Source organism: Phyllobates terribilis, unplaced genomic scaffold (genome assembly GCF_046119375.1).
Source record: "Phyllobates terribilis strain yellow unplaced genomic scaffold, ASM4611937v1 Scaffold_8__6_contigs__length_399053987, whole genome shotgun sequence".
Classification (NCBI taxonomy): Eukaryota; Metazoa; Chordata; class Amphibia; order Anura; family Dendrobatidae; genus Phyllobates; species Phyllobates terribilis.
Genome location: NW_027362768.1, coordinates 63,569,908 through 63,641,996, shown reverse-complemented (window position 1 = coordinate 63,641,996; position 72,089 = coordinate 63,569,908).

The following is a 72,089-nucleotide window of genomic DNA, read 5'->3' as shown; positions in this document are numbered from 1 at the left end:
TTTCAGAGCTAGATGCAGATGAAAATTATATTGAATTTGCAACCTGGTGGAGGTTAGTATAGATGGACTATTAGAACAAGTACCACATACTGCTACAAGCCGAAATATTTTTTCAGAGCTAGATGCAGATAAAAATTATTTTGAATTTGCAACCTGGTGGAGGTTAAGATAGATGGACTAATAGAACAAGTCCCACACACTGTTACAAGCCGAAATATTTTTTCAGAGCTAGATGCAGATAAAAATTATTTTGAATTTGCAACCTGGTGGAGGTTAGTATAGATGGACTAATAGAATAATTCCCACACACTGCTACAAGCCGAAATATTTTTTCAGAGCTAGATGCAGATGAAAATTATATTGAATTTGCAACCTGGTGGAGGTTAGCATAGATGGACTATTAGAACAAGTACCACATACTGCTAGAAGCCGAAATATTTTTTCCGAGCTAGATGCAGATAAAAATTATTTTGAATTTGCAACCTGGTGGAGGTTAGTATAGATGGACTAATAGAACAAGTCCCACACATTGCTACAAGCCGAAATTTTTTTTCAGAGCTAGATGCAGATAAAAATTATATTGAATTTGCAACCTGGTGGAGGTTAGTATAGATGGACTTATAGAACAAGTCCCACACACTGCTGCAAGCCGAAGCCCAAATATTTTTTCAGAGCTAGATGCAAATAAAAATTATATTGACTTTGCAACCTGGTGTAGGCTAGTATAGATGGACTAATAGAATAAGTCCCACACACTGCTACAAGCCGAAATATTTTTTCAGAACTAGATGCAGATAAAAATTATTTTGAGTTTGCAACCTGGTGAAGGTTAGTATAGATGGACTAATAGTACAAGTTCCACACACTGCTACAAGTCGATATGTTTTTTCAGAACTAGATGCAGATAAAAATTATATTGAATTTGCAACCTGGTGGAGGTTAGTATAGATGGACTAATAGAACAAGTCCCACACACTGCTGCAAGCCGAAGCCCAAATATTTTTTCAGAGCTAGATGCAGATAAAAATTATTTTGAATTTGCAACCTGGTGGAGGTTAATATAGATGGACTAATAGAACAAGTCCCACATACTGCTACAAGCCGAAATATTTTTTCAGAGCTAGATGAAGATAAAAATTATTTTGAATTTGCAACCTGGTGGAGGTTAATATAGATGAACTAATAGAACAAGTCCCACACACTGCTACAATCCGAAGCCCAAATATTTTTTCAGAGCTAGATGAAGATAAAAATTATTTTGAATTTGCAACCTGGTGGAGGTTAATATATATGGACTAATAGAACAAGTCCCACACACTGCTACAAGCCGAAATATTTTTTCAGAGCTAGATGCAGATAAAAATTATATTGAATTTGCAACCTGGTGGAGGGTAATATAGATAGACTAATAGAACAAGTCCCACACACTGCTACAAGCCAAAATATTTTTTCAGAGCTAGATGCAGATAAAAATTATTTTGAATTTGCAACCTGGTGGAGGTTAGTATAGATGGACTAATAGAACAAGTCCCACACACTGCTACAAGCCGAAATATTTTTTCAGAACTAGATGCAGGTAAAAATTATATTGAATTTGCAACCTGGTGGAGGTTAGTATAGATGGACTAATAGAACAAGTCCCACACACTGCTACAAGCCGAAGCCCAAATATTTTTTCAGAGCTAGATGCCGATAAAAATTATATTGAATTTGCAACCTGGTGTAAGCTAGTATAGATGGACTAATAGAACAAGTCCCACACACTGCTGCAAGCCGAAATATTTTTTCAGAACTAGATGCAGATAAAAATTATATTGAATTTGCAACCTGGTGGAGGTTAGTATAGATGGACTAATAGAACAAGTCCCACACATTGCTACAAGCCGAAATTTTTTTTCAGAGCTAGATGCAGATAAAAATTATATTGAATTTGCAACCTGGTGGAGGTTAGTATAGATGGACTTATAGAACAAGTCCCACACACTGCTACAAGCCGAAGCCCAAATATTTTTTCAGAGCTAGATGCCGATAAAAATTATATTGACTTTGCAACCTGGTGTAGGCTAGTATAGATGGACTAATAGAATAAGTCCCACACACTGCTACAAGCCGAAATATTTTTTCAGAACTAGATGCAGATAAAAATTATTTTGAATTTGCAACCTGGTGAAGGTTAGTATAGATGGACTAATAGTACAAGTTCCACACACTGCTACAAGTCGATATGTTTTTTCAGAACTAGATGCAGATAAAAATTATATTGAATTTGCAACCTGGTGGAGGTTAGTATAGATGGACTAATAGAACAAGTCCCACACACTGCTGCAAGCCGAAGCCCAAATATTTTTTCAGAGCTAGATGCAGATAAAAATTATTTTGAATTTGCAACCTGGTGGAGGTTAATATAGATGGACTAATAGAACAAGTCCCACATACTGCTACAAGCCGAAATATTTTTTCAGAGCTAGATGAAGATAAAAATTATTTTGAATTTGCAACCTGGTGGAGGTTAATATAGATGAACTAATAGAACAAGTCCCACACACTGCTACAATCCGAAGCCCAAATATTTTTTCAGAGCTAGATGAAGATAAAAATTATTTTGAATTTGCAACCTGGTGGAGGTTAATATATATGGACTAATAGAACAAGTCCCACACACTGCTACAAGCCGAAATATTTTTTCAGAGCTAGATGCAGATAAAAATTATATTGAATTTGCAACCTGGTGGAGGGTAATATAGATAGACTAATAGAACAAGTCCCACACACTGCTACAAGCCAAAATATTTTTTCAGAGCTAGATGCAGATAAAAATTATTTTGAATTTGAAACCTGGTGGAGGTTAGTATAGATGGACTAATAGAACAAGTCCCACACACTGCTACAAGCCGAAATATTTTTTCAGAACTAGATGCAGGTAAAAATTATATTGAATTTGCAACCTGGTGGAGGTTAGTATAGATGGACTAATAGAACAAGTCCCACACACTGCTACAAGCCGAAGCCCAAATATTTTTTCAGAGCTAGATGCCGATAAAAATTATATTGAATTTGCAACCTGGTGTAAGCTAGTATAGATGGACTAATAGAACAAGTCCCACACACTGCTGCAAGCCGAAATATTTTTTCAGAACTAGATGCAGATAAAAATTATTTTGAATTTGCAACCTGGTGAAGGTTAGTATAGATGGACTAATAGAACAAGTTCCACACACTGCTACAAGCCGAAATATTTTTTCAGAGCTAGATGCAGATAAAAATTATATTGAATTTGCAACCTGGTGGAGGTTAGTATAGATGGACTAATAGAACAAGTCCCACACACTGCTACAAGCCGAAGACCAAATATTTTTTCAGAAATAGATGCAGATAAAAATTATATTGAATTTGCAACCTGGTGGAGGCTAATATAGATGGACTAAAAGAACAAGTCCCACACACTTCTACAAGCCGAAATATTTTTTTAGAGCTAGATGCAGATAAAAATTATTTTGAATTTGCAACCTGGTGGAGGTTAGTATAGATGGACTAATAGAACAATTCCCACACACTGCTACAAGCCGAAATATTTTTTCAGAGCTAGATGCAGATGAAAATTATATTGAATTGCAACCTGGTGGAGGTTAGTATAGATGGACTATTAGAACAAGTACCACATACTGCTACAAGCCGAAATATTTTTTCAGAACTAGATGCAGATAAAAATTATTTTGAATTTGCAACCTGGTGGAGGTTAGTATAGATGGACTAATAGAACAAGTCCCACACACTTCTACAAGCCGAAATATATTTTCAGAGCTAGATGAAGATACAAATTATTTTGAATTTGCAACCTGGTGGAGGTTAGTATAGATGGACTAATAGAACAAGTTCCACACACTGCTACAAGCCGAAATATTTTTTCAGAGCTAGATGCAGATTAAAATTATTTTGAATTTGCAACCTGGTGGAGGTTAGTATAGATGGACTAATAGAACAAGTCCCACACACTGCTACAAGCAGAAATATTTTTTAAGAGCTAGATGCAGATAAAAATTATATTGAATTTGCAACCTGGTGGAGGTTAAGATAGATGGACTAATAGAACAAGTCCCACACACTGCTACAAGCCGAAATATTTTTTCAGAGCTAGATGCAGATAAAAATTATTTTGAATTTGCAACCTGGTGGAGGGTAGTATAGATGGACTAATAGAACAATTCCCACACACTGCTACAAGCCGAAATAATTTTTCAGAGCTAGATGCAGATGAAAATTATATTGAATTTGCAACCTGGTGGAGGTTAGTATAGATGGACTATTAGAACAAGTACCACATACTGCTACAAGCCGAAATATTTTTTCAGAGCTAGATGCAGATAAAAATTATTTTGAATTTGCAACCTGGTGGAGGTTAGTATAGATGGACTAATAGAACAAGTCCCACACATTGCTACAAGCCGAAATTTTTTTTCAGAGCTAGATGCAGATAAAAATTATATTGAATTTGCAACCTGGTGGAGGTTAGTATAGATGGACTAATAGAACAAGTCCCACACACTGCTACAAGCAGAAATATTTTTTAAGAGCTAGATGCAGATAAAAATTATATTGAATTTGCAACCTGGTGGAGGTTAAGATAGATGGACTAATAGAACAAGTCCCACACACTGCTACAAGCCGAAATATTTTTTCAGAGCTAGATGCAGATAAAAATTATTTTGAATTTGCAACCTGGTGGAGGGTAGTATAGATGGACTAATAGAACAATTCCCACACACTGCTACAAGCTGAAATAATTTTTCAGAGCTAGATGCAGATGAAAATTATATTGAATTTGCAACCTGGTGGAGGTTAGTATAGATGGACTATTAGAACAAGTACCACATACTGCTACAAGCCGAAATATTTTTTCAGAGCTAAATGCAGATAAAAATTATTTTGAATTTGCAACCTGGTGGAGGTTAGTATAGATGGACTAATAGAACAAGTCCCACACATTGCTACAAGCCGAAATTTTTTTTCAGAGCTAGATGCAGATAAAAATTATATTGAATTTGCAACCTGGTGGAGGTTAGTATAGATGGACTAATAGAACAAGTCCCACACACTGCTACAAGACAAAATATTTTTTCAGAGCTAGATGCAGATACAAATTATTTTGAATTTGCAACCTGGTGGAGGTTAGTATAGATGGACTAATAGAACAAGTCCCACACACTGCTACAAGCCGAAATATTTTTTCAGAGCTAGATGCAGATTAAAATTATTTTGAATTTGCAACCTGGTGGAGGTTAGTATAGATGGACTAATAGAACAAGTCCCACACACTGCTACAAGCCGAAATATTTTTTCAGAGCTAGATGCAGATAAAAATTATATTGAATTTGCAACCTGGTGGAGGTTAAGATAGATGGACTAATAGAACAAGTCCCACACACTGCTACAAGCCGAAATATTTTTTCAGAGCTAGATGCAGATAAAAATTATTTTGAATTTGCAACCTGGTGGAGGTTAGTATAGATGGACTAATAGAACAATTCCCACACACTGCTACAAGCCGAAATATTTTTTCAGAGCTAGATTCAGATGAAAATTATATTGAATTTGCAACCTGGTGAAGGTTAGTATAGATGGACTATTAGAACAAGTACCACATATTGCTAGAAGCCGAAATATTTTTTCAGAGCTAGATGCAGATAAAAATTATTTTGAATTTGCAACCTGGTGGAGGTTAGTATAGATGGACTAATAGAACAAGTCCCACACATTGCTACAAGCCGAAATTTTTTTTCAGAGCTAGATGCAGATAAAAATTATATTGAATTTGCAACCTGGTGGAGGTTAGTATAGATGGACTAATAGAACAAGTCCCACACACTGCTACAAGACAAAATATTTTTTCAGAGCTAGATGCAGATACAAATTATTTTGAATTTGCAACCTGGTGGAGGTTAGTATAGATGGACTAATAGAACAAGTCCCACACACTGCTACAAGCCGAAATATTTTTTCAGAGCTAGATGCAGATAAAAATTATATTGAATTTGCAACCTGGTGGAGGTTAAGATAGATAGACTAATAGAACAAGTCCCACACACTGCTACAAGCCGAAATATTTTTTCAGAGCTAGATGCAGATAAAAATTATTTTGAATTTGCAACCTGGTGGAGGTTAGTATAGATGGACTAATAGAACAATTCCCACACACTGCTACAAGCCGAAATATTTTTTCAGAGCTAGATGCAGATGAAAATTATATTGAATTTGCAACCTGGTGGAGGTCAGTATAGATGGACTATTAGAACAAGTACCACATACTGCTAGAAGCCGAAATATTTTTTCCGAGCTAGATGCAGATAAAAATTATTTTGAATTTGCAACCTGGTGGAGGTTAGTATAGATGGACTAATAGAACAAGTCCCACACATTGCTACAAGCCGAAATTTTTTTTCAGAGCTAGATGCAGATAAAAATTATATTGAATTTGCAACCTGGTGGAGGTTAGTATAGATGGACTAATAGAACAAGTCCCACACAATGCTACAAGACAAAATATTTTTTCAGAGCTAGATGCAGAAAAAATTATTTTGAATTTGCAACCTGGTGGAGGTTAGTATAGATGGACTAATAGAACAAGTCCCACACACTGCTACAAGCCGAAATATTTTTTCAGAACTAGATGCAGGTAAAAATTATATTAAATTTGCAACCTGGTGGAGGTTAGTATAGATGGACTAATAGAACAAGTCCCACACACTGCTACAAGCCGAACCCCAAATATTTTTTCAGAGCTAGATGCCGATAAAAATTATATTGACTTTGCAACCTGGTGTAGGCTAGTATAGATGGACTAATAGAATAAGTCCCACACACTGCTACAAGCCGAAATATTTTTTCAGAACTAGATGCAGATAAAAATTATTTTGAATTTGCAACCTGGTGAAGGTTAGTATAGATGGACTAATAGAACAAGTTCCACACACTGCTACAAGTCGATATGTTTTTTCAGAACTAGATGCAGATAAAAATTATATTGAATTTGCAACCTGGTGGAGGTTAGTATAGATGGACTAATAGAACAAGTCCCACACACTGCTACAAGCCGAAGCCCAAATATTTTTTCAGAGCTAGATGCAGATAAAAATTATATTGAATTTGCAACCTGGTGGAGGCTAATATAGATGGACTAATAGAACAAGTCCCACACACTGCTACAAGCCAAAATATTTTTTCAGAGCTAGATGCAGATAAAAATTATTTTGAATTTGCAACCTGGTGGAGGTTAGTATAGATGGACTAATAGAACAATTCCCACACACTGCTACAAGCCGAAATATTTTTTCAGAGCTAGATGCAGATGAAAATTATATTGAATTTGCAACCTGGTGGAGGTTAGTATAGATGGACTATTAGAACAAGTACCACATACTGCTACAAGCCGAAATATTTTTTCAGAGCTAGATGCAGAAAAAAACTATTTTGAATTTGCAACCTGGTGGAGGTTAGTATAGATGGACTAATAGAACAAGTCCCACATATTGCTACAAGCCGAAATTTTTTTTCAGAGCTAGATGCAGATAAAAATTATATTGAATTTGCAACCTGGTGGAGGTTAGTATAGATGGACTAATAGAACAAGTCCCACACACTGCTACAAGACAAAATATTTTTTCAGAGCTAGATGCAGATAAAAATGATTTTGAATTTGCAACCTGGTGGAGGTTAGTATAGATGGACTAATAGAACAAGTCCCACACACTGCTACAAGCCGAAATATTTTTTCAGAACTAGATGCAGGTAAAAATTATATTGAATTTGCAACCTGGTGGAGGTTAGTATAGATGGACTAATAGAACAAGTCCCACACACTGCTACAAGCCGAAGCCCTAATAATTTTTTCAGAGCTAGATGCCGATAAAAATTATATTGAATTTGCAACCTGGTGTAGGCTAGTATAGATGGACTAATAGAAGAAGTCCCACACACTGCTACAAGCCGAAATATTTTTTCAGAACTAGATGCAGATAAAAATTATTTTGAATTTGCAACCTGGTGAAGGTTAGCATAGATGGACTAATAGAACAAGTTCCACACACTGCTACAAGTCGATATGTTTTTTCAGAACTAGATGCAGATAAAAATTATATTGAATTTGCAACCTGGTGGAGGTTAGTATAGATTGACTAATAGAACAAGTCCCACACACTGCTACAAGCCGAAGCCCAAATATTTTTTCAGAGCTAGATGCAGATAAAAATTATATTGAATTTGCAACCTGGTGGAGGCTAGTATAGATGGACTAATAGAACAAGTCCCATACACTGCTACAAGCCGAAATATTTTTTCAGAACTAGATGCAGATAAAAATTATTTTGAATTTGCAACCTGGTGAAGGTTAGTATAGATGGACTAATAGAACAAGTCCCACACTCTGCTACAAGCCGAAATATTTTTTCAGAGCTAGATGCTTATAAAAATTATTTTGAATTTGCAACCTGGTGGAGGTTAGTATAGATGGACTAATAGAACAAGTCCCCCACACTGCTGCAAGACAATGCCGACATATTTTTTCAGAGCTAGATGCAGATAAAAATATTTTGAATTTGCAACCTGGTGGAGGTTAGTATAGATGGACTAATAGAACAAGTCCCACACACTGCTACAAGCCGAAATATTTTTTCAGAGCTAGATGCAGATAAAAATTATATTGAATTTGCAACCTGGTGGAGGTTAGTATAGATGGACTAATAGAACAAGTCCCACACACTGCTACAAGCTGAAAGCCCAAATATTTTTTCAGAGCTAGATGCAGATAAAAATTATTTTGAATTTGCAACCTGGTGAAGGTTAATATAGATGGACTAATAGAACAAGTCCCACAAACTGCTACAAGCCGAAATATTTTTTCAGAGCTAGATGCAGATAAAAATTATTTTGAATTTGCAACCTGGTGGAGGTTAGTATAGATGGACTAATAGAACAAGTCCCACACACTGCTACAAGCCGAAATATTTTTTCAGAGCTAGATGCAGATACAAATTATTTTGAATTTGCAACCTGGTGGAGGTTAGTATAGATGGACTAATAGAACAAGTCCCACACACTGCTCCAAGCCGAAATATTTTTTCAGAGCTAGATGCTTATAAAAATTATTTTGAATTTGCAACCTGGTGGAGGTTAGTATAGATGGACTAATAGAACAAGTCCCCCACACTGCTGCAAGACAACGCCGACATATTTTTTCAGAGCTAGATGCAGATAAAAATATTTTGAATTTGCAACCTGGTGGAGGTTAGTATAGATGGACTAATAGAACAAGTCCCACACACTGCTACAAGCCGAAATATTTTTTCAGAGCTAGATGCAGATAAAAATTATATTGTATTTGCAACCTGGTGGAGGTTAGTATAGATGGACTAATAGAACAAGTCCCACACACTGCTACAAGCCGAAGCCCAAATATTTTTTCAGAGCTAGATGCAGATAAAAATTATTTTGAATTTGCAACCTGGTGGAGGTTAATATAGATGGACTAATAGAACAAGTCCCACACACTGCTACAAGCCGAAATATTTTTTCAGAGCTAGATGCAGATACAAATTATTTTGAATTTGCAACCTGGTGGAGGTTAGTATAGATGGACTAATAGAACAAGTCCCACACACTGCTACAAGCCGAAATATTTTTTCAGAGCTAGATGCAGATTAAAATTATTTTGAATATGCAACCTGGTGGAGGTTAGTATAGATGGACTAATAGAACAAGTCCCACACACTGCTACAAGCCGAAATATTTTTTCAGAGCTAGATGCAGATAAAAATTATTTTGAATTTGCAACCTGGTGGAGGTTAAGATAGATGGACTAATAGAACAAGTCCCACACACTGCTAAAAGCCGAAGCCCAAATATTTTTTCAGAGCTAGATGCAGATAAAAATTATATTGAATTTGCAACCTGGTGGAGGCTAATATAGATGGACTAATAGAACAAGTCCCACACACTGCTACAAGCAGAAATATTTTTTCAGAGCTAGATGCAGATAAAAATTATTTTGAATTTGCAACCTGGTGGAGGTTAGTATAGATGGACTAATAGAACAAGTCCCACACACTGCTACAAGCCGAAATATTTTTTCAGAGCTAGATGCAGATAAAAATTATATTGAATTTGCAACCTGGTGGAGGTTAAGATAGATGAACTAATAGAACAAGTCCCACACACTGCTACAAGCCGAAGCCCAAATACTTTTTCAGAGCTAGATGCAGATAAAAATTATTTTGAATTTACAACCTGGTGGAGGTTAGTATAGATGGACTAATAGAACAAGTCCCACATATTGCTACAAGCCGAAATTTTTTTTCAGAGCTAGATGCAGATAAAAATTATATTGAATTTGCAACCTGGTGGAGGTTTGTATAGATGGACTAATAGAACAAGTCCCACACACTGCTACAAGACAAAATATTTTTTCAGAGCTAGATGCAGATAAAAATGATTTTGAATTTGCAACCTGGTGGAGGTTAGTATAGATGGACTAATAGAACAAGTCCCACACACTGCTACAAGCCGAAATATTTTTTCAGAACTAGATGCAGGTAAAAATTATATTGAATTTGCAACCTGGTGGAGGTTAGTATAGATGGACTAATAGAACAAGTCCCACACACTGCTACAAGCCGAAGCCCAAATATTTTTTCAGAGCTAGATGCCGATAAAAATTATATTGAATTTGCAACCTGGTGTAGGCTAGTATAGATGGACTAATAGAAGAAGTCCCACACACTGCTACAAGCCGAAATATTTTTTCAGAACTAGATGCAGATAAAAATTATTTTGAATTTGCAACCTGGTGAAGGTTAGTATAGATGGACTAATAGAACAAGTTCCACACACTGCTACAAGTCGATATGTTTTTTCAGAACTAGATGCAGATAAAAATTATATTGAATTTGCAACCTGGTGGAGGTTAGTATAGATGGACTAATAGAACAAGTCCCACACACTGCTACAAGCCGAAGCACAAATATTTTTTCAGAGCTAGATGCAGATAAAAATTATATTGAATTTGCAACCTGGTGGAGGCTAGTATAGATGGACTAATAGAACAAGTCCCATACACTGCTACAAGCCGAAATATTTTTTCAGAACTAGATGCAGATAAAAGTTATTTTGAATTTGCAACCTGGTGAAGGTTAGTATAGATGGACTAATAGAACAAGTCCCACACACTGCTACAAGCCGAAATATTTTTTCAGAGCTAGATGCTTATAAAAATTATTTTGAATTTGCAACCTGGTGGAGGTTAGTATAGATGGACTAATAGAACAAGTCCCCCACACTGCTGCAAGACAAAGCCGACATATTTTTTCAGAGCTAGATGCAGATAAAAATATTTTGAATTTGCAACCTGGTGGAGGTTAGTATAGATGGACTAATAGAACAAGTCCCACACACTGCTACAAGCCGAAATATTTTTTCAGAGCTAGATGCAGATTAAAATTATTTTCAATATGCAACCTGGTGGAGGTTAGTATAGATGGACTAATAGAACAAGTCCCACACACTGCTACAAGCCGAAATATTTTTTCAGAGCTAGATGCTTATAAAAATTATTTTGAATTTGCAACCTGGTGGAGGTTAGTATAGATGGACTAATAGAACAAGTCCCCCACACTGCTGCAAGACAATGCCGACATATTTTTTCAGAGCTAGATGCAGATAAAAATATTTTGAATTTGCAACCTGGTGGAGGTTAGTATAGATGGACTAATAGAACAAGTCCCACACACTGCTACAAGCCGAAATATTTTTTCAGAGCTAGATGCAGATAAAAATTATATTGTATTTGCAACCTGGTGGAGGTTAGTATAGATGGACTAATAGAACAAGTCCCACACACTGCTACAAGCCGAAGCCCAAATATTTTTTCAGAGCTAGATGCAGATAAAAATTATTTTGAATTTGCAACCTGGTGGAGGTTAATATAGATGGACTAATAGAACAAGTCCCACATACTTCTACAAGCCCAAATATTTTTTCAGAGCTAGATGCAGATAAAAATTATTTTGAATTTGCAACCTGGTGGAGGTTAGTATAGATGGACTAATAGAACAAGTCCCACACACTGCTACAAGCCGAAATATTTTTTCAGAGCTAGATGCAGATACAAATTATTTTGAATTTGCAACCTGGTGGAGGTTAGTATAGATGGACTAATAGAACAAGTCCCACACACTGCTACAAGCCGAAATATTTTTTCAGAGCTAGATGCAGATTAAAATTATTTTGAATATGCAACCTGGTGGAGGTTAGTATAGATGGACTAATAGAACAAGTCCCACACACTGCTACAAGCCGAAATATTTTTTCAGAGCTAGATGCAGATAAAAATTATTTTGAATTTGCAACCTGGTGGAGGTTAAGATAGATGGACTAATAGAACAAGTCCCACACACTGCTAAAAGCCGAAGCCCAAATATTTTTTCAGAGCTAGATGCAGATAAAAATTATATTGAATTTGCAACCTGGTGGAGGCTAATATAGATGGACTAATAGAACAAGTCCCACACACTGCTACAAGCAGAAATATTTTTTCAGAGCTAGATGCAGATAAAAATTATTTTGAATTTGCAACCTGGTGGAGGTTAGTATAGATGGACTAATAGAACAAGTCCCACACACTGCTACAAGCCGAAATATTTTTTCAGAGCTAGGTGCAGATAAAAATTATATTGAATTTGCAACCTGGTGGAGGCTAAGATAGATGAACTAATAGAACAAGTCCCACACACTGCTACAAGCCGAAGCCCAAATATTTTTTCAGAGCTAGATGCAGATAAAAATTATTTTGAATTTACAACCTGGTGGAGGTTAGTATAGATGGACTAATAGAACAAGTCCCACATATTGCTACAAGCCGAAATTTTTTTTCAGAGCTAGATGCAGATAAAAATTATATTGAATTTGCAACCTGGTGGAGGTTTGTATAGATGGACTAATAGAACAAGTCCCACACACTGCTACAAGACAAAATATTTTTTCAGAGCTAGATGCAGATAAAAATGATTTTGAATTTGCAACCTGGTGGAGGTTGGTATAGATGGACTAATAGAACAAGTCCCACACACTGCTACAAGCCGAAATATTTTTTCAGAACTAGATGCAGGTAAAAATTATATTGAATTTGCAACCTGGTGGAGGTTAGTATAGATGGACTAATAGAACAAGTCCCACACACTGCTACAAGCCGAAGCCCAAATATTTTTTCAGAGCTAGATGCCGATAAAAATTATATTGAATTTGCAACCTGGTGTAGGCTAGTATAGATGGACTAATAGAAGAAGTCCCACACACTGCTACAAGCCGAAATATTTTTTCAGAACTAGATGCAGATAAAAATTATTTTGAATTTGCAACCTGGTGAAGGTTAGTATAGATGGACTAATAGAACAAGTTCCACACACTGCTACAAGTCGATATGTTTTTTCAGAACTAGATGCAGATAAAAATTATATTGAATTTGCAACCTGGTGGAGGTTAGTATAGATGGACTAATAGAACAAGTCCCACACACTGCTACAAGCCGAAGCACAAATATTTTTTCAGAGCTAGATGCAGATAAAAATTATATTGAATTTGCAACCTGGTGGAGGCTAGTATAGATGGACTAATAGAACAAGTCCCATACACTGCTACCAGCCGAAATATTTTTTCAGAACTAGATGCAGATAAAAATTATTTTGAATTTGCAACCTGGTGAAGGTTAGTATAGATGGACTAATAGAACAAGTCCCACACACTGCTACAAGCCGAAATATTTTTTCAGAGCTAGATGCTTATAAAAATTATTTTGAATTTGCAACCTGGTGGAGGTTAGTATAGATGGACTAATAGAACAAGTCCCCCACACTGCTGCAAGACAAAGCCGACATATTTTTTCAGAGCTAGATGCAGATAAAAATATTTTGAATTTGCAACCTGGTGGAGGTTAGTATAGATGGACTAATAGAACAAGTCCCACACACTGCTACAAACCGAAATATTTTTTCAGAGCTAGATGCAGATAAAAATTATATTGAATTTGCAACCTGGTGGAGGTTAGTATAGATGGACTAATAGAACAAGTCCCACACACTGCTACAAGCTGAAAGCCCAAATATTTTTTCAGAGCTAGATGCAGATAAAAATTATTTTGAATTTGCAACCTGGTGGAGGTTAATATAGATGGACTAATAGAACAAGTCCCACAAACTGCTACAAGCCGAAATATTTTTTCAGAGCTAGATGCAGATAAAAATTATTTTGAATTTGCAACCTGGTGGAGGTTAGTATAGATGGACTAATAGAACAAGTCCCACACACTGCTACAAGCCGAAATATTTTTTCAGAGCTAGATGCAGATACAAATTATTTTGAATTTGCAACCTGGTGGAGGTTAGTATAGATGGACTAATAGAACAAGTCCCACACACTGCTACAAGCCGAAATATTTTTTCAGAGCTAGATGCAGATTAAAATTATTTTCAATATGCAACCTGGTGGAGGTTAGTATAGATGGACTAATAGAACAAGTCCCACACACTGCTACAAGCCGAAATATTTTTTCAGAGCTAGATGCTTTTAAAAATTATTTTGAATTTGCAACCTGGTGGAGGTTAGTATAGATGGACTAATAGAACAAGTCCCCCACACTGCTGCAAGACAACGCCGACATATTTTTTCAGAGCTAGATGCAGATAAAAATATTTTGAATTTGCAACCTGGTGGAGGTTAGTATAGATGGACTAATAGAACAAGTCCCACACACTGCTACAAGCCGAAATATTTTTTCAGAGCTAGATGCAGATAAAAATTATATTGTATTTGCAACCTGGTGGAGGTTAGTATAGATGGTCTAATAGAACAAGTCCCACAAACTGCTACAAGCCGAAGCCCAAATATTTTTTCAGAGCTAGATGCAGATAAAAATTATTTTGAATTTGCAACCTGGTGGAGGTTAATATAGATGGACTAATAGAACAAGTCCCACATACTGCTACAAGCCCAAATATTTTTTCAGAGCTAGATGCAGATAAAAATTATTTTGAATTTGCAACCTGGTGGAGGTTAGTATAGATGGACTAATAGAACAAGTCCCACACACTGCTACAAGCCGAAATATTTTTTCAGAGCTAGATGCAGATACAAATTATTTTGAATTTGCAACCTGGTGGAGGTTAGTATAGATGGACTAATAGAACAAGTCCCACACACTGCTACAAGCCGAAATATTTTTTCAGAGCTAGATGCAGATTAAAATTATTTTGAATATGCAACCTGGTGGAGGTTAGTATAGATGGACTAATAGAACAAGTCCCACACACTGCTACAAGCCGAAATATTTTTTCAGAGCTAGATGCAGATAAAAATTATTTTGAATTTGCAACCTGGTGGAGGTCAGTATAGATGGACTAATAGAACAAGTCCCACACACTCCTAAAAGCCGAAGCCCAAATATTTTTTCAGAGCTAGATGCAGATAAAAATTATATTGAATTTGCAACCTGGTGGAGGCTAAAATAGATGGACTAATAGAACAAGTCCCACACACTGCTACAAGCAGAAATATTTTTTCAGAGCTAGATGCAGATAAAAATTATTTTGAATTTGCAACCTGGTGGAGGTTAGTATAGATGGACTAATAGAACAAGTCCCACACAATGCTACAAGCCGAAATATTTTTTCAGAGCTAGATGCAGATAAAAATTATATTGAATTTGCAACCTGGTGGAGGTTAAGATAGATGGACTAAAAGAACAAGTCCCACACACTGCTACAAGCCGAAGCCCAAATATTTTTTCAGAGCTAGATGCAGATAAAAATTATTTTGAATTTACAACCTGGTGGAGGTTAGTATAGATGGACTAGAAGAACAATTCCCACACACTGCTACAAGCCAAAATATTTTTTCAGAGCTAGATGCAGATGAAAATTATATTGAATTTGCAGCCTGGTGGAGGTTAGTATAGATGGACTATTAGAATAAGTACCACATACTGCTACAAGCCGAAATATTTTTTCAGAGCTAGATGCAGATAAAAATTATTTTGAATTTGCAACCTGGTGGAGGTTAGTATAGATGGACTAATAGAACAGGTCCCACACATTGCTACAAGCCGAAATTTTTTTTCAGAGCTAGATGCAGATAAAAATTATATTGAATTTGCAACCTGGTGGAGGTTAGTATTGATGGACTAATAGAACAAGTCCCACACACTGCTACAAGACAAAATATTTTTTCAGAGCTAGATGCAGATACAAATTATTTTGAATTTGCAACCTGGTGGAGGTTAGCATAGATGGACTAATAGAACAAGTCCCACACACTGATACAAGCCGAAATATTTTTTCAGATCTAGATGCAGATTAAAATTATTTTGAATTTGCAACCTGGTGGAGGTTAGTATAGATGGACTAATAGAACAAGTCCCACACACTGCTACAAGCCGAAATATTTTTTCAGAGCTAGATGCAGATAAAAATTATATTGAATTTTCAACCTGGTGGTGGTTAAGATAGATGGACTAATAGAACAAGTCCCACACACTGCTACAAGCCGAAGCCCAAATATTTTTTCAGAGCTAGATGCAGATAAAAATTATTTTGAATTTACAACCTGGTGGAGGTTAGTATAGATGGACTAGAAGAACAATTCCCACACACTGCTACAAGCCGAAATATTTTTTCAGAGCTAGATGCAGATGAAAATTATATTGAATTTGCAACCTGGTGGAGGTTAGTATAGATGGACTATTAGAATAAGTACCACATACTGCTACAAGCCGAAATATATTTTCAGAGCTAGATGCAGATAAAAATTATTTTGAATTTGCAACCTGGTGGAGGTTAGTATAGATGGACTAATAGAACAGGTCCCACACATTGCTACAAGCCGAAATTTTTTTTCAGAGCTAGATGCAGATAAAAATTATATTGAATTTGCAACCTGGTGGAGGTTAGTATTGATGGACTAATAGAAAAAGTCCCACACACTGCTACAAGACAAAATATTTTTTCAGAGCTAGATGCAGATACAAATTATTTTGAATTTGCAACCTGGTGGAGGTTAGCATAGATGGACTAATAGAACAAGTCCCACACACTGATACAAGCCGAAATATTTTTTCAGATCTAGATGCAGATTAAAATTATTTTGAATTTGCAACCTGGTGGAGGTTAGTATAGATGGACTAATAGAACAAGTCCCACACACTGCTACAAGCCGAAATATTATTTCAGAGCTAGATGCAGATAAAAATTATATTGAATTTTCAACCTGGTGGAGGTTAAGATAGATGGACTAATAGAACAAGTCCCACACACTGCTACAAGCCGAAGCCCAAATATTTTTTCAGAGCTAGATGCAGATAAAAATTATATTGAATTTGCAACCTGGTGGAGGCTAATATAGATGGACTAATAGAACAAGTCCCACACACTGCTACAAGCCGAAATATTTTTTCAGAGCTAGATGCAGATAAAAATTATTTTGAATTTGCAACCTGGTGGAGGTTAGTATAGATGGACTAATAGAACAATTCCCACACACTGCTACAAGCCGAAATATTTTTTCAGAGCTAGATGCAGATGAAAATTATATTGAATTTGCAACCTGGTGGAGGTTAGTATAGATGGACTATTAGAACAAGTACGACATACTGCTACAAGCCGAAATATTTTTTCAGAGCTAGATGCAGATAAAAATTATTTTGAATTTGCAACCTGGTGGAGGTTAGTATAGATGGACTAATAGAACAAGTCCCACACACTGCTACAAGCCAAAATATTTTTTCAGAGCTAGATGCAGATACAAATTTTTTTGAATTTGCAACCTGGTGGAGGTTAGTATAGATGGAATAATAGAACAGGTCCCACACACTGCTACAAGCCGAAATATTTTTTCAGAGCTAGAGGCAGATTAAAATTATTTTGAATTTGCAACCTGGTGGAGGTTAGTATAGATGGACTAATAGAACAAGTCCCACACACTGCTACAAGCCGAAATATTTTTTCAGAGCTAGATGCAGATAAAAATTATTTTGAATTTGCAACCTGGTAGAGGTTAAGATAGATGGACTAATAGAACAAGTCCCACACACTGCTACAAGCCGAAGCCCAAATATTTTTTCAGAGCTAGATGCAGATAAAAATTATATTGAATTTGCAACCTGGTGGAGGCTAATATAGATGGACTAATAGAACAAGTCCCACACACTGCTACAAGCCAAAATATTTTTTCAGAGCTAGATGCAGATAAAAATTATTTTGAATTTGCAACCTGGTGGAGGTTAGTATAGATGGACTAATAGAAAAATTCCCACACACTGCTATAAGCCGAAATATTTTTTCAGAGCTAGATGCAGATGAAAATTATATTGAATTTGCAACCTCGTGGAGGTTAGTATAGATGGACTATTATAATAAGTACCACATACTGCTACAAGCCGAAATATTTTTTCAGAGCTAGATGCAGATAAAAATTATTTTGACTTTGCAACCTGGGGGATTTTAGTATAGATGAACTAATAGAACAAGTCCCACACATTGCTACAAACCGAAATTTTTTTTCAGAGCTAGATGCAGATAAAAATTATATTGAATTTGCAACCTGGTGGAGGTTAGTATAGATGGACTAATAGAACAAGTCCCACACACTGCTACAAGACAAAATATTTTTTCAGAGCTAGATGCAGATAAAAATTATTTTGAATTTGCAACCTGGTGGAGGTTAGTATAGATGGACTAATAGAACAAGTCCCACACACTGCTTCAAGCCGAAATATTTTTTCAGAACTAGATGCAGGCAAAAATTATATTGAATTTGCAACCTGGTGGAGGTTAGTATAGATGGACTAATAGAACAAGTCCCACACACTGCTACAAGCCGAAGCCCAAATATTTTTTCAGAGCTAGATGCCGATAAAAATTATATTGAATTTGCAACCTGGTGTAGGCTAGTATAGATGGACTAGTAGAACAAGTCCCACACACTGCTACAAGCCGAAATATTTTTTCAGAACTAGATGCAGATAAAAATTATTTTGAATTTTCAACCTGGTGAAGGTTAGTATACATGGACTAATAGAACAAGTTCCACACACTGCTACAAGTCGATATGTTTTTTCAGAACTAGATGCAGATAAAAATTATATTGAATTTGCAACCTGGTGGAGGTTAGTATAGATGGACTAATAGAACAAGTCCCACATACTGCTACAAGCCCAAATATTTTTTGAGAGCTAGATGCAGATAAAAAATTTTTTGAATTTGCAACCTGGTGGAGGTTAGTATAGATGGACTAATAGAACAAGTCCCACACACTGCTACAAGCCGAAATATTTTTTCAGAGCTAGATGCAGATACAAATTATTTTGAATTTGCAACCTGGTGGAGGTTAGTATAGGTGGACTAATAGAACAAGTCCCACACATTGCTACAAGCCGAAATATTTTTTCAGAGCTAGATGCAGATTAAAATTATTTTGAATATGCAACCTGGTGGAGGTTAGTATAGATGGACTAATAGAACAAGTCCCACACACTGCTACAAGCCGAAATATTTTTTCAGAGCTAGATGCAGATAAAAATTATTTTGAATTTGCAACCTGGTTTAGGTTAAGATAGATGGACTAATAGAACAAGTCCCACACACTGCTAAAAGCCGAAGCCCAAATATTTTTTCAGAGCTAGATGCAGATAAAAATTATATTTAATTTGCAACCTGGTGGAGGTTAGTATAGATGGACTAATAGAACAAGTCCCACACACTGCTACAAGCCGAAATATTTTTTCAGAGCTAGATGCAGATAAAAATTATATTGAATTTGCAACCTGGTGGAGGTTAAGATAGATGGACTAATAGAACAAGTCCCACACACTGCTACAAGCCGAAGCCCAAATATTTTTTCAGAGCTAGATGCAGATAAAAATTATTTTGAATTTACAACCTGGTGGAGGTTAGTATAGATGGACTAATAGAACAATTCCCACACACTGCTACAAGCCGAAATATTTTTTCAGAGCTAGATGCAGATGAAAATTATATTGAATTTGCAACCTGGTGGAGGTTAGTATAGATGGACTATTAGAACAAGTACGACATACTGCTACAAGCCGAAATATTTTTTCAGAGCTAGATGCAGATAAAAATTATTTTGAATTTGCAACCTGGTGGAGGTTAGTATAGATGGACTAATAGAACAAGTCCCACACACTGCTACAAGCCAAAATATTTTTTCAGAGCTAGATGCAGATACAAATTTTTTTGAATTTGCAACCTGGTGGAGGTTAGTATAGATGGAATAATAGAACAGGTCCCACACACTGCTACAAGCCGAAATATTTTTTCAGAGCTAGAGGCAGATTAAAATTATTTTGAATTTGCAACCTGGTGGAGGTTAGTATAGATGGACTAATAGAACAAGTCCCACACACTGCTACAAGCCAAAATATTTTTTCAGAGCTAGATGCAGATAAAAATTATTTTGAATTTGCAACCTGGTGGAGGTTAAGATAGATGGACTAATAGAACAATTCCCACACACTGCTACAAGCCGAAGCCCAAATATTTTTTCAGAGCTAGATGCAGATAAAAATTATATTGAATTTGCAACCTGGTGGAGGCTAATATAGATGGACTAATAGAACAAGTCCCACACACTGCTACAAGCCGAAATATTTTTTCAGAGCTAGATGCAGATAAAAATTATTTTGAATTTGCAACCTGGTGGAGGTTAGTATAGATGGACTAATAGAAAAATTCCCACACACTGCTATAAGCCGAAATATTTTTTCAGAGCTAGATGCAGATGAAAATTATATTGAATTTGCAACCTCGTGGAGGTTAGTATAGATGGACTATTAGAACAAGTACCACATACTCCTACAAGCCGAAATATTTTTTCAGAGCTAGATGCAGATAAAAATTATTTTGACTTTGCAACCTGGTGGATTTTAGTATAGATGAACTAATAGAACAAGTCCCACACATTGCTACAAACCGAAATTTTTTTTCAGAGCTAGATGCAGATAAAAATTATATTGAATTTGCAACCTGGTGGAGGTTAGTATAGATGGACTAATAGAACAAGTCCCACACACTGCTACAAGACAAAATATTTTTTCAGAGCTAGATGCAGATAAAAATTATTTTGAATTTGCAACCTGGTGGAGGTTAGTATAGATGGACTAATAGAACAAGTCCCACACACTGCTTCAAGCCGAAATATTTTTTCAGAACTAGATGCAGGCAAAAATTATATTGAATTTGCAACCTGGTGGAGGTTAGTATAGATGGACTAATAGAACAAGTCCCACACACTGCTACAAGCCGAAGCCCAAATATTTTTTCAGAGCTAGATGCCGATAAAAATTATATTGAATTTGCAACCTGGTGTAGGCTAGTATAGATGGACTAGTAGAACAAGTCCCACACACTGCTACAAGCCGAAATATTTTTTCAGAACTAGATGCAGATAAAAATTATTTTGAATTTTCAACCTGGTGAAGGTTAGTATAGATGGACTAATAGAACAAGTTCCACACACTGCTACAAGTCGATATGTTTTTTCAGAACTAGATGCAGATAAAAATTATATTGAATTTGCAACCTGGTGGAGGTTAGTATAGATGGACTAATAGAACAAGTCCCACACAATGCTACAAGCCGAAACCCAAATATTTTTTCAGAGCTAGATGCAGATAAAAATTATTTTGAATTTGCAACCTGGTGGAGGTTAATATAGATGGACTAATAGAACAAGTCCCACATACTGCTACAAGCCCAAATATTTTTTCAGAGCTAGATGCAGATAAAAATTATTTTGAATTTGCAACCTGGTGGAGGTTAGTAGAGATGGACTAATAGAACAAGTCCCACACACTGCTACAAGCCGAAATATTTTTTCAGAGCTAGATGCAGATACAAATTATTTTGAATTTGCAACCTGGTGGAGGTTAGTATAGATGGACTAATAGAACAAGTCCCACACATTGCTACAAGCCGAAATATTTTTTCAGAGCTAGATGCAGATTAAAATTATTTTGAATATGCAACCTGGTGGAGGTTAGTATAGATGGACTAATAGAACAAGTCCCACACACTGCTACAAGCCGAAATATTTTTTCAGAGCTAGATGCAGATAAAAATTATTTTGAATTTGCAACCTGGTTTAGGTTAAGATAGATGGACTAATAGAACAAGTCCCACACACTGCTAAAAGCCGAAGCCCAAATATTTTTTCAGAGCTAGATGCAGATAAAAATTATATTGAATTTGCAACCTGGTGGAGGCTAATATAGATGGACTAATAGAACAAGTCCCACACACTGCTACAAGCTGAAATAATTTTTCAGAGCTAGATGCAGATAAAAATTATTTTGAATTTGCAACCTGGTGGAGGTTAGTATAGATGGACTAATAGAACAAGTCCCACACACTGCTACAAGCCAAAATATTTTTTCAGAGCTAGATGCAGATAAAAATTATATTGAATTTGCAACCTGGTGGAGGTTAAGATAGATGGACTAATAGAACAAGTCCCACACACTGCTACAAGCCGAAGCCCAAATATTGTTTCAGAGCTAGATGCAGATAAAAATTATTTTGAATTTACAACCTGGTGGAGGTTAGTATAGATGGACTAATAGAACAATTCCCACACACTGCTACAAGCCGAAATATTTTTTCAGAGCTAGATGCAGATGAAAATTATATTGAATTTGCAACCTGGTGGAGGTTAGTATAGATGGACTATTAGAATAAGTACCACATACTGCTACAAGCCGAAATATTTTTTCAGAGCTAGATGCAGATAAAAATTATTTTGAATTTGCAACCTGGTGGAGGTTAGTATAGATGGACTAATAGAACAGGTCCCACACATTGCTACAAGCCGGAATTTTTTTTCAGAGCTAGATGCAGATAAAAATTATATTGAATTTGCAACCTGGTGGAGGTTAGTATTGATGGACTAATAGAACAAGTCCCACACACTGCTACAAGACAAAATATTTTTTCAGAGCTAGATGCAGATACAAATTATTTTGAATTTGCAACCTGGTGGAGGTTAGCATAGATGGACTAATAGAACAAGTCCCACACACTGATACAAGCCGAAATATTTTTTCAGATCTAGATGCAGATTAAAATTATTTTGAATTTGCAACCTGGTGGAGGTTAGTATAGATGGTCTAATAGAACAAGTCCCACACACTGCTACAAGCCGAAATATTTTTTCAGAGCTAGATGCAGATAAAAATTATATTGAATTTTCAACCTGGTGGAGGTTAAGATAGATGGACTAATAGAACAAGTCCCACACACTGCTACAAGCCGAAGCCCAAATATTTTTTCAGAGCTAGATGCAGATAAAAATTATATTGAATTTGCAACCTGGTGGAGGCTAATATAGATGGACTAATAGAACAAGTCCCACACACTGCTACAAGCCGAAATATTTTTTCAGAGCTAGATGCAGATAAAAATTATTTTGAATTTGCAACCTGGTGGAGGTTAGTATAGATGGACTAATAGAACAATTCCCACACACTGCTACAAGCCGAAATATTTTTTCAGAGCTAGATGCAGATGAAAATTATATTGAATTTGCAACCTGGTGGAGGTTAGTATAGATGGACTATTAGAACAAGTACGACATACTGCTACAAGCCGAAATATTTTTTCAGAGCTAGATGCAGATAAAAATTATTTTGAATTTGCAACCTGGTGGAGGTTAGTATAGATGGACTAATAGAACAAGTCCCACACACTGCTACAAGCCAAAATATTTTTTCAGAGCTAGATGCAGATACAAATTTTTTTGAATTTGCAACCTGGTGGAGGTTAGTATAGATGGAATAATAGAACAGGTCCCACACACTGCTACAAGCCGAAATATTTTTTCAGAGCTAGAGGCAGATTAAAATTATTTTGAATTTGCAACCTGGTGGAGGTTAGTATAGATGGACTAATAGAACAAGTCCCACACACTGCTACAAGCCGAAATATTTTTTCAGAGCTAGATGCAGATAAAAATTATTTTGAATTTGCAACCTGGTGGAGGTTAAGATAGATGGACTAATAGAACAAGTCCCACACACTGCTACAAGCCGAAGCCCGAATATTTTTTCAGAGCTAGATGCAGATAAAAATTATATTGAATTTGCAACCTGGTGGAGGCTAATATAGATGGACTAATAGAACAAGTCCCACACACTGCTACAAGCCGAAATATTTTTTCAGAGCTAGATGCAGATAAAAATTATTTTGAATTTGCAACCTGGTGGAGGTTAGTATAGATGGACTAATAGAAAAATTCCCACACACTGCTATAAGCCGAAATATTTTTTCAGAGCTAGATGCAGATGAAAATTATATTGAATTTGCAACCTCGTGGAGGTTAGTATAGATGGACTATTATAACAAGTACCACATACTGCTACAAGCCGAAAAAATTTTTCAGAGCTAGATGCAGATAAAAATTATTTTGACTTTGCAACCTGGTGGATTTTAGTATAGATGAACTAATAGAACAAGTCCCACACATTGCTACAAGCCGAAATTTTTTTTCAGAGCTAGATGCAGATAAAAATTATATTGAATTTGCAACCTGGTGGAGGTTAGTATAGATGGACTAATAGAACAAGTCCCACACACTGCTACAAGACAAAATATTTTTTCAGAGCTAGATGCAGATAAAAATTATTTTCAATTTGCAACCTGGTGGAGGTTAGCATAGATGGACTAATAGAACAAGTCCCACACACTGCTTCAAGCCGAAATATTTTTTCAGAACTAGATGCAGGTAAAAATTATATTGAATTTGCAACCTGGTGGAGGTTAGTATAGATGGACTAATAGAACAAGTACCACACACTGCTACAAGCTGAAGCCCAAATATTTTTTCAGAGCTAGATGCCGATAAAAATTATATTGAATTTGCAACCTGGTGTAGGCTAGTATAGATGGACTAATAGAACAAGTCCCACACACTGCTACAAGCCGAAATATTTTTTCAGAACTAGATGCAGATAAAAATTATTTTGAATTTTCAACCTGGTGAAGGTTAGTATAGATGGACTAATAGAACAAGTTCCACACACTGCTACAAGTCGATATGTTTTTTCAGAACTAGATGCACATAAAAATTATATTGAATTTGCAACCTGGTGGAGGTTAGTATAGATGGACTAATAGAACAAGTCCCACATACTGCTACAAGCCGAAGCCCAAATATTTTTTCAGAGCTAGATGCAGATAAAAATTATATTGAATTTGCAACCTGGTGGAGGCTAGTATAGATAGACTAATAGAACAAGTCCCATACACTGCTACAAGCCGAAATATTTTTTCAGAACTAGATGCAGATAAAAATTATTTTGAATTTGCAACCTGGTGAAGGTTAGTATAGATGGACTAATAGAACAAGTCCCACACACTGCTACAAGCCGAAATATTTTTTCAGAGCTGGATGCTTATAAAAATTATTTTGAATTTGCAACCTGGTGGAGGTTAGTATAGATGGACTGATAGAACAAGTCCCCCACACTGCTGCAAGACAAAGGCGACATATTTTTTCAGAGCTAGATGCAGATAAAAATATTTTGAATTTGCAACCTGGTGGAGGTTAGTATAGATGGACTAATAAAACAAGTCCCACACACTGCTACAAGCCGAAATATTTTTTCAGAGCTTGATGCAGATAAAAATTATATTGAATTTGCAACCTGGTGGAGGTTAGTATAGATGGACTAATAGAACAAGTCCCACACACTGCTACAAGCCGAAGCCCAAATATTTTTTCAGAGCTAGATGCAGATAAAAATTATTTTGAATTTGCAACCTGGTGGAGGTTAATATAGATGGACTAATAGAACAAGTCCCACACACTGCTACAAGCCGAAATATTTTTTCAGAGCTAGATGCAGATTAAAATTATTTTGAATATGCAACCTGGTGGAGGTTAGTATAGATGGACTAATAGAACAAGTCCCACACACTGCTACAAGCCGAAATATTTTTTCAGAGCTAGATGCAGATAAAAATTACATTGAATTTGCAACCTGGTGGAGGTTAAGATAGATGGACTAATAGAACAAGTCCCACACACTGCTACAAGCCGAAGCCCAAATATTTTTTCAGACCTAGATGCAGATAAAAATTATATTGAATTTGCAACCTGGTGGAGCTAATATAGATGGACTAATAGAACAAGTCCCACACACTGCTACAAGCCGAAATGTTTTTTCAGAGCTAGATGCAGATAAAAATTATTTTGAATTTGCAACCTGGTGGAGGTTAGTATAGATGGACTAATAGAACAATTCCCACACACTGCTACAAGCCGAAATATTTTTTCAGAGCTTAATGCAGATGAAAATTATATTGAATTTGCAACCTGGTGGAGGTTAGTATAGATGGACTATTAGAACAAGTACCACATACTGCTACAAGCCGAAATATTTTTTCAGAGCTAGATGCAGATAAAAATTATTTTGAATTTGCAACCTGGTGGAGGTTAGTATAGATGGACTAATAGAACAAGTCCCACACATTGCTACAAGCCGAAATTTTTTTTCAGAGCTAGATGCAGATTAAAATTATATTGAATTTGCAACCTGGTGGAGGTTAGTATAGATGGACTAATAGAACAATCCCACAAACTGCTACAAGACAAAATATTTTTTCAGAACTAGATGCAGATAAAAATTATTTTGAATTTGCAACCTGGTGGAGGTTAGTATAGATGGACTAATAGAACAAGTCCCACACACTGCTACAAGACAAAATATTTTTTCAGAACTAGATACAGATAAAAATTATTTTGAATTTGCAATCTGGTGGAGGTTAGTATAGATGGACTACTAGAAAAAGTCCCACACACTGCTAAAAGCCGAAATATGGTTTTCAGAGCTAGATGCAGATAAAAATTATATTGAATTTGCAACCTGGTGGAGGTTAATATAGATGGACTAATAGAACAAGTCCCACACACTGCTACAAGCCAAAATATTTTTTTCAGAGCTATATGCAGATAAAAATTATTTTGAATTTGCAACCTGGTGGAGGTTAGTATAGATGGACTAATAGAACAAGTTCCACAGACTGCTACAACCTGAAATATTTTTTCAGAACTAGATGCAGGTAAAAATTATATTGAATTTGCAACCTGGTGGAGGTTAGTATAGATGGACTAATAGAACAAGTCCCACAAACTGCTACAAGCTGAAGCCCAAATATTTTTTCAGAGCTAGATGCCGATAAAAATTATATTGAATTTGCAACCTGGTGTAGGCTAGTATAGATGGACTAATGGAACAAGTCCCACACACTGCTACAAGCCGAAATATTTTTTCAGAACTAGATGCAGATAAAAATTATTTTGAATTTGCAACCTGGTGAAGGTTAGTATAGATGGACTAATAGAACAAGTTCCACACACTGCTACAAGTCGATATGTTTTTTCAGAACTAGATGCAGATAAAAATTCTATTGAATTTGCAACCTGGTGGAGGTTAGTATAGATGGACTAATAGAACAAGTCCCAAACACTGCTACAAGCCGAAGCCCAAATATTTTTTCAGAGCTAGATGCAGATAAAAATTATTTTGAATTTGCAACCTGGTGAAGGTTTTTATAAATGGACTAATAGAACAAGTCCCTCACACTGCTACAAGACAAAATATTTTTTCAGAGCTAGATGCTTTTAAAAATTATTTTGAATTTGCAACCTGGTGGAGGTTAGTATAGATGGACTAATAGAACAAGTCCCCCACACTGCTGCAAGACAAAGCCGAAATATTTTTTCAGAGCTAGATGAAGATAAAAATATTTTCAATTTGCAACCTGGTGGAGGTTAGTATAGATGGACTAAAAGAACAAGTCCCACACACTGCTACAAGCCGAAATATTTTTTAAGAGCTAGAAGCAGACAAAAATTATATTGAATTTGCAACCTGGTGGAGGTTAGTATAGATGGACTAATAGGAAAAGTCCCACACACTGCTACAAGCCGAAATATTTTTTCAGAGCTAGATGCAGATAAAAATTATTTTGAATTTGCAGCCTGGTGGAGGTTAGTATAGATGGACTAATAGAACAAGTCCCACACACTGCTACAAGCCGAAATATTTTTTCAGAGCTAGATGCAGATATAAATTATATTGAATTTGTAACCTGGTCGACGTTAGTATATATGGACTAATAGAACAAGTCCCACATACTGCTACAAGCCGAAGCCCAAATATTTTTTCAGAGCTAGATGCAGTTAAAAATTATATTGAATTTGCAACCTGGTGGAGGTTAGTATAGATGGACTAATAGAACAAGTCCCACACATTGCTACAAGCCGAAATATTTTTTCAGAGCTAGATGCAGATAAAAGTTATTTTGAATTTGCAACCTGGTGGAGGTTAGTATAGATGGACTAATAGTACAAGTACCACACACTTCTACAAGCCGAAATATTTTTTCAGAGCTAGATGCAGATAAAAATTATATTGAATTTGCAACCTGGTGGTGGTTAGTATAAATGGACTAATAGAAGAAGTCTCACACACTGCTACAGCCGAAATATTTTTTCAGAGCTAGATGCATATAAAAATTATATTGAATTTGCAGCCTGGTGGAGGTTAGTATACATGGACTAATAGAACAAGTCCCACACACTGCTACAAGTCAAAATATTTTTTCAGAGCTAGATGCAGATAAAAATTATTTTGAATTTGCAACCTGGTGGAGGTTAGTAGAGATGGACTAATAGAACAAGTCCAACACACTGCTACAAGCCGAAATATTTTTTCAGAGCTAGATGTAGATAAAAATTGTATTGAATTTGCAACCTGGTGGAGGTTAGTATAGATGGACTAATAGAACAAGTCCCACACACTGCTACAAGCCGAAGCCCAAATATTTTTTCAGAGCTAGTTGCAGATAAAAATTATATTGAATTTGCAACCTGGTGGTGGTTAGTATAAATGGACTAATAGAAGAAGTCTCACACACTGCTACAGCCGAAATATTTTTTCAGAGCTAGATGCATATAAAAATTATATTGAATTTGCAGCCTGGTGGAGGTTAGTATACATGGACTAATAGAACAAGTCCCACACACTGCTACAAGTCAAAATATTTTTTCAGAGCTAGATTCAGATAAAAATTATTTTGAATTTGCAACCTGGTGGAGGTTAGTAGAGATGGACTAATAGAACAAGTCCCACACACTGCTACAAGCCGAAATATTTTTTCAGAGCTAGATGTAGATAAAAATTGTATTGAATTTGCAACCTGGTGGAGGTTAGTATAGATGGACTAATAGAACAAGTCCCACACACTGCTACAAGCCGAAGCCCAAATATTTTTTCAGAGCTAGTTGCAGATAAAAATTATATTGAATTTGCAACCTGGTGGAGGTTAGTATAGATGGACTAATAGAACAAGTCGCACACACTGCTAAAAGCCGAAATATTTTTTCAGAAATAGATGCAGATAAAAATTATTTTGAATTTGCAACTTGGTGGAGGTTAGTATAGATGGACTAATAGAACAAATACCACACACTGCTACAAGCCCAAATATTTTTACAGAGCTAGATGCAGATAAAAATTATATTGAATTTGCAACCTGGTGGAGGTTAGTATAGATGGACTAATAGAACAAGTCCCACACACTGCTACAAGACAAAATATTTTTTCAGAACTAGATGCAGATAAAAATTCTTTTGAATTTGCAACCTGGTGGAGGTTAGTATAGATGGACTACTAGAACAAGTCCCACACACTGCTACAAGCCGAAATATGTTTTTCAGAGCTAGATGCAGATACAAATTATATTGAATTTGCAACCTGGTGGAGGTTAGTAAAGATGGACTAATAGAACAAGTCCCACACACTGCTACAAGCCGAAATATTTTTTCAGAACTAGATGCAGGTAAAAATTATATTGAATTTGCAACCTGGCGGAGGTTAGTATAGATGGACTAATAGAACAAGTCCCCCACACTGCTGCAAGACAAAGCCGAAATATTTTTTCAGAGCTAGATGCAGATAAAAATATTTTGAATTTGCAACCTCGTGGAGGTTAGTATAGATGGACTAAAAGAACAAGTCCCACATACTGCTACAAGCCGAAATATTTTTTAAGAGCTAGAAGCAGATAAAAATTATATTGAATTTGCAACCTGGTGGAGGTTAGTATAGATGGACTAATAGAACAAGTCCCACACACTGCTACAAGCCGAAATATTTTTTCAGAGCTAGATGCAGATAAAAATTATTTTGAATTTGCAACCTGGTGGAGGTTAGTATAGATGGACTAATAGATCAAGTCCCACACACTGCTACAAGCCAAAATATTTTTTCAGAGCTAGATGCAGAAAAATATATTTTGAATTTGCAAACTGGTGAAGGTTAGTATAGATGGAATAATAGAACAAGTCCCACACACTGCTACAAGCTGAAATATTTTTTCAGAGCTGGATGCAGATAAAAATTATATTGAATTTGCAACCTGTTGGAGGTTAGTATAGATGGACTAATAGAACAAGTCCCACACACTGCTACAAGCCGAAGCCCAAATTTTTTTTCAGAGCTAGATGCAGATAAAAATTATATTGAATTTGCAACCTTGTGGTGGTTAGTATAGATGTACTAATAGAACAAGTCCCACACACTAATACAAGCCAAAATATTTTTTCAGAGCTAGATGTAGATTAAAATTATTTTGAATTTGCTACCTGGTGGAGGTTAGTATAGATGGACTAATAGAACAAGTCCCACACACTGCTACAAGCCGAAGTCCAATTATTTTTTCAGAGCTAGATGCAGATAAAAATTATATTGAATTTGCAACCTGGTGGAGGTTAGTATAGATGGACTAATAGAACAAGTCCCACACACTGCTACAAGCCGAAATATTTTTTCAGAGCTAGATGCAGATAAAAATTATTTTGAATTTGCAACCTGGTGGAGGTTAGTATAGATGGACTAATAGAACAAGTCCCACACACTGCTACAAGCCAAAATATTTTTTCAGAGCTAGATGTAGATAAAAATTATATTGAATTTGCAACCTGGTGGAGGTTAGTATAGATGGACTAATAGAACAAGTCCCACACACTGCTACAAGCCGAAACCCAAATTTTTTTTCAGAGCTAGATGCAGATAAAAATTCTATTGAATTTGCAACCTTGTGGTGGTTAGTATAGATGGACTAATAGAACAAGTCCCACACACTGCTACAAGCCGAAGCCCAAATATTTTTTCAGAGCTAGATGGAGATAAAAATTATTTTGAATTTGCAACCTGGTGGAGGTTAATATAGATGGACTAATAGGACAAGTCCCACATACTGCTACAAGCCGAAATATTTTTTCAGAGCTAGATGCAGATAAAAATTATTTTGAATTTGCAACCTGGTGGAGGTTAGTATAGATGGACTAATAGAACAAGTCCCACACACTGCTACAAGCCGAAGCCCAAATATTTTTTCAGAGCTAGATGGAGATAAAAATTATATTGAATTTGCAACCTGGTGGAGGTTAGTATAGATGAACTAATGGAACAAGTCCCACACACTGCTACAAGCCGAAATATTTTGTCAGAGCTAGATGCAGGTAAAAATTATTTTGAATTTGCAACCTGGTGGAGGTTAGTATTGATGGACTAATAGAACAAGTCAAACACACTGCTACAAGCCGAAATATTTTTTCAGAGCTAGATGCAGATAAAAATTATTTTGAATTTGCAACCTGGTGGAGGATAGTATAGATGGACTAATAGAACAAGTCCCACACACTTCTACAACCCGAAATATTTTTTCAGAGCTAGATGCAGATAAAAATTATATTGAATTTGCAACCTGGTGGAGGTTAGCATAGATGGACTAATAGAACAAGTCCCACACATTGCTACAAGCCGAAATATTTTTTCAGAGCTAGATGCAGATAAAAGTTATTTTGAATTTGCAACCTGGTGGAGGTTAGTATAGATGGAATAATAGTACAAGTACCACACACTTCTACAAGCCGAAATATTTTTTCAGAGCTAGATGCAGATAAAAATTATATTGAATTTGCAACCTGGTGGTGGTTAGTATAGATGGACTAATAGAAGAAGTCTCACACACTGCTACAGCCGAAATATTTTTTCAGAGCTAGATGCATATAAAAATTATATTGAATTTGCAGCCTGGTGGAGGTTAGTATACATGGACTAATAGAACAAGTCCCACACACTGCTACAAGCCAAAATATTTTTTCAGAGCTAGATGCAGATAAAAATTATTTTGAATTTGCAACCTGGTGGAGGTTAGTATAGATGGACTAATAGAACAAGTCCCACACACTGCTACAAGCCGAAATATTTTTTCACAGCTAGATGTAGATAAAAATTTTATTGAATTTGCAACCTGGTGGAGGTTAGTATAGATGGACTAATAGAACAAGTCCCACACACTGCTACAAGCTGAAGCCCAAATATTTTTTCAGAGCTAGATGCAGATAAAAATTATATTGAATTTGCAACCTGGTGGAGGTTAGTATAGATGGACTAATAGAACAAGTCGCACACACTGCTAAAAGCTGAAATATTTTTTCAGAACTAGATGCAGATAAAAATTATTTTGAATTTGCAACTTGGTGGAGGTTAGTATAGATGGACTAATAGAACAAATACCACACACTGCTACAAGCCCAAATGTTTTTTCAGAGCTAGATGCAGATAAAAATTATATTGAATTTGCAACCTGGTGGAGGTTAGTATAGATGGACTAATAGAACAAGTCCCACACATTGCTACAAGCCGAAATATTTTTTCAGAGCTAGATGCAGATAAAAGTTATTTTGAATTTGCAACCTGTTGGAGGTTAGTATAGATGGACTAATAGTACAAGTACCACACACTTCTACAAGCCGAAATATTTTTTCAGAGCTAGATGCAGATAAAAATTATATTGAATTTGCAACCTGGTGGTGGTTAGTATAGATGGACTAATAGAAGAAGTCTCACCCACTGCTACAGCCGAAATATTTTTTCAGAGCTAGATACATATAAAAATTATATTGAATTTGCAGCCTGGTGGAGGTTAGTATACATGGACTAATAGAACAAGTCCCACACACTGCTACAAGCCAAAATATTTTTTCAGAGCTAGATGCAGATAAAAATTATTTTGAATTTGCAACCTGGTGGAGGTTAGTATAGATGGACTAATAGAACAAGTCCCACACACTGCTACAAGCCAAAATATTTTTTCAGAGCTAGATGTAAAAAATTTTTATTGAATTTGCAACCTGGTGGAGGTTAGTATAGATGGACTCATAGAACAAGTCCCACACACTGCTACAAGCCGAAGCCCAAATATTTTTTCAGAGCTAGATGCAGATAAAAATTATATTGAATTTGCAACCTGGTGGAGGTTAGTATAGATAGACTAATAGAACAAGTCGCACACACTGCTAAAAGCTGAAATATTTTTTCAGAATAGAGGCAGATAAAAATTATTTTGAATTTGCAACTTGGTGGAGGTTATTATAGATGGACTAATAGAACAAATACCACACACTGCTACAAGCCCAAATATTTTTTCAGAGCTAGATGCAGATAAAAATTATATTGAATTTGCAACCTGGTGGAGGTTAGTATAGATGGACTAATGGAACAAGTCCCACACACTGCTACAGCCAAAATATTTTTTCAAAGCTTGATGAAGTTAAAAATTAAATTGAATTCGCAACCTGGTGGAGGTTAGTATACATGGACTAATAGAACAAGTCCCACACACTGCTACAAGCCGAAATATTTTTTCAGAGCTAGATGCAGATAAAAATTATTTTGAATTTGCAACCTGGTGGAGGTTAGTATAGATGGACTAATAGATCAAGTCCCACACACTGCTACAAGCCAAAATATTTTTTCAGAGCTAGATGCAGAAAAATATATTTTGAATTTGCAAACTGGTGAAGGTTAGTATAGATGGAATAATAGAACAAGTCCCACACACTGCTACAAGCTGAAATATTTTTTCAGAGCTGGATGCAGATAAAAATTATATTGAATTTGCAACCTGGTGGAGGTTAGTATAGATGGACTAATAGAACAAGTCCCACACACTGCTACAAGCCGAAACCCAAATTTTTTTTCAGAGCTAGATGCAGATAAAAATTCTATTGAATTTGCAACCTTGTGGTGGTTAGTATAGATGGACTAATAGAACAAGTCCCACACACTGCTACAAGCCGAGGCCCAAATATTTTTTCAGAGCTAGATGGAGATAAAAATTATTTTGAATTTGCAACCTGGTGGAGGTTAATATAGATGGACTAATAGGACAAGTCCCACATACTGCTACAAGCCGAAATATTTTTTCAGAGCTAGATGCAGATAAAAATTATTTTGAATTTGCAACCTGGTGGAGGTTAGTATAGATGGACTAATAGAACAAGTCCCACACACTGCTACAAGCCGAAGCCCAAATATTTTTTCAGAGCTAGATGGAGATAAAAATTATATTGAATTTGCAACCTGGTGGAGGTTAGTATAGATGAACTAATGGAACAAGTCCCACACACTGCTACAAGCCGAAATATTTTGTCAGAGCTAGATGCAGGTAAAAATTATTTTGAATTTGCAACCTGGTGGAGGTTAGTATTGATGGACTAATAGAACAAGTCAAACACACTGCTACAAGCCGAAATATTTTTTCAGAGCTAGATGCAGATAAAAATTATTTTGAATTTGCAACCTGGTGGAGGATAGTATAGATGGACTAACAGAACAAGTCCCACACACTTCTACAACCCGAAATATTTTTTCAGAGCTAGATGCAGATAAAAATTATATTGAATTTGCAACCTGGTGGAGGTTAGCATAGATGGACTAATAGAACAAGTCCCACACATTGCTACAAGCCGAAATATTTTTTCAGAGCTAGATGCAGATAAAAGTTATTTTGAATTTGCAACCTGGTGGAGGTTAGTATAGATGGAATAATAGTACAAGTACCACACACTTCTACAAGCCGAAATATTTTTTCAGAGCTAGATGCAGATAAAAATTATATTGAATTTGCAACCTGGTGGTGGTTAGTATAGATGGACTAATAGAAGAAGTCTCACACACTGCTACAGCCGAAATATTTTTTCAGAGCTAGATGCATATAAAAATTATATTGAATTTGCAGCCTGGTGGAGGTTAGTATACATGGACTAATAGAACAAGTCCCACACACTGCTACAAGCCAAAATATTTTTTCAGAGCTAGATGCAGATAAAAATTATTTTGAATTTGCAACCTGGTGGAGGTTAGTATAGATGGACTAATAGAACAAGTCCCACACACTGCTACAAGCCGAAATATTTTTTCACAGCTAGATGTAGATAAAAATTTTATTGAATTTGCAACCTGGTGGAGGTTAGTATAGATGGACTAATAGAACAAGTCCCACACACTGCTACAAGCTGAAGCCCAAATATTTTTTCAGAGCTAGATGCAGATAAAAATTATTTTGAATTTGCAACCTGGTGGAGGTTAGTATAGATGGACTAATAGAACAAGTCCCACACACTGCTACAAGCCAAAATATTTTTTCAGAGCTAGATGTAGATAAAAATTATATTGAATTTGCAACCTGGTGGAGGTTAGTATAGATGGACTAATAGAACAAGTCCCACACACTGCTACAAGCCGAAACCCAAATTTTTTTTCAGAGCTAGATGCAGATAAAAATTCTATTGAATTTGCAACCTTGTGGTGGTTAGTATAGATGGACTAATAGAACAAGTCCCACACACTGCTACAAGCCGAAGCCCAAATATTTTTTCAGAGCTAGATGGAGATAAAAATTATTTTGAATTTGCAACCTGGTGGAGGTTAATATAGATGGACTAATAGGACAAGTCCCACATACTGCTACAAGCCGAAATATTTTTTCAGAGCTAGATGCAGATAAAAATTATTTTGAATTTGCAACCTGGTGGAGGTTAGTATAGATGGACTAATAGAACAAGTCCCACACACTGCTACAAGCCGAAGCCCAAATATTTTTTCAGAGCTAGATGGAGATAAAAATTATATTGAATTTGCAACCTGGTGGAGGTTAGTATAGATGAACTAATGGAACAAGTCCCACACACTGCTACAAGCCAAAATATTTTGTCAGAGCTAGATGCAGGTAAAAATTATTTTGAATTTGCAACCTGGTGGAGGTTAGTATTGATGGACTAATAGAACAAGTCAAACACACTGCTACAAGCCGAAATATTTTTTCAGAGCTAGATGCAGATAAAAATTATTTTGAATTTGCAACCTGGTGGAGGATAGTATAGATGGACTAATAGAACAAGTCCCACACACTTCTACAACCCGAAATATTTTTTCAGAGCTAGATGCAGATAAAAATTATATTGAATTTGCAACCTGGTGGAGGTTAAGATAGATGGACTAATAGAACAAGTCCCACACATTGCTACAAGCCGAAATATTTTTTCAGAGCTAGATGCAGATAAAAGTTATTTTGAATTTGCAACCTGGTGGAGGTTAGTATAGATGGAATAATAGTACAAGTACCACACACTTCTACAAGCCGAAATATTTTTTCAGAGCTAGATGCAGATAAAAATTATATTGAATTTGCAACCTGGTGGTGGTTAGTATAGATGGACTAATAGAAGAAGTCTCACACACTGCTACAGCCGAAATATTTTTTCAGAGCTAGATGCATATAAAAATTATATTGAATTTGCAGCCTGGTGGAGGTTAGTATACATGGACTAATAGAACAAGTCCCACACACTGCTACAAGCCAAAATATTTTTTCAGAGCTAGATGCAGTTAAAAATTATTTTGAATTTGCAACCTGGTGGAGGTTAGTATAGATGGACTAATAGAACAAGTCCCACACACTGCTACAAGCCGAAATATTTTTTCACAGCTAGATGTAGATAAAAATTTTATTGAATTTGCAACCTGGTGGAGGTTAGTATAGATGGACTAATAGAACAATTCCCACACACTGCTACAAGCTGAAGCCCAAATATTTTTTCAGAGCTAGATGCAGATAAAAATTATATTGAATTTGCAACCTGGTGGAGGCTAGTATAGATGGACTAATAGAACAAGTCGCACACACTGCTAAAAGCTGAAATATTTTTTCAGAACTAGATGCAGATAAAAATTATTTTGAATTTGCAACTTGGTGGAGGTTAGTATAGATGGACTAATAGAACAAATACCACACACTGCTACAAGCCCAAATGTTTTTTCAGAGCTAGATGCAGATAAAAATTATATTGAATTTGTAACCTGGTGGAGGTTAGTATAGATGGACTAATAGAACAAGTCCCACACATTGCTACAAGCCGAAATATTTTTTCAGAGCTAGATGCAGATAAAAGTTATTTTGAATTTGCAACCTGTTGGAGGTTAGTATAGATGGACTAATAGTACAAGTACCACACACTTCTACAAGCCGAAATATTTTTTCAGAGCTAGATGCAGATAAAAATTATATTGAATTTGCAACCTGGTGGTGGTTAGTATAGATGGACTAATAGAAGAAGTCTCACCCACTGCTACAGCCGAAATATTTTTTCAGAGCTAGATACATATAAAAATTATATTGAATTTGCAGCCTGGTGGAGGTTAGTATACATGGACTAATAGAACAAGTCCCACACACTGCTACAAGCCAAAATATTTTTTCAGAGCTAGATGCAGATAAAAATTATTTTGAATTTGCAACCTGGTGGAGGTTAGTATAGATGGACTAATAGAACAAGTCCCACACACTGCTACAAGCCAAAATATTTTTTCAGAGCTAGATGTAAAAAAATTTTATTGAATTTGCAACCTGGTGGAGGTTAGTATAGATGGACTCATAGAACAAGTCCCACACACTGCTACAAGCCGAAGCCCAAATATTTTTTCAGAGCTAGATGCAGATAAAAATTATATTGAATTTGCAACCTGGTGGAGGTTAGTATAGATAGACTAATAGAACAAGTCGCACACACTGCTAAAAGCTGAAATATTTTTTCAGAATAGAGGCAGATAAAAATTATTTTGAATTTGCAACTTGGTGGAGGTTATTATAGATGGACTAATAGAACAAATACCACACACTGCTACAAGCCCAAATATTTTTTCAGAGCTAGATGCAGATAAAAATTATATTGAATTTGCAACCTGGTGGAGGTTAGTATAGATGGACTAATGGAACAAGTCCCACACACTGCTACAGCCAAAATATTTTTTCAAAGCTTGATGCAGTTAAAAATTATATTGAATTCGCAACCTGGTGGAGGTTAGTATACATGGACTAATAGAACAAGTCCCACACACTGCTACAAGCCGAAATATTTTTTCAGAGCTAGATGCAGATAAAAATTATTTTGAATTTGCAACCTGGTGGAGGTTAGTATAGATGGACTAATAGATCAAGTCCCACACACTGCTACAAGCCAAAATATTTTTTCAGAGCTAGATGCAGAAAAATACATTTTGAATTTGCAAACTGGTGAAGGTTAGTATAGATGGAATAATAGAACAAGTCCCACACACTGCTACAAGCTGAAATATTTTTTCAGAGCTGGATGCAGATAAAAATTATATTGAATTTGCAACCTGGTGGAGGTTAGTATAGATGGACTAATAGAACAAGTCCCACACACTGCTACAAGCCGAAGCCCAAATTTTTTTTCAGAGCTAGATGCAGATAAAAATTATATTGAATTTGCAACCTTGTGGTGGTTAGTATAGATGTACTAATAGAACAAGTCCCACACACTAATACAAGCCAAAATATTTTTTCAGAGCTAGATGTAGATTAAAATTATTTTGAATTTGCTACCTGGTGGAGGTTAGTATAGATGGACTAATAGAACAAGTCCCACACACTGCTACAAGCCGAAGTCCAATTATTTTTTCAGAGCTAGATGCAGATAAAAATTATATTGAATTTGCAACCTGGTGGAGGTTAGTATAGATGGACTAATAGAACAAGTCCCACACACTGCTACAAGCCGAAATATTTTTTCAGAGCTAGATGTAGATAAAAATTATATTAAATTTGCAACCTGGTGGAGGTTAGTATAGATGGACTAATAGAACAAGTCCCACACACTGCTGCAAGCCGAAGCCCAAATTTTTTTTCAGAGCTAGATGCAGATAAAAATTCTATTGAATTTGCAACCTTGTGGTGGTTAGTAGAGATTGACTAATAGAACAAGTCCCACACACTGCTACAAGCCGAAGCCCAAATATTTTTTCAGAGCTAGATGGAGATAAAAATTATTTTGAATTTTCAACCTGGTGAAGGTTAATATAGATGGACTAATAGAAAAAGTCCCACATACTGCTACAAGCCAAAATATTTTTTCAGAGCTAGATGCAGATAAAAATTATTTTGAATTTGCAACCTGGTGGAGGTTAGTATAGATGGACTAATAGAACAAGTCCCACATACTGCTACAAGCCGAAGCCCAAATATTTTTTCAGAGCTAGATGGAGATAAAAATTATATTGAATTTGCAACCTGGTGGAGGTTAGTATAGATGAACTAATGTAACAAGTCCCACACACTGCTACAAGCCGAAATATTTTTTCAGAGCTAGATGCAGGTAAAAATTATTTTGAATTTGCAACCTGGTGGAGGTTAGTATAGATGGACTAATAGAACAAGTCCCACAAACTGCTACAAGCCGAAATATTTTTTCAGAGCTAGATGCAGATAAAAATTATTTTCAATTTGCAACCTGGTGGAGGTTAGTATAGATGGACTAATAGAACAAGTCCCACACACTTCTACAAGCCGAAATATTTTTTCAGAGCTAGATGCAGATAAAAATTATATTGAATTTGCAACCTGGTGGTGGTTAGTATAGATGGACTAATAGAAGAAGTCTCACACACTGCTACAGCCGAAATATTTTTTCAGAGCTAGATGCATATAAAAATTATATTGAATTTGCAGCCTGGTGGAGGTTAGTATACATGGACTAATAGAACAAGTCCCACACACTGCTACAAGCCAAAATATTTTTTCAGAGCTAGATGCAGATAAAAATTATTTTGAATTTGCAACCAGGTGGAGGTTAGTATAGATGGACTAATAGAACAAGTCCCACACACTGCTACAAGCCGAAATATTTTTTCAGAGCTAGATGTAGATAAAAATTTTATTGAATTTGCAACCTGGTGGAGGTTAGTATAGATGGACTAATAGAACAAGTCCCAAACACTGCTACAAGCCGAAGCCCAAATATTTTTTCAGAGCTAGATGCAGATAAAAATTATATTGAATTTGCAACCTGGGGGAGGTTAGTATAGATGGACTAATAGAACAAGTCGCACACACTGCTAAAATCTGAAATATTTTTTCAGAACTAGATGCAGATAAAAATTATTTTGAATTTGCAACTTGGTGGAGGTTAGTATAGATGGACAAATAGAACAAATACCACACACTGCTACAAGCCCAAATATTTTTTCAGAGCTAGATGCAGATAAAAATTATATTGAATTTGCAACCTGGTGGAGGTTAGTATAGATGGACTAATAGAACAAGTCCCACACATTACTACAAGCCGAAATATTTTTTCAGAGCTAGATACAGATAAAAGTTATTTTGAATTTGCAACCTGGTGGAGGTTAGTATAGATGGACTAATAGTACAAGTACCACACACTTCTACAAGCCGAAATATTTTTTCAGTGCTAGATGCAGATAAAAATTATATTGAATTTGCAACCTGGTGGTGGTTAGTATAGATGGACTAATAGAAGAAGTCTCACACACTGCTACAGCCGAAATATTTTTTCAGAGCTAGATGCATATAAAAATTATATTGAATTTGCAGCCTTGTGGTGGTTAGTATAGATGTACTAATAGAACAAGTCCCACACACTAATACAAGCCAAAATATTTTTTCAGAGCTAGATGTAGATTAAAATTATTTTGAATTTGCTACCTGGTTGAGGTTAGCATAGATGGACTAATAGAACAAGTCCCACACACTGCTACAAGCCGAAGTCCAATTATTTTTTCAGAGTTAGATGCAGATAAAAATTATATTGAATTTACAACCTGGTGGAGGTTAGTATAGTTGGACTAATAGAACAAGTCCCACACACTGCTACAAGCCGAAATATTTTTTCAGAACTAGATGCAGATAAAAATTATTTTGAATTTGCAACCTGGTGAAGGTTAGTATAGATGGACTAATAGAACAAGTCCCACACACTGCTACAAGCCGAAATATTTTTTCAGAGCTAGATGCAGATAAAAATTATTTTGAATTTGCAACCTGATGGAGGTTAGTATAGATGGACTAATAGAACAAGTCCCCCACGCTGCTGCAAGACAAAGCCGAAATATTTTTTCAGAGCTAGATGCAGATAATAATATTTTGAATTTGCAACCTGGTGGAGGTTAGTATAGATGGACTAAAAGAACAAGTCCCACACACTGCTACAAGCCGAAATATTTTTTCAGAACTAGATGCAGATAAAAATTATTTTGAATTTGCAACTTGGTGGAGGTTAGTATAGATGGACTAATAGAACAAATACCACACACTGCTACAAGCCCAAATATTTTTTCAGAGCTAGATGCAGATAAAAATTATATTGAATTTTCAACCTGGTGGAGGTTAGAATAGATGGACTAATGGAACAAGTCCCACACACTGCTACAGCCAAAATATTTTTTCAGAGCTAGATGCAGATAAAAATTATATTGAATTCGCAACCTGGTGGAGGTTAGTATACATGGACTAATAGAACAAGTCCCGCACACTGCTACAAGCCGAAATATTTTTTCAGAGCTAGATGCAGATAAAAATTATTTTGAATTTGCAACCTGGTGGAGGTTAGTATAGATGGACTAATAGATCAAGTCCCACACACTGCTACAAGCCAAAATATTTTTTCAGAGCTAGATGCAGATAAAAGTTATTTTGAATTTGCAACCTGGTGGAGGTTAGTATAGATGTACTAATAGTACAAGTACCACACACTTCTACAAGCCAAAATATTTTTTCAGAGCTAGATGCAGATAAAAATTATATTGAATTTGCAACCTGGTGGTGGTTAGTAAAGATGGACTAATAGAAGTAGTCTCACACACTGCTACAGCCGAAATATTTTTTCAGAGCTAGATGCATATAAAAATTATATTGAATTTGCAGCCTGGTGGAGGTTAGTATACATGGACTAATAGAACAAGTCCCACACACTGCTACAAGCCAAAATATTTTTTCAGAGCTAGGTGCAGATAAAAATTATTTTGAATTTGCAACCTGGTGGAGGTTAGTATAGATGGACTAATAGAACAAGTCCCACACACTGCTACAAGCCGAAATATTTTTTCAGAGCTAGATGTAGATAAAAATTTTATTGAATTTGCAACCTGGTGGAGGTTAGTATAGATGGACTAATAGAACAAGTCCCACACACTGCTACAAGCCGAAGCCCAAATATTTTTTCAGAGCTAGATGCAGATAAAAATTATATTGAATTTGCAACCTGGTGGAGGTTAGTATAGATGGACTAATAGAACAAGTCGCACACACTGCTAAAAGCTGAAATATTTTTTCAGAACTAGATGCAGATAAAAATTATTTTGAATTTGCAACTTGGTGGAGGTTAGTAAAGATGGACTAATAGAACAAATACAACACACTGCTACAAGCCCAAATATTTTTTCAGAGCTAGATGCAGATAAAAATTATATTGAATTTGCAACCTAGTGGAGGTTAGTATAGATGGACTAATGGAACAAGTCCCACACACTGCTACAGCCAAAATATTTTTTCAGAGCTAGATGCAGATAAAAATTATATTGAATTCGCAACCTGGTGGAGGTTAGTATACATGGACTAATAGAACAACTCCCACACACTGCTACAAGCTGAAATATTTTTTCAGAGCTAGATGCAGATAAAAATTATTTTGAATTTGCAACCTGGTGGAGGTTAGTATAGATGGACTAATAGATCAAGTCCCACACACTGCTACAAGCCGAAATATTTTTTCAGAGCTAGATGCAGAAAAATATATTTTGAATTTGCAAACTGGTGAAGGTTAGTATAGATGGAATAATAGAACAAGTCCCACACACTGTTACAAGCTGAAATATTTTTTCAGAGCTAGATGCAGATAAAAATTATATTGAATTTGCAACCTGGTGGAGGTTAGTATAGATGGACTAATAGAACAAGTCCCACACACTGCTACAAGCCGAAGCCCAAATTTTTTTCAGAGCTAGATGCAGATAAGAATTATATTGAATTTGCAACCTTGTGGTGGTTAGTATAGATGTACTAATAGAACAAGTCCCACACACTAATACAAGCCGAAATATTTTTTCAGAGCTAGATGTAGATTAAAATTATTTTGAATTTGCTACCTGGTTGAGGTTAGCATAGATGGACTAATAGAACAAGTCCCACACACTGCTACAAGCCGAAGTCCAATTATTTTTTCAGAGCTAGATGCAGATAAAAATTATATTGAATTTACAACCTGGTGGAGGTTAGTATAGATGGACTAATAGAACAAGTCCCACACACTGCTACAAGCCGAAATATTTTTTCAGAGCTAGATGCAGATAAAAATTATATTGAATTTGCAACCTGGTGGAGGTTAAGATAGATGGACTAATAGAACAAGTCCCACACACTGCTACAAGCCGAAGCCCAAATATTTTCTCAGAGCTAGATGCAGATAAAAATTATATTGAATTTGCAACGTGGTGGAGGTTAATATAGATGGACTAATAGAACAAGTCCCACACACTGCTACAAGCCGGAATATTTTTTCAGAGCTAGATGCAGATAAAAATTATTTTGAATTTGCAACCTGGTGGAGGTTAGTATAGATGGACTAATAGAACAAGTCCCACACATTGCTACAAGCCAAAATATTTTTTCAGAGCTAGATGCAGATAAAAATTATATTACATTTGCAACCTGGTGGAGGTTAGTATAGATGGACTAATAGAACAAGTCCCACACACTGCTACAAGACAAAATATTTTTTCAGAACTAGATGCAGATAAAAATTATTTTGAATTTGCAACCTGGTGGAGGTTAGTATAGATGGACTACTAGAACAAGTCCCACACACTGCTGCAAGCCGAAATATGTTTTTCAGAGCTAGATGCAGATAAAAATTATTTTGAATTTGCAACCTGGTGGAGGTTAGTATAGATGGACTAATAGAACAAGTCCCACACACTGCTACAAGCCGAAATATTTTTTCAGAACTAGATGCAGATAAAAATTATATTGAATTTGCAAACTGGTGGAGGTTAGTATAGATGGACTAATAGAACAAGTCCCACACACTGCTACAAGCCAAAGCCCATATATTTTTTCAGAGCTAGATGCAGATAAAAATTATATTGAATTTGCAACCTTGTTGTGGTTAGTATAGATGTACTAATAGAACAAGTCCCACACACTAATACAAGCCGAAATATTTTTTCAGAGCTAGATGTAGATTAAAATTATTTTGAATTTCCTACCTGGTTGAGGTTAGCATAGATGGACTAATAGAACAAGTCCCACACACTGCTACAAGCCGAAGTCCAATTATTTTTTCAGAGCTAGATGCAGATAAAAATTATATTGAATTTACAACCTGGTGGAGGTTAGTATAGATGGACTAATAGAACAAGTCCCACACACTGCTACAAGCCAAAATATTTTTTCAGAGCTAGATGCAGATAAAAATTATTTTGAATTTGCAACCTGGTGGAGGTTAGTATAGATGGACTAATAGAACAAGTCTAACACACTGCTACAAGCCAAAATATTTTTTCAGAGCTAGATGCAGAAAAAAATATTTTGAATTTGCAAACTGGTGAAGGTTAGTAGAGATGGACTAATAGAACAAGTCCCACACACTGCTACAAGCCGAAATATTTTTTCAGAGCTAGACGTAGATAAAAATTATATTGAATTTGCAACCTGGTGGAGGTTAGTATAGATGGAATAATAGAACAAGTCCCACACACTGCTACAAGCCGAAGCCCAAATATTTTTTCAGAGCTAGATGCAGATAAAAATTATATTGAATTTGCAACCTGGTGGAGGTTAAGATAGATGGACTAATAGAACAAGTCCCACACACTGCTACAAGCCGAAGCCCAAATATTTTTTCAGAGCTAGATGCAGATAAAAATTATATTGAATTTGCAACCTGTTGGAGGTTAATATAGATGGACTAATAGAACAAGTCCCACACATTGCTACAAGCCGGAATATTTTTTCAGAGCTAGATGCAGATAAAAATTATTTTGAATTTGCAACCTGGTGGAGGTTAGTATAGATGGACTAATAGAACAAGTCCCACACATTGCTACAAGCCAAAATATTTTTTCAGAGCTAGATGCAGATAAAAATTATATTACATTTGCAACCTGGTGGAGGTTAGTATAGATGGACTAATAGAACAAGTCCCACACACTGCTACAAGACAAAATATTTTTTCAGAACTAGATGCAGATAAAAATTATTTTGAATTTGCAACCTGGTGGAGGTTAGTATAGATGGACTACTAGAACAAGTCCCACACACTGCTACAAGCCGAAATACGTTTTTCAGAGCTAGATGCAGATAAAAATTATTTTGAATTTGCAACCTGGTGGAGGTTAGTATAGATGGACTAATAGAACAAGTCCCACACACTGCTACAAGCCGAAATATTTTTTCAGAACTACATGCAGATAAAAATTATATTGAATTTGCAAACTGGTGGAGGTTAGTATAGATGGACTAATAGAACAAGTCCCACACACTGCTACAAGCCAAAGCCCATATATTTTTTCAGAGCTAGATGCCGATAAAAATTATATTGAATTTGCAACCTGGTGTAGGCTAGTATAAATGGACTAATAGAACAAGTCCCACACACTGCTACAAGCCGAAATATTTTTTCAGAACTAGATGCAGATAAAAATTATTTTGAATTTGCAACCTGGTGAAGGTTAGTATAGATGGACTAATAGAACATGTCCCACACACTGCTACAAGCCGAAATATTTTTTCAGAGCTAGATGCAGATAAAAATTATTTTGAATTTGCAACCTGATGGAGGTTAGTATAGATGGACTAATAGAACAAGTCCCCCACGCTGCTGCAAGACAAAGCCGAAATATTTTTTCAGAGCTAGATGCAGATAAAAATATTTTGAATTTGCAACCTGGTGGAGGTTAGTATAGATGGACTAAAAGAACAAGTCCCACACACTGCTACAAGCCGAAATATTTTTTCAGAACTAGATGCAGATAAAAATTATTTTGAATTTGCAACTTGGTGGAGGTTAGTATAGATGGACTAATAGAACAAATACCACACACTGCTACAAGCCCAAATATTTTTTCAGAGCTAGATGCAGATAAAAATTATATTGAATTTTCAACCTGGTGGAGGTTAGAATAGATGGACTAATGGAACAAGTCCCACACACTGCTACAGCCAAAATATTTTTTCAGAGCTAGATGCAGATAAAAATTATATTGAATTCGCAACCTGGTGGAGGTTAGTATACATGGACTAATAGAACAAGTCCCGCACACTGCTACAAGCCGAGATATTTTTTCAGAGCTAGATGCAGATAAAAATTATTTTGAATTTGCAACCTGGTGGAGGTTAGTATTAATGGACTAATAGATCAAGTCCCACACACTGCTACAAGCCAAAATATTTTTTCAGAGCTAGATGCAGATAAAAGTTATTTTGAATTTGCAACCTGGTGGAGGTTAGTATAGATGGACTAATAGTACAAGTACCACACACTTCTACAAGCCGAAATATTTTTTCAGAGCTAGATGCAGATAAAAATTATATTGAATTTGCAACCTGGTGGTGGTTAGTATAGATGGACTAATAGAACAAGTCCCACACACTGCTACAAGCCAAAATATTTTTTCAGAGCTAGGTGCAGATAAAATTATTTTGAATTTTCAGCCTGGTGGAGGTTAGTATGGATGGACTAATAGAACTAGTCCCACACACTGCTACAAGCCGAAATATTTTTTCAGAGCTAGATGTAGATTAAAATTATTTTGAATTTGTTACCTGGTGGAGGTTAGTATAGATGGACTAATAGAACAAGTCCCATACACTGCTACAAGCCGAAGCCCAAATTTTTTTCAGAGCTAGATGCAGATAAAAATTATATTGAATTTGCAACCTGGTGGAGGTTAGTATAGATCGACTAATGGAACAAGTCCCACACACTGCTACAGCCGAAATATTTCTTCAGAGCTAGATGCAGATAAAAATTATATTGAATTCGCAACCTGGTGGAGGTTAGTATACATGGACTAATAGAACAAGTCCCACACACTGCTACAAGCCGAAATATTTTTTCAGAGCTAGATGCAGATAAAAATTATTTTGAATTTGCAACCTGGTGGAGATTAGTATAGATGGACTAATAGATCAAGTCCCACACACTGTTTCAAGCCAAAATATTTTTTCAGAGCTAGATGCAGATAAAAATTATATTGAATTGGCAACCTGGAGGAGGTTAGAATAGATGGACTAATAGAACAAGTCCGACACACTGCTACAAGCCGAAGCCTAAATATTTTTTCAGAGCTAGATGCAGATAAAAATTATATTGAATTTGCAACCTGGTGGAGGTTATTATAGATGGACTAATAGAATAAGTCCCACACACTGCTAAAAGCCGAATTATTTTTTCAGAACTAGATGCAGATAAAAATTAATTTGAATTTGCAACCTGGTGGAGGTTAGTATAGATGGACTAATAGAACAAATCCCACACACTGCTACAAGCCCAAATATTTCTTCAGAGCTAGATGCAGATAAAAATTATATTGAATTTGCAACCTGGTACAGGTTAGTATAGATGGACTAATAGAACAAGTCGCACACACTGCTATAAGCCAAAATATTTTTTCAGAGCTAGATGCAGATAAAAATTAAATTGAATTTGCAACCTGGTGGAGGTTAGTATAGATGGATTAATACAACAAGTCCCACACACTGCTACAAGCCGAAATATTTTTTCAGAGCTAGATGCAGAAAAAAATATTTTGAATTTGCAAACTGGTGAAGGTTAGTATAGATGGACTAATAGAACAAGTTCCACACACTGCTACAAGCTGAAATATTTTTTCAGAGCTAGATGCAGATAAAATTTATATTGAATTTGCAACCTGGTGGAGGTTAGTATAGATGGACTAATAGAACAAGTCCCACACACTGCTACAAGCCGAAGCCCAAATTTTTTTTCAGAGCTAAATGCAGATAAAAATTATATTGAATTTGCAACCTTGTGGTGGTTAGTATAGATGGACCAATAGAACAAGTCCCACACACTAATACAAGCCGAAATATTTTTTCAGAGCTAGATGTAGATTAAAATTATTTTGAATTTGCTACCTGGTGGAGGTTAGTATAGATGGACTAATAGAACAAGTGCCACACACTGCTCCAAGCCGAAGCCCAATTATTTTTTCAGAGCTAGATGCAGATAAAAATTATATTGAATTTGCAACCTGGTGGAGGTTAATATAGATGGACTAATAGAACAAGTCCCACACACTGCTATAAGCCAAAATATTTTTTCAGAGCTAGATGCAGATAAAAATTATATTGAATATGCAACCTGGTACAGGTTAGTATAGATGGACTAATAGAACAAGTCCCACACACTGCTACAAGCCGAAATATTTTTTCAGAGCTAGATGCAGATACAAATTAAATTGAATTTGCAACCTGGTGGAGGTTAGTATAGATGGATTAATAGAACAAGTCCCACACACTGCTACAAGCCAAAATATTTTTTCAGAGCTAGATGCAGAAAAAAATATTTTGAATTTGCAAACTGGTGAAGGTTAGTATAGATGGAATAATAGAACAGGTCCCACACACTGCTACAAGCTGAAATATTTTTTCAGAGCTAGATGCAGATAAAAATTATATTGAATTTGCAACCTGGTGGAGGTTAGTATAGATGGACTAATAGAACAAGTCCCACACACTGCTGCAAGCCGAAGCCCAAATTTTTTTTCAGAGCTAAATGCAGATAAAAATTATATTGAATTTGCAACCTGGTACAGGTTAGTATAGATGGACTAATAGAACAAGTCCCACACACTAATACAAGCCGAAATATTTTTTCAGAGCTAGATGTAGATTAAAATTATTTTGAATTTGCTACCTGGTGGAGGTTAGTATAGATGGACTAATAGAACACGTCCCACACACTGCTACAAGCCTAAGCCCAATTATTTTTTCAGAGCTAGATGCAGATAAAAATTATATTGAATTTGCAACCTGGTGGAGGTTAATATAGATGGACTAATAGAACAAGTCCATAAACACTGCTATAAGCCAAAATATTTTTTCAGAGCTAGATGCAGATAAAAATTATATTGAATTTGAAACCTGGTACAGGTTAGTATAGATGGACTAATAGAACAAGTCCCACACACTGCTACAAGCCGAAATATTTTTTCAGAGCTAGATGCAGATAAAAATTAAATTGAATTTGCAACCTGGTTTAGGTTAGTATAGATGGATTAATAGAACAAGTCCCACACACTGCTACAAGCTGAAATATTTTTTCAGAGCTAGATGCAGATAAAAATATTTTGAATTTGCAAACTGGTGAAGGTTAGTATAGATGGACTAATAGAACAAGTCCCACACACTGCTACAAGCTGAAATATTTTTTCAGAGCTAGATGCAGATAAAAATTATATTGAATTTGCAACCTGGTGGAGGTTAATATAGATGGACTAATAGAACAAGTCCCACACACTGCTACAAGCCGGAATATTTTTTCAGAGCTAGATGCAGATAAAAATTATTTTGAATTTGCAACCTGGTGGAGGTTAGTATAGATGGACTAATAGAACAAGTCCCACACATTGCTACAAGCCAAAATATTTTTTCAGAGCTAGATGCAGATAAAAATTATATTACATTTGCAACCTGGTGGAGGTTAGTATAGATGGACTAATAGAACAAGTCCCACACACTGCTACAAGACAAAATATTTTTTCAGAACTAGATGCAGATAAAAATTATTTTGAATTTGCAACCTGGTGGAGGTTAGTATAGATGGACTACTAGAACAAGTCCCACACACTGCTACAAGCCGAAATATGTTTTTCAGAGCTAGATGCAGATAAAAATTATTTTGAATTTGCAACCTGGTGGAGGTTAGTATAGATGGACTAATAGAACAAGTCCCACACACTGCTACAAGCCGAAATATTTTTTCAGAACTAGATGCAGATAAAAATTGTATTGAATTTGCAAACTGGTGGAGGTTAGTATAGATGGACTAATAGAACAAGTCCCACACACTGCTACAAGCCAAAGCCCCTATATTTTTTCAGAGCTAGATGCAGATAAAAATTATATTGAATTTGCAACCTTGTGGTGGTTAGTATAGATGTACTAATTGAACAAGTCCCACACACTAATACAAGCCGAAATATTTTTTCAGAGCTAGATGTAGATTAAAATTATTTTGAATTTGCTACCTGGTTGAGGTTAGCATAGATGGACTAATAGAACAAGTCCCACACACTGCTACAAGCCGAAGTCCAATTATTTTTTCAGAGCTAGATGCAGATAAAAATTATATTGAATTTACAACCTGGTGGAGGTTAGTATACATGGACTAATAGAACAAGTCCCACACACTGCTAAAAGCCAAAATATTTTTTCAGAGCTAGATGCAGATAAAAATTATTTTGAATTTGCAACCTGGTGGAGGTTAGTATAGATGGACTAATAGAACAAGTCCCACACATTGCTACAAGCCGAAATATTTTTTCAGAGCTAGATGCAGAAAAAAATATTTTGAATTTGCAAACTGGTGAAGGTTAGTATAGATGGACTAATAGAACAAGTCCCACACACTGCTACAAGCCGAAATATTTTTTCAGAGCTAGATGTAGATAAAAATTATATTGAATTTGCAACCTGGTGGAGGTTAGTATAGATGGAATAATAGAACAAGTCCCACACACTGCTACAAGCCGAAGCCCAAATATTTTTTCAGAGCTAGATGCAGATAAAAATTATATTGAATTTGCAACCTGGTGGAGGTTAAGATAGATATACTAATAGAACAAGTCCCACACACTGCTACAAGCCGAAGCCCAAATATTTTTTCAGAGCTAGATGCAGATAAAAATTATATTGAATTTGCAACCTGGTGGAGGTTAATATAGATGGACTAATAGAACAAGTCCCACACACTGCTACAAGCCGGAACATTTTTTCAGAGCTAGATGCAGATAAAAATTATTTTGAATTTGCAACCTGGTGGAGGTTAGTATAGATGGACTAATAGAACAAGTCCCACACATTGCTACAAGCCAAAATATTTTTTCAGAGCTAGATGCAGATAAAAATTATATTACATTTGCAACCTCGTGGAGGTTAGTATAGATGGACTAATAGAACAAGTCCCACACACTGCTACAAGACAAAATATTTTTTCAGAACTAGATGCAGATAAAAATTATTTTGAATTTGCAACCTGGTGGAGGTTAGTATAGATGACTACTAGAACAAGTCCCACACACTGCTACAAGCCGAAATATGTTTTTCAGAGCTAGATGCAGATAAAAATTATTTTGAATTTGCAACCTGGTGGAGGTTAGTATAGATGGACTAATAGAACAAGTCCCACACACTGCTACAAGCCGAAATATTTTTTCAGAACTAGATGCAGATAAAAATTATATTGAATTTGCAAACTGGTGGAGGTTAGTATAGATGGACTAATAGAACAAGTCCCACACACTGCTACAAGCCAAAGCCCATATATTTTTTCAGAGCTAGATGCCGATAAAAATTATATTGAATTTGCAAACTGGTGTAGGCTAGTATAGATGGACTAATAGAACAAGTACCACACACTTCTACAAGCCGAAATATTTTTTCAGAGCTAGATGCAGATAAAAATTATATTGAATTTGCAACCTGGTGGTGGTTAGTATAGATGGACTAATAGAAGAAGTCTCACACACTGCTACAAGCCAAAATATTTTTTCAGAGCTAGATGTATATAAAAATTATATTGAATTTGCAGCCTGGTGGAGGTTAGTATACATGGACTAATAGAACAAGTCCCACACACTGCTACAAGCCAAAATATTTTTTCAGAGCTAGGTGCAGATAAAAATTATTTTGAATTTGCAACCTGGTGGAGGTTAGTATAGATGGACTAATAGAACAAATCCCACACACTGCTACAAGCCGAAATATTTTTTCAGAGCTAGATGCAGATTAAAATTATTTTGAATTTGTTACCTGGTGGAGGTTAGTATAGATGGACTAATAGAGCAAGTCCCACACACTGCTACAAGCCGAAGCCCAAATATTTTTTCAGAGCTAGATGCAGATAAAAATTATATTGAATTTGCAACCTGGTGGAGGTTAGTATAGATCGACTAATGGAACAAGTCCCACACACTGCTACAGCCGAAATATTTCTTCAGAGCTAGATGCAAATAAAAATTATTTTGAATTTGCAACCTGGTGAAGGTTAGTATAGATGGACTAATAGAACATGTCCCACACACTGCTACAAGCCGAAATATTTTTTCAGAGCTAGATGCAGATAAAAATTATTTTGAATTTGCAACCTGATGGAGGTTAGTATAGATGGACTAATAGAACAAGTCCCCCACGCTGCTGCAAGACAAAGCCGAAATATTTTTTCAGAGCTAGATGCAGATAAAAATATTTTGAATTTGCAACCTGGTGGAGGTTAGTATAGATGGACTAAAAGAACAAGTCCCACACACTGCTACAAGCCGAAATATTTTTTCAGAACTAGATGCAGATAAAAATTATTTTGATTTTGCAACTTGGTGGAGGTTAGTATAGATGGACTAATAGAACAAATACCACACACTGCTACAAGCCCAAATATTTTTTCAGAGCTAGATGCAGATAAAAATTATATTGAATTTTCAACCTGGTGGAGGTTAGAATAGATGGACTAATGGAACAAGTCCCACACACTGCTACAGCCAAAATATTTTTTCAGAGCTAGATGCAGATAAAAATTATATTGAATTCGCAACCTGGTGGAGGTTAGTATACATGGACTAATAGAACAAGTCCCGCACACTGCTACAAGCCGAGATATTTTTTCAGAGCTAGATGCAGATAAAAATTATTTTGAATTTGCAACCTGGTGGAGGTTAGTATTAATGGACTAATAGATCAAGTCCCACACACTGCTACAAGCCAAAATATTTTTTCAGAGCTAGATGCAGATAAAAGTTATTTTGAATTTGCAACCTGGTGGAGGTTAGTATAGATAGACTAATAGTACAAGTACCACAAACTTCTACAAGCCGAAATATTTTTTCAGAGCTAGATGCAGATAAAAATTATATTGAATTTGCAACCTGGTGGTGGTTAGTATAGATGGACTAATAGAAGAAGTCTCACACACTGCTACAAGCCAAAATATTTTTTCAGAGCTAGATGTATATAAAAATTATATTGAATTTGCAGCCTGGTGGAGGTTAGTATACATGGACTAATAGAACAAGTCCCACACACTGCTACAAGCCAAAATATTTTTTCAGAGCTAGGTGCAGATAAAAATTATTTTGAATTTGCAACCTGGTGGAGGTTAGTATAGATGGACTAATAGAACAAGTCCCACACACTGCTACAAGCCGAAATATTTTTTCAGAGCTAGATGTAGATTAAAATTATTTTGAATTTGTTACCTGGTGGAGGTTAGTATAGATGGACTAATAGAACAAGTCCCACACACTGCTACAAGCCGAAGCCCAAATATTTTTTCAGAGCTAGATGCAGATAAAAATTATATTGAATTTGCAACCTGGTGGAGGTTAGTATAGATCGACTATTGGAACAAGTCCCACACACTGCTACAGCCGAAATATTTCTTCAGAGCTAGATGCAGATAAAAATTATATTGAATTCGCAACCTGGTGGAGGTTAGTATACATGGACTAATAGAACAAGTCCCACACACTGCTACAAGCCGAAATATTTTTTCAGAGCTAGATGCAGATAAAAATTATTTTGAATTTGCAACCTGGTGGAGATTAGTATAGATGGACTAATAGATCAAGTCCCACACACTGCTTCAAGCCGAAATATTTTTTCAGAGCTAGATGCAGATAAAAATTATATTGAATTGGCAACCTGGAGGAGGTTAGAATAGATGGACTAATAGAACAAGTCCGACACACTGCTACAAGCCGAAGCCTAAATATTTTTTCAGAGCTAGATGCAGATAAAAATTATATTGAATTTGCAACCTGGTGGAGGTTATTATAGATGGACTAATAGAATAAGTCCCACGCACTGCTAAAAGCCGAATTATTTTTTCAGAACTAGATGCAGATAAAAATTAATTTGAATTTGCAACCTGGTGGAGGTTAGTATAGATGGACTAATAGAACAAATCCCACACACTGCTACAAGCCCAAATATTTCTTCAGAGCTAGATGCAGATAAAAATTATATTGAATTTGCAACCTGGTACAGGTTAGTATAGATGGACTAATAGAACAAGACGCACACACTGCTACAAGCCGAAATATTTTTTCAGAGCTAGATGCAGATAAAAATTAAATTGAATTTGCAACCTGGTGGAGGTTAGTATAGATGGATTAATAGAACAAGTCCCACACACAGCTACAAGCCGAAATATTTTTTCAGAGCTAGATGCAGATAAAAATATTTTGAATTTGCAAACTGGTGAAGGTTAGTATAGATGGACTAATAGAACAAGTCACACACACTGCTACAAGCTGAAATATTTTTTCAGAGCTAGATGCAGATAAAACTTATATTGAATTTGCAACCTGGTGGAGGTTAGTATAGATGGACTAATAGAACAAGTCCCACACACTGCTACAAGCCGAAGCCCAATTATTTTTTCAGAGCTAGATGCAGATAAAAATTATATTGAATTTGCAACCTGGTGGAGGTTAATATAGATGGACTAATAGAACAAGTCCATAAACACTGCTATAAGCCAAAATATTTTTTCAGAGCTAGATGCAGATAAAAATTATATTGAATTTGAAACCTGGTACAGGTTAGTATAGATGGACTAATAGAACAAGTCCCACACACTGCTACAAGCCGAAATATTTTTTCAGAGCTAGATGCAGATAAAAATTAAATTGAATTTGCAACCTGGTGGAGGTTAGTATAGATGGATTAATAGAACAAGTCCCACACATTGCTACAAGCCGAAATATTTTTTCAGAGCTAGATGTAGATTAAAATTATTTTGAATTTGCTAACTGGTGGAGGTTAGTATAGATGGACGAATAGAATAAGTCCCACACACTGCTACAAGCCGAAGCCCAATTATTTTTTCAGAGCTAGATGCAGATAAAAATTATATTGAATTTGCAACCTGGTGGAGGTTAATATAGATGGACTAATAGAACAAGTCCCACACACTGCTAAAAGCCGAAATATTTTCTCAGAGCTAGATGCAGATAAAAATTATTTTGAATTTGCAACCTGGTGGAGGTTAGTATAGATGGACTAATAGAACAAGTCCCACACACTGCTACAAGCCGAAACATTTTTTCAGAGCTAGATGCAGATGAAAATTATATTGAATTTGCAACCTGGTGGAGGTTAGTATAGATGGACTAATAGGACAAGTCCCACACATTGCTGCAAGCCGAAATATTTTTTCAGAGCTAGATGCAGATAAAAATTATATTGAATTTGCAACCTGGTGGAGGTTAGTATAGATGGACTAATAGTACAAGTCCCACACACTGCTACAAGCCGAAATATTTTTTCAGAGCTAGATGCAGATGAAAATTATACTGAATTTGCAACCTGGTAAAGGTTAGTATAGATGGACTAATAGAACAAGTCCCACACACTGCTACAAGCCGAAGCCCAAATATTTTTTCAGAGCTAGATGCAGATAAAAATTATATTGAATTTGCAACCTTGTGGAGGTTAGTATAGATGGACTAATAGAACAAGTCCCACACACTGCTACAAGCCGAAATATTTTTTCAGAGCTAGATGCAGATAAAAATTATTTTGAATTTGCAACCTTTTGGAGGTTAATATAGATGGACTAATAGAACAAGTACCACACACGCTACAAGCAAAAATATTTTTTCAGAGCTAGATGCAGATAAAAATTATATTGAATTTGCAACCTGGTGGAGGTTAGTATAGATAGCCTATAGAACAAGTTCGACACACTGCTACAAGCCGAAGCCCAAATATTTTTTCAGAGCTAGATGCAGATAAAAATTATATTGAATTTGCAACCTGGTGGAGGTTAGTATAGATGGACAATAAGAACAAAACCCACACACTGCTACAAGCCGAAATATTTTTTCAGAGCTAGATGCAGATAAAAATTATTTTGAAGTTGCAACCTGGTGGAGGTTAGTATACATGGACTAATAGAACAAGTCCCACCTACTGCTACAAGCCGAAATATTTTTTCAGAGCTAGATGCAGATGAAAATTATTTTGAATTTGCAACCTTGTGGAGGTTAGTATAGATGGACTAATAGAGCAAGTCCCACACACTGCTACAAGCCAAAATATTTTTTCAGAACTAGATGCAGATAAAAATTACTTTGAATTTGCAACCTGGTGGAGGTTAGTATAGATGGACTAATAGAACAAGTCCCACACACTGCTACGAGCCCAAATATTTTTTCAGAGCTAGATGCAGATAAAAATTATATCGAATTTGCAACCTGGTGGAGGTTACTATAGATGGACTAATAGAACAAGTCCCACACACTGCTACGAGCCCAAATATTTTTCAGAGCTAGATGCAGATAAAAATTATATCGAATTTGCAACCTGGTGGAGGTTAGTATAGATGGACTAATAGAACAAGTCCCACACACTGCTACAAGCCGAAATATTTTTTCAGAGCTAGATGCAGATGAAAATTATATTGAATTTGCAACCTGGTGGAGGTTAGTATAGATGGACTAATAGGACAAGTCCCACACACTGCTGCAAGCCGAAATATTTTTTCAGAGCTAGATGTAGATAAAAATTATATTGAATTTGCAACCTGGTGGAGGTTAGTATAGATAGCCTATAGAACAAGTTCGACACACTGCTACAAGCCGAAGCCCAAATATTTTTTCAGAGCTAGATGCAGATAAAAATTATGTTGAATTTGCAACCTGGTGGAGGTTAGTATAGATGGACGATAAGAACAAGTCCCACACACTGCTACAAGCCGAAATATTTTTTCAGAGCTAGATGCAGATAAAAATTATTTTGAATTTGCAACCTGGTGGAGGTAAGTATACATGGACTAGTAGAACAAGTCCCACACACTGCTACAAGCCGAAATATTTTTTCAGAGCTAGATGCAGATGAAAATTATTTTGAATTTGCAACCTTGTGGAGGATACTATAGATGGACTAATAGAACAAGTCCCACACACTGCTACAAGCCGAAATATTTTTTCAGAACTAGATGCAGATAAAAATTATTTTGAATTTGCAACCTGGTGGAGGTTAGTATAGATGGACTAATAGAACAAGTCCCACACACTGCTACGAGCCCAAATATTTTTTCAGAGCTAGATGCAGATAAAAATTATATCGAATTTGCAACCTGGTGGAGGTTAGTATAGATGGACTAATAGAACAAGTCCCACACACTGCTACGAGCCCAAATATTTTTCAGAGCTAGATGCAGATAAAAATTATATCGAATTTGCAACCTGGTGGAGGTTACTATAGATGGACTAATAGAACAAGTCCCACACACTGCTACAAGCCGAAATATTTTTTCAGAGCTAGATGCAGATGAAAATTATACTGAATTTGCAACCTGGTGGAGGTTAGTATAGATGGACTAATAGGACAAGTCCCACACACTGCTGCAAGCCGAAATACTTTTTCAGAGCTAGATGTAGATAAAAATTATATTGAATTTGCAACCTGGTGGAGGTTAGTATAGATGGACTAATAGAACAAGTCCCACACACTGCTACAAGCCAAAGCCCAAATATTTTTCCAGAGCTAGATGCAGATAAAAATTATATTGAATTTGCAACCTGGTGGAGGTTAGTATAGATTGACTAATAGAACAAGTCCCACACACTGCTACAAGCCGAAATATTTTTTCAGAGCTAGATGCAGATGAAAATTATATTGAATTTGCAACCTGGTGGAGGTTAGTATAGATGGACTAATAGTACAAGTCCCACACACTGCTACAAGCCGAAATATTTTTTCAGAGCTAGATGCAGATGAAAATTATACTGAATTTGCAACCTGGTAAAGGTTAGTATAGATGGACTAATAGAACAAGTCCCACACACTACTACAAGCCGAAATATTCAGAGCTAGATGCAGATAAAAATTATATTGAATTTGCAACCTGGTGGAGGTTAGTATAGATGGACTAATAGAACAAGTCCCACACACTGCTACAAGCCGAAGCCCAAATATTTTTTCAGAGCTAGATGCAGATAAAAATTATATTGAATTTGCAACCTTGTGGAGGTTAGTATAGATGGACTAATAGAACAAGTCCCACACACTGCTACAAGCCGAAATATTTTTTCAGAGCTAGATGCAGATAAAAATTATTTTGAATTTGCAACCTTTTGGAGGTTAATATAGATGGACTAATAGAACAAGTACCACACACGCTACAAGCAAAAATATTTTTTCAGAGCTAGATGCAGATAAAAATTATATTGAATTTGCAACCTGGTGGAGGTTAGTATAGATAGCCTATAGAACAAGTTCGACACACTGCTACAAGCCGAAGCCCAAATATTTTTTCAGAGCTAGATGCAGATAAAAATTATATTGAATTTGCAACCTGGTGGAGGTTAGTATAGATGGACAATAAGAACAAGTCCCACACACTGCTACAAGCCGAAATATTTTTTCAGAGCTAGATGCAGATAAAAATAATTTTGAATTTGCAACCTGGTGGAGGTTAGTATACATGGACTAATAGAACAAGTCCCACATACTGCTACAAGCCGAAATATTTTTTCAGAGCTAGATGCAGATGAAAATTATTTTGAATTTGCAACCTTGTGGGGGTTAGTATAGATGGACTAATAGAACAAGTCCCACACACTGCTACAAGCCAAAATATTTTTTCAGAACTAGATGCAGATAAATATTACTTTGAATTTGCAACCTGGTGGAGGTTAGTATAGATGGACTAATAGGACAAGTCCCACACACTGCTGCAAGCCGAAATATTTTTTCAGAGCTAGATGTAGATAAAAATTATATTGAATTTGCAACCTGGTGGAGGTTAGTATAGATAGCCTATAGAACAAGTTCGACACACTGCTACAAGCCGAAGCCCAAATATTTTTTCAGAGCTAGATGCAGATAAAAATTATGTTGAATTTGCAACCTGGTGGAGGTTAGTATAGATGGACGATAAGAACAAGTCCCACACACTGCTACAAGCCGAAATATTTTTTCAGAGCTAGATGCAGATAAAAATTATTTTGAATTTGCAACCTGGTGGAGGTAAGTATACATGGACTAGTAGAACAAGTCCCACACACTGCTACAAGCCGAAATATTTTTTCAGAGCTAGATGCAGATGAAAATTATATTGAATTTGCAACCTTGTGGAGGATACTATAGATGGACTAATAGAACAAGTCCCACACACTGCTACAAGCCGAAATATTTTTTCAGAACTAGATGCAGATAAAAATTATTTTGAATTTGCAACCTGGTGGAGGTTAGTATAGGTGGACTAATAGAACTAGTCCCACACACTGCTACGAGCCCAAATATTTTTTCAGAGCTAGATGCAGATAAAAATTATATCGAATTTGCAACCTGGTGGAGGTTAGTATAGATGAACTAATAGAACAAGTCCCACACACTGCTACGAGCCCAAATATTTTTCAGAGCTAGATGCAGATAAAAATTATATCGAATTTGCAACCTGGTGGAGGTTACTATAGATGGACTAATAGAACAAGTCCCACACACTGCTACAAGCCAAAATATTTTTTCAGAGCTAGATGCAGATGAAAATTATACTGAATTTGCAACCTGGTGGAGGTTAGTATAGATGGACTAATAGGACAAGTCCCACACACTGCTGCAAGCCGAAATACTTTTTCAGAGCTAGATGTAGATAAAAATTATATTGAATTTGCAACCTGGTGGAGGTTAGTATAGATGGACTAATAGAACAAGTCCCACACACTGCTACAAGCCAAAGCCCAAATATTTTTCCAGAGCTAGATGCAGATAAAAATTATATTGAATTTGCAACCTGGTGGAGGTTAGTATAGATGGAATAATAGAACAAGTCCCACACACTGCTACAAGCCGAAATATTTTTTCAGAGCTAGATGCAGATGAAAATTATATTGAATTTGCAACCTGGTGGAGGTTAGTATTGATGGACTAATAGGACAAGTCCCACACACTGCTGCAAGCCGAAATATTTTTTCAGAGCTAGATGTAGATAAAAATTATATTGAATTTGCAACCTGGTGGAGGTTAGTATAGATAGCCTATAGAACAAGTTCGACACACTGCTACAAGCCGAAGCCCAAATATTTTTTCAGAGCTAGATGCAGATAAAAATTATGTTGAATTTGCAACCTGGTGGAGGTTAGTATAGATGGACGATAAGAACAAGTCCCACACGCTGCTACAAGCCGAAATATTTTTTCAGAGCTAGATGCAGATAAAAATTATTTTGAATTTGCAACCTGGTGGAGGTAAGTATACATGGACTAATAGAACAAGTCCCACACACTGCTACAAGCCGAAATATTTTTTCAGAGCTAGATGCAGATGAAAATTATTTTGAATTTGCAACCTGGTGGAGGTTAGTATAGATGGACTAATAGAACAAGTCCCACATACTGCTACAAGCCGAAATATTTTTTCAGAGCTAGATGTAGATGAAAATTATTTTGAATTTGCAACCTTGTGGAGGTTACTATAGATGGACTAATAGAACAAGTCCCACACACTGCTACAAGCCGAAATATTTTTTCAGAACTAGATGCAGATAAAAATTATTTTGAATTTGCAACCTGGTGGAGGTTAGTATAGATGGACTAATAGAACAAGTCCCACACACTGCTACGAGCCCAAATATTTTTTCAGAGCTAGATGCAGATAAAAATTATATCGAATTTGCAACCTGGTGGAGGTTAGTATAGATGGACTAATAGAACAAGTCCCACACACTGCTACGAGCCCAAATATTTTTCAGAGCTAGATGCAGATAAAAATTATATCGAATTTGCAACCTGGTGCAGGTTACTATAGATGTACTAATAGAACAAGTCCCACACACTGCTACAAGCCGAAATATTTTTTCAGAGCTAGATGCAGATGAAAATTATACTGAATTTGCAACCTGGTGGAGGTTAGTATAGATGGACTAATAGGACAAGTCCCACACACTGCTGCAAGCCGAAATACTTTTTCAGAGCTAGATGTAGATAAAAATTATATTGAATTTGCAACCTGGTGGAGGTTAGTATAGATGGACTAATAGAACAAGTCCCACACACTGCTACAAGCCGAAATATTTTTTCAGAGTTAGATGCAGATTAAAATTATACTGAATTTGCAACCTGGTGGAGGTTAGTATAGATGGACTAATAGAACAAGTCCCACACACTGCTACAAGCCGAAATATTTTTTCAGAGCTAGATGCAGACAAAAATTATATTGAATTTGCAATCTGGTGGAGGTTAGTATAGATAGCCTATAGAATATGTCCGACACACCGCTACAAGCCGAAGCCCAAATATTTTTTCAGAGATAGATGCAGATAAAAATTATATTGAATTTGCAATCTGGTGGAGGTTAATATAGATGGACTAATAGAACAAGTCCCACACACTGCTACAAGCCGAAATATTTTCTCAGAGCTAGATGCAGATAAAAATTATTTTGAATTTGCAACCTGGTGGAGGTTAGTAGAGATGGACTAATAGAACAAGTCCCACACACTGCTACAAGCCGAAATATTTTTTCAGAGCTAGATGCAGATGAAAATTATATTGAATTTGCAACCTGGTGGAGGTTAGTATAGATGGACTAATAGAACAAGTCCCACATACTGCTACAAGTCGAAATAATTTTTCAGAGCTAGATGCAGATGAAAATTATATTGAATTTGCAACCTGGTGGAGGTTAGTATAGATGGACTAATAGAACAAGTACCACACACTGCTACAAACTGAAATATTTTTTCAGAGCTAGATGCAGATAAAAATTACTTTGAATTTGCAAAATGGTGGAGGTTAGTATAGATGGACTAATAGAACAAGTCCCACACACTGCTACGAGCCCAAATATTTTTTCAGAGCTAGATGCAGATAAAAATTATATCGAATTTGCAACCTGGTGGAGGTTAGTATAGATGGACTAATAGAACAAGTCCCACACACTGCTACGAGCCCAAATATTTTTCAGAGCTAGATGCAGATAAAAATTATATCGAATTTGCAACCTGGTGGAGGTTAGTATAGATGGACTAATAGAACAAGTCCCACACACTGCTACAAGCCGAAATATTTTTTCAGAGCTAGATGCAGATGAAAATTATATTGAATTTGCAACCTGGTGGAGGTTAGTATAGATGGACTAATAGGACAAGTCCCACACACTGCTGCAAGCCGAAATATTTTTTCAGAGCTAGATGTAGATAAAAATTATATTGAATTTGCAACCTGGTGGAGGTTAGTATAGATAGCCTATAGAACAAGTTCGACACACTGCTACAAGCCGAAGCCCAAATATTTTTTCAGAGCTAGATGCAGATAAAAATTATGTTGAATTTGCAACCTGGTGGAGGTTAGTATAGATGGACGATAAGAACAAGTCCCACACACTGCTACAAGCCGAAATATTTTTTCAGAGCTAGATGCAGATAAAAATTATTTTGAATTTGCAACCTGGTGGAGGTAAGTATACATGGACTAGTAGAACAAGTCCCACACACTGCTACAAGCCAAAATATTTTTTCAGAGCTAGATGCAGATGAAAATTATTTTGAATTTGCAACCTTGTGGAGGATACTATAGATGGACTAATAGAACAAGTCCCACACACTGCTACAAGCCGAAATATTTTTTCAGAACTAGATGCAGATAAAAATTATTTTGAATTTGCAACCTGGTGGAGGTTAGTATAGATGGACTAATAGAACTAGTCCCACACACTGCTACGAGCCCAAATATTTTTTCAGAGCTAGATGCAGATAAAAATTATATCGAATTTGCAACCTGGTGGAGGTTAGTATAGATGAACTAATAGAACAAGTCCCACACACTGCTACGAGCCCAAATATTTTTCAGAGCTAGATGCAGATAAAAATTATATCGAATTTGCAACCTGGTGGAGGTTACTATAGATGGACTAATAGAACAAGTCCCACACACTGCTACAAGCCGAAATATTTTTTCAGAGCTAGATGCAGATGAAAATTATACTGAATTTGCAACCTGGTGGAGGTTAGTATAGATGGACTAATAGGACAAGTCCCGCACACTGCTGCAAGCCGAAATACTTTTTCAGAGCTAGATGTAGATAAAAATTATATTGAATTTGCAACCTGGTGGAGGTTAGTATAGATGGACTAATAGAACAAGTCCCACACACTGCTACAAGCCAAAGCCCAAATATTTTTCCAGAGCTAGATGCAGATAAAAATTATATTGAATTTGCAACCTGGTGGAGGTTAGTATAGATGGAATAATAGAACAAGTCCCACACACTGCTACAAGCCGAAATATTTTTTCAGAGCTAGATGCAGATGAAAATTATATTGAATTTGCAACCTGGTGGAGGTTAGTATTGATGGACTAATAGGACAAGTCCCACACACTGCTGCAAGTCGAAATATTTTTTCAGAGCTAGATGTAGATAAAAATTATATTGAATTTGCAACCTGGTGGAGGTTAGTATAGATAGCCTATAGAACAAGTTCGACACACTGCTACAAGCCGAAGCCCAAATATTTTTTCAGAGCTAGATGCAGATAAAAATTATGTTGAATTTGCAACCTGGTGGAGGTTAGTATAGATGGACGATAAGAACAAGTCCCACACACTGCTACAAGCCGAAATATTTTTTCAGAGCTAGATGCAGATAAAAATTATTTTGAATTTGCAACCTGGTGGAGGTAAGTATACATGGACTAATAGAACAAGTCCCACACACTGCTACAAGCCGAAATATTTTTTCAGAGCTAGATGCAGATGAAAATTATATTGAATTTGCAACCTGGTGGAGGTTAGTATAGATGGACTAATAGAACAAGTCCCACATACTGCTACAAGCCGAAATATTTTTTCAGAGCTAGATGTAGATGAAAATTATTTTGAATTTGCAACCTTGTGGAGGTTACTATAGATGGACTAATAGAACAAGTCCCACACACTGCTACAAGCCGAAATATTTTTTCAGAACTAGATGCAGATAAAAATTATTTTGAATTTGCAACCTGGTGGAGGTTAGTATAGATGGATTAATAGAACAAGTCCCACACACTGCTACGAGCCCAAATATTTTTTCAGAGCTAGATGCAGATAAAAATTATATCGAATTTGCAACCTGGTGGAGGTTAGTATAGATGGACTAATAGAACAAGTCCCACACACTGCTACGAGCCCAAATATTTTTCAGAGCTAGATGCAGATAAAAATTATATCGAATTTGCAACCTGGTGGAGGTTACTATAGATGTACTAATAGAACAAGTCCCACACACTGCTACAAGCCGAAATATTTTTTCAGAGCTAGATGCAGATGAAAATTATACTGAATTTGCAACCTGGTGGAGGTTAGTATAGATGGACTAATAGGTCAAGTCCCACACACTGCTGCAAGCCGAAATACTTTTTCAGAGCTAGATGTAGATAAAAATTATATTGAATTTGCAACCTGGTGGAGGTTAGTATAGATGGACTAATAGAACAAGTCCCACACACTGCTACAAGCCGAAATATTTTTTCAGAGTTAGATGCAGATTAAAATTATACTGAATTTGCAACCTGGTGGAGGTTAGTATAGATGGACTAATAGAACAAGTCCCACACACTGCTACAAGCCGAAATATTTTTTCAGAGCTAGATGCAGATAAAAATTATATTGAATTTGCAATCTGGTGGAGGTTAGTATAGATAGCCTATAGAATAAGTCCGACACACCGCTACAAGCCGAAGCCCAAATATTTTTTCAGAGATAGATGCAGATAAAAATTATATTGAATTTGCAATCTGGTGGAGGTTAATATAGATGGACTAATAGAACAAGTCCCACACACTGCTACAAGCCGAAATATTTTCTCAGAGGTAGATGCAGATAAAAATTATTTTGAATTTGCAACCTGGTGGAGGTTAGTAGAGATGGACTAATAGAACAAGTCCCACACACTGCTACAAGCCGAAATATTTTTTCAGAGCTAGATGCAGATGAAAATTATATTGAATTTGCAACCTGGTGGAGGTTAGTATAGATGGACTAATAGAACAAGTCCCACATACTGCTACAAGTCGAAATATTTTTTCAGAGCTAGATGCAGATGAAAATTATATTGAATTTGCAACCTGGTGGAGGTTAGTATAGATGGACTAATAGAACAAGTACCACACACTGCTACAAACTGAAATATTTTTTCAGAGCTAGATGCAGATAAAAATTATATTGAATTTGCAACCTTGTGGAGGTTAGTATAGATGGACTAATAGAACAAGTCCCACACACTGCTACAAGCCAAAGCCCAAATATTTTTCCAGAGCTAGATGCAGATAAAAATTATATTGAATTTGCAACCTGGTGGAGGTTAGTATAGATGGACTAATAGAACAAGTCCCACACACTGCTACAAGCCGAAATCTTTTTTCAGAACTAGATGCAGATAAAAATTATTTTGAATTTGCAACCTGGTGGAGGTTAGTATAGATGGACTAATAGAACAAGCCCCACACACTGCTACAAGCCCAAATATTTTTTCAGAGCTAGATGCAGATAAAAATTATATCGAATTTGCAACCTGGTGGAGGTTAGTATAGATGGACTAATAGAACAAGTCCCACACACTGCTACAAGCCGAAATATTTTTTCAGAGCTAGATGCAGATGAAAATTATATTGAATTTGCAACCTGGTGGAGGTTAGTATAGATGGACTAATAGGACAAGTCCCACACACTGCTGCAAGCCGAAATATTTTTTCAGAGCTAGATGTATATAAAAATTATATTGAATTTGCAACCTGGTGGAGGTTAGTATAGATGGACAAATAGAACAAGTCCCACACACTGCGACAAGCCGAAATATTTTTTCAGAGCTAGATGCAGATGAAAATTATACTGAATTTGCAACCTGGTGGAGGTTAGTATAGATGGACTAATAGAACAAGTCCCACACACTGCTACAAGCCCAAATATTTTTTCAGAGCAAGATGCAGATAAAAATTATATTGAATTTGCAACCTGGTGGAGGTTAGTATAGATGGACTAATAGAACAAGTCCCACACACTGCTACAAGCCGAAGCCCAAATATTTTTTCAGAGCTAGATGCAGATAAAAATTATATTGAATTTGCAACCTGGTGGAGGTTAGTATAGATGGACTAATAGAACAAGTCCCACACACTGCGACAAGCCGAAATATTTTTTCAGAGCTAGATGCAGATGAAAATTATTTTGAATTTGCAACCTGGTGGAGGTTAGTATAGATGGACTAATAGAACAAGTCCCACACACTGCTACAAGCCGAAATATTTTTTCAGAACTATATGCAGATAAAAATTATTTTGAATTTGCAACCTGGTGGAGGTTAGTATAGATGGACTAATAGAACAAGTCCCACACACTGCTACTAGCTCAAATATGTTTTCAGCGCTAGATGCAGATAAAAATTATATCGAATTTGCAACCAGGTGGAGGTTAGTATAGATGGACTAATAGAACAAGTCCCACACACTGCTACAAGCCGAAGTATTTTTTCAGAGCTAGATGCAGATGAAAATTATATTGAATTTGCAACCTGGTGGAGGTTAGTAAAGATGGACTAATAGGACAAGTCCCACACACTGCTGCAAGCCGAAATATTTTTTCAGAGCTAGATGTAAATAAAAATTATATTGCATTTGCAACCTGGTTGAGGTTAGTATAGATGCAATAATAGAACATGTCCCACACACTGCGACAAGCCGAAATTTTTTTTTCAGAGCTAGATGCAGATGAAAATTATACTGAATTTGCAACCTGGTGGAGGTTAGTATAGATGGACTAATAGAACAAGTCCCACACACTGCTACAAGCCGAAATATTTTTTCAGAGCTAGATGCAGATAAAAATTATATTGAATTTGCAACCTGGTGGAGGTTAGTATAGATGGACTAATAGAACAAGTCCCACACACTGCTACAAGCCGAAATATTTTTTCAGAGCTAGATGCAGATAAAAATTATTTTGAATTTGCAACCTTTTGGAGGTTAATATAGATGGACTAATAGAACAAGTACCACACACGCTACAAGCCAAAATATTTTTTCAGAGCTAGATGCAGATAAAAATTATATTGAATTTGCAACCTGGTGGAGCTTAGTATAGATAGCCTATAGAACAAGTCCGTCACACTGCTACAAGCCGAAGCCCAAATATTTTTTCAGAGCTAGATGCAGATAAAAATTATATTGAATTTGCAACCTGGTGGAGGTTAGTATAGATGGACTAATAGAACAAGTACCACACACTGCTACAAACTGAAATATTTTTTCAGAGCTAGATGCAGATAAAAATTATATTGAATTTGCAACCTGGTGGAGGTTAGTATAGATGGACTAATAGAACAAGTCCCACACACTGCTACAAGAAAAAGCCCAAATATTTTTCCAGTGCTAGATGCAGATAAAAATTATATTGAATTTGCAACCTGGTGGAGGTTAGTATAGATGGACTAATAGAACAAGTCCCACACACTTCTACAAGCCGAAATATTTTTTCAGAGCTAGATGCAGATGAAAATTATATTGAATTTGCAACCTGGTGGAGGTTAGTATAGATGGACTAATAGGACAAGTCCCACACACTGCTGCAAGCCGAAATATTTTTTCAGAGCTAGATGTAGATAAAAAATATATTGAATTTGCAACCTGGTGGAGGTTAGTATAGATAGCCTATAGAACAAGTTCGACACACTGCTACAAGCCGAAGCCCAAATATTTTTTCAGAGCTAGATGCAGATAAAAATTATGTTGAATTTGCAACCTGGTGGAGGTTAGTATAGATGGACGATAAGAACAAGTCCCACACACTGCTACAAGCCGAAATATTTTTTCAGAGCTAGATGCAGATAAAAATTATTTTGAATTTGCAACCTGGTGGAGGTAAGTATACATGGACTAATAGAACAAGTCCCACACACTGCTACAAGCCAAAATATTTTTTCAGAGCTAGATGCAGATGAAAATTATTTTGAATTTGCAACCTTGTGGAGGTTAGTATAGATGGACTAATAGAACAAGTCCCACACACTGCTACAAGCCGAAATATTTTTTCAGAACTAGATGCAGATAAAAATTATTTTAAATTTGCAACCTGGTGGAGGTTAGTATAGATGGACTAATAGAACAAGTCCCACACACTGCTACGAGCCCAAATATTTTTTCAGAGCTAGATGCAGATAAAAATTATATCGAATTTGCAACCTGGTGGAGGTTAGTATAGATGGACTAATAGAACAAGTCCCACACACTGCTACGAGCCCAAATATTTTTTCAGACCTAGATGCAGATAAAAATTATATCGAATTTGCAACCTGGTGGAGGTTAGTATAGATGGACTAATAGAACAAGTCCCACACACTGCTACGAGCCCAAATATTTTTCAGAGCTAGATGCAGATAAAAATTATATCGAATTTGCAACCTGGTGGAGGTTAGTATAGATGGACTAATAGAACAATCCCACACACTGCTACAAGCCGAAATATTTTTTCAGAGCTAGATGCAGATGAAAATTATTTTGAATTTGCAACCTGGTGGAGGTTAGTATAGATGGACTAATAGGACAAGTCCCACACACTGCTGCAAGCCGAAATATTTTTTCAGAGCTAGATGTAGATAAAAATTATATTGAATTTGCAACCTGGTGGAGGTTAGTATAGATGGACTAATAGAACAAGTCCCACACACTGCTACAAGCCAAAATATTTTTTCAGAGCTAGATGCAGATGAAAATTATACTGAATTTGCAACCTGGTGGAGGTTAGTATAGATGGACTAATAGAACAAGTCCCACACACTGCTACAAGCCGAAATATTTTTTCATAGCTAGGTGCAGATAAAAATTATATTGAATTTGAAAACTGGTGGAGGTTAGTATAGATAGCCTATAGAATAAGTCCGACACACCGCTACAAGCCGAAGCTCAAATATTTTTTCAGAGCTAGATGCAGATAAAAATTATATTGAATTTGCAACCTTGTGGAGGTTAGTATAGATGGACTAATAGAAAAAGTCCCACACACTGCTACAAGCCGAAATATTTTTTCAGAACTAGATGCAGATAAAAATTATTTTGAATTTGCAACCTGGTGGAGGTTAGTATAGATGGACTTATAGAACAAGTCCCACACACTGCTACGAGCCCAAATATTTTTTCAGAGCTAGATGCAGATAAAAATTATATCGAATTTGCAACCTGGTGGAGGTTAGTATAGATGGACTAATAGAACAAGTCCCACACACTGCTACAAGCCGAAATATTTTTTCAGAGCTAGATGCAGATGAAAATTATATTGAATTTGCAACCTGGTGGAGGTTAGTATAGATGGACTAATAGCACAAGTCCCACACACTGCTGCAAGCCGAAATATTTTTTCAGAGCTAGATGTAGATAAAAATTATATTGAATTTGCAACCTGGTGGATGTTAGTATAGATGGACTAATAGAACAAGTCCCACACACTGCTACAAGCCGAAATATTTTTTCAGAGCTAGATGCAGATAAAAATTATATTGAATTTGCAACCTTGTGGAGGTTAGTATAGATGGACTAATAGAACAAGTCCCACACAATGCTACAAACCAAAGCCCAAATATTTTTTCAGAGCTAGATGCAGATAAAAATTATACTGAATTTGCAACCTGGTGGAGGTTAGTACAGATGGACTAAAAGAACAAGTCCCACACACTGCTACAAGCCAAAATACTTTTTCAGAACTAGATGCAGATAAAAATTATTTTGAATTTGCAACCTTGTGGAGGTTAGTATAGATGGACTAATAGAACAAGTCCCACACACTGCTACAAGACGAAATATTTTTTCAGAGCTAGATGCAGATAAAAATTATATTGAATTTGCAACCTGGTGGAGGTTAGTATAGATGGAAGATAAGAACAAGTCCCACACACTGCTACAAGCCGAAATATTTTTTCAGAGCAAGATGCAGATGAAAATTATTTTGAATTTGCAACCTTGTGGAGGTTAGTATAGATGGACTAATAGAAAAAGTCCCACACACTGCTACAAGCCGAAATATTTTTTCAGAACTAGATGCAGATAAAAATTATTTTGAATTTGCAACCTGGTGGAGGTTAGTATAGATGGACTTATAGAACAAGTCCCACACACTGCTACGAGCCCAAATATTTTTTCAGAGCTAGATGCAGATAAAAATTATATCGAATTTGCAACCTGGTGGAGGTTAGTATAGATGGACTAATAGAAGAAGTCCCACACACTGCTACAAGCCGAAATATTTTTTCAGAGCTAGATGCAGATGAAAATTATATTGAATTTGCAACCTGGTGGAGGTTAGTATAGATGGACTAATAGCACAAGTCCCACACACTGCTGCAAGCCGAAATATTTTTTCAGAGCTAGATGTAGATAAAAATTATATTGAATTTGCAACCTGGTGGAGGTTAGTATAGATGGACTAATAGAACAAGTCCCACACACTGCTACAAGCCCAAATATTTTTTCAGAGCTAGATGCAGGTGAAAATTATAATGAATTTGCAACCTGGTGGAGGTTAGTATAGATGTACTAATAGAACAAGTCCCACAAACTGCTACAAGCCGAAATATTTTTTCAGAGCTAGATGCAGATAAAAATTTTATTGAATTTGCAACCTGGTGGAGGTAAGTATAGATGGACTAATAGAACAAGTCCCACACACTGCTACAAGCCGAAGCCCAAATATTTTTTCAGAGCTAGATGCAGATAAAAATTGTATTGAATTTGCAACCTGGTGGAGGTTAGTATAGATGGACTAATAGAACGAGTCCCACACACGGCTACAAGCCGAAATATTTTTTCAGAGCTAGATGCAGATAAAAATTATTTTGAATTTGCAACCTTTTGGAGGTTAATATAGATGGACTAATAGAACAAGTACCACACACGCTACAAGCCAAAATATTTTTTCAGAGCTAGATGCAGATAAAAATTATATTGAATTTGCAACCTGGTGGAGGTTAGTATAGATAGCCTATAGAACAAGTCCGACACACTGCTACAAGGCGAAGCCAAATATTTTTTCAGAGCTAGATGCAGATAAAAATTATATTGAATTTGCAACCTGGTGGAGGTTAATATAGATGGACTAATAGAACAAGTCCTACACACTGCTACATGCCGAAATATTTTCTCAGAGCTAGATGCAGATAAAAATTATATTGAATTTGCAACCTGGTGGAGGTTAGTAGAGATGGACTAATAGAACAAGTCCCACACACTGCTACAAGCCGAAATATTTTTTCAGAGCTAGATGCAGATGAAAATTATATTGAATTTGCAACCTGGTGGAGGTTAGTATACATGGACTAATAGAACAAGTGCCACATACTGCTACAAGTCGAAATATTTTTTCAGAGCTAGATGCAGATGAAAATTATATTGAATTTGCAACCTGGTGGAGGTTAGTATAGATGGACTAATAGAACAAGTCCCACACACTGCTACAAGCCGAAATATTTTTTCAGAGCTAGATGCAGGTGAAAATTATACTGAATTTGCAACCTGGTGGAGGTTAGTATAGATGTACTAATAGAACAAGTCCC